This window comes from Glandiceps talaboti, chromosome 5 (genome assembly GCF_964340395.1).
Source record: "Glandiceps talaboti chromosome 5, keGlaTala1.1, whole genome shotgun sequence".
Classification (NCBI taxonomy): Eukaryota; Metazoa; Hemichordata; class Enteropneusta; family Spengelidae; genus Glandiceps; species Glandiceps talaboti.
Window position 1 is genome coordinate 21,153,384 of NC_135553.1, and position 72,089 is coordinate 21,225,472.

The following is a 72,089-nucleotide window of genomic DNA, read 5'->3' on the forward strand; positions in this document are numbered from 1 at the left end:
GTATTTCATACGATGCAATGTATACCTAATGCCTTAGGTGTGTATTCATGCAGATTGCATTTACATTAACTGTGAGTGGGTCTTCTGACAATATACATATGTTTGGAGGATACACTCGGTTGGTAATGTCTGACATTGTTTATGAAACTAACCTCAGGGAAAATGAGTTCTAATTTTACATGTCTCCCGACGACTTCTTTTTTGGTCGAAGTTCTCTTCAAAGCCACCAGAATTGAACATGGCGTTGTGATAGTCAAGAAGGTTTTTAGGTAAATTCATCTTTTTTACCAAGGTTATGTTATGCCTCTCCCTGCCTGCTTGCGCGCGCGCGCGCGCGCGTGTGTGTGTGTGTGTGTGTGTGTGTGTGTGTGTCTGTAAACACACTATCTCAAAAACCTATTGCATCGATTCTAATTAAACCTGCTACACATATTGCATACGGTAATGAAAATAACTGATCAGATTTTGGTAAACATCCAATAAGCATTAATTAATCATTTGCATAATTAATAATTTTTAGTAATTTATTGTGAATGTTATTTTTTTGATAATATATTACAATGAATGATAGGGATAATTTATGATACTATACAAAATACAATATACATTTCCTTGATATAATTAGACAAAATATGTCTAGTACCTAGTTACAAATGCTATGTACAATTTTTTCTTATTCCTTTCCATTTTCTATTTCACTTCCTTTCCTTTCCTTATTCCTATTATTTATAATCAAAGAAGATGTCTGTTTAATAATCCCCCATTTACTTGATTTCCAAGCTATATAGCAATGTTCAACTCTTTTCAACTACTTTTCAATTTTTGTTCACGTTAATTGAAGAGGGCAAACTGAATTTCTATAATACACATCAATATATAATATATATCAATACATATCAATATATATAAAACACAGTATCAAGCAAGATACACATTTACAGGAGCCTTTACATAGTTTTTAACGATGCTGCGATCATCATAATACATACATGTATTGAGCATGGTTTACTCCAGCATAGACATTTTACATATAGTGCATTGAGAATATATATATATATATATATATATATATATATATATATATATATATATATATATATATATATATATATATATATATATATATATATATATATATATATATATATATATATATATATATATATATATATATATATGGGGCTGGGGGGGGGGGCTATAATTTTCACAGTTGGAGTTGTAAAGGATGCCAAACAGTGTTGTATTCTATTTACTGAAGCATGTTGAACCCTTACTTGCTATTACCAGAAAAAAAAACCTAGAATGTAGGAATTGAATTAATTTAACAATTTGATGACATATTTCATTATAGTAGCATATCATAAAATGTTGAGGAAATCACAAATATGCTATCAAGTGTGATAACAATGTCAGAGATTTGAATTCAGTGCCACAGAAAGTAACTATGCACTGTAAACATTATACCATTACATCACTATAAACATTAAAAACATGTAAACCTTTTTAAAGCTTTGGTTACTTAACACCTCCAGCAAATTCTGAGCAATCTGTCAGATCAACTTAGACACGGTAGAAGAACAAGCTATTTGTTCAAAACATGTCTTTTTCTCAATCAAAAGTGGAAAAAGAGAACTTGTGTATGAATCTTAGTGCTTCTATGACAAATACATGTACACATTGTATTATAAAGAGTATACATGTACTGGACAGGTATAGTTTAAAGTGACCATATGGATGAGGATTGGGTAATTATTTATTTTGGATTTTTAATTTATAAAACAATTTTATCATGGCCTTCCTACTTGAAAAATCAATGTGAAACAACATTGACCAAGTCCTTGTTTGTAACTCAATAAATTGCAAAAGATTAATAAATGTGTCAAATATTTGTTATTGTACATACCATAACACACTTTTTACACAATTATTAATCTTTTGCATATGTATTGAGTTACAAACACAGACTTGGTCAATGTTGTTTCACATTGATTTTTCAAATAGGAAGACATGATAAAATTATTTTATAAATTAAAAATCCAGCTAAATACCAAATTCTCATCCATATGGCCACTTTAATCAAGGTTTTGTGTAAGTATTTTCATTCTAGTCAAATAGCTTTATATATAAACTCTGCTTGTGCAACTTTTATAACATGATGAGTTGGACCATTTCCACTTTAGATCGATGTCTCACTGGTATGAATAATCTTCATTTATTGTAATAACTCTGTTTTCTGTTCTTGATTTCTCAGCAGCAAAGACTAGAATATGACTGGCTAGTGTATCTCGAGGTCCGGTCTTGATTCCAGATACATCTTTAGTCTATCGAAATGAACAAAAAAAAAGAGTGTCACTATCAAAAGAACACTCGATAATACATTTAACAGAGAAAATGCCTATCATAAGCCACTTTCACCTACGTTTGGATTGATGGCAACACTTAACTGATTGAGTGAACTTTTGATCTCCAAGTATATATTTATTACAGCCCTGGACTTTGAAGTGAACAAATCAGGTTGCTTAACACGCAATCTGATTAAAATCCGATGTGGTGAAAGCGGCTAGATGTCCTTATTTACCTCTATTCATCGTGTTGTGACGTTTGTTTTGTTCGGAGTGATCGCCGCCTTCCCACAAGGCGACGATCACTCCGAACAAAACAAACGTCACAACACGATGAATAGAGGTAAATAAGGACATCTATTCTAGCCGCTTTCACCACATCGGATTTTAATCAGATTGCTTAACACGATGCTAAGTTGTGGTTATCATGTCTAGACTAATTAAGGACCCATTGTATCCTTATTATAAACATACTAAGACCATTCAGTTGATACCCAGCTGAGTCATAGTGGTTTAACTAATCAACTTACCATGTGCACCTAATCAACTTACCAATATAGCATTCAAAAAGGCATCCATCAGATAATAATCAGCATAGCCATGTCCTGCTAACCTGGATCCAGTCGGACGTTTTTCAGACTTGCACTGTGTCAGTTTCCCAGTATTGAATTCATACAGAAATACAGAACTGCCGTCACATCTGATTTCACCCTGGGTAAAACAATCATAGGAGAAGAGTTTGAATAGACCAGATTTTACTGAAATGTCTGCAGTGTTTTCATATTTATACCAGCGTATTGATGGTGCACAGCTCAATATCTGATTTGTCAAGACACAATTGTAGATACAATAAACCGTGCTAAATGTGTGGGATAACACAGTTGGCATCCAACCAAGTAGTCCTGAATAGGAATACACTGTCATACAACGCCTAATGGATGATTAAAGCATTTCAGCTACTACGGTATGTGTTACAATATAAAAGTGTTTAATTATCAGCCCAGTAGTGGTCACTCTAAATTTACTCAATTTGTAAACAATGTTGACAGCAAACAAAACCCAACTGTGTCACAATTAGAATATACATGTCAATAAATTTTGACACTTCATTCACTGTTACGATCAGCTAGGGTCTACCCTTCCCAATGAGCAATCATTGTATACAGATAGATTACTAAGTGCTATTTTACACCTGATATGAACATTCTAAGTGAGTGTGACAAGTAGCTGAAACAGTTCAATTATCCATTACGCAATGTATTTTATGGTTTATCAATGTTGTCTGTAACCGTGGCTGTAACTGTACTGCCCCATATCTAAAGAATACAAAGGCATCCATGAACATGTAGAATACTCAGATGTCTTTGTAAGCTGAGGGAAATGAGTGAGGTTTACCAAAGCCCAAGAATTGTTCAATATTTACACAAAATAATGGCAATAAAAGTTTATTGCATTGACTCATGTTCAGCAGGAAAGTGGTGTATTTGCAATTACATCAGAAACCATTTTGAAAGTAGAGCTTAATAAGTTCCATTGTAGACTGTCGACAGTCATTCGTGCCATTTTTGCTATGTTTCATCTAAATCAAAGTCAGGAACTGCAATTGCCGAAGGCATGAACTGTGAGTGCTGGTGGCTCATACCTCTGGCACTCGCTAATCAGTATGCGGTTATAGTATTGCTCCAGATCGGTGCTCTAGATCGGAGCGAGGCTACGACTGTAGTTTTAGCAAAAAAGTTCCATTGATGTGACAATACTATATACCTTGGTACCATACACTGTAGTCTTCCTTGTACATACAGCCTCTGTAAATGCGATCATGGTCAAAGTTGCTGTTCTACCGCCCTCAAAGTTGAAGTTGACAACTTGATTATCACAAACATCATTGTCACATTCATAGACACACCGTCCATATGGTCCGTTCTTTAGGGCATCAGTTACGTTCTCTATGTCAGGAACGTCACAGATTACAGACACTGGCCAACCAGTATTTCCCTATCAATGACACAAGATAATCATTTAACTGTCGATTGTCTGGTCTTTCAAACTGCAAACCAAATCTTCTGGGAGATAAGTACATGTACATACCACATTCCATTTCATGAATGTGTTTGTCAATACAGGTATTATTTTTACATCTTAAAATTCAAACAACAGCCTTTATTTGACAAAATTACTCAAATTAATAGCTCACCCATTTCAACTGTTCCAGGTAGAGTTTTTTAGCTGAATACGGACAGTCTGCTTCAACAGGGCAATCCATACATCTAGAGCTGGCACCTGTTGGCTATCAAAAGAATAACATAGCGATAAGTACTAAATGCATACTACTTGCTCCCCTATGATGTGTCTTAAGTATTTGTATGGAGACTAGCTTATGATGGTGTTCATTGATAATTATATAGTAACATTTTAAAGCTATCGTGGAATTGACTTTTTAGATAAGAAATACAAAAAGCACCAGCTGTATCTTTTATGCAAGAATGAATGATTGTTTATGGAAAAGTGAAAAGAAAAATTTTCTTCTCTGAGTCAAAACGACTTTTTGCGAACCAATCACAAATATTTGTGACATTTTGTCAGCATATACAATATACTTAGTCTGTAAGGTATGCCGTGACAGGGCACCCTCACACATCGGTCAACCCCTAACATGTCTGTATCGAACTGCGCTCTTCCTAGCATTTTCCAACCAGAACTGGTTGCGGCCAATCACAGGCATGTACACAGTAAAAGGTGTTCATATGATCATGACGTCAGATTTTTAAGTTAATTTATTTTAATTTCACTGACAACAGAACCGGACATTGTGTCACTGATATTAACATACGTTCCGTCGACAACCATCTTGTATCTTATCATGTGTAAACACTGTAATAATCTGTTCATACTTGTATACAAACAAAGTATACCGATTACGTTCTCAGTTTGACCATGGAAGTATAAACTGCTGTTTGACCTACGCATATCCACAAAATGTCTGTCGTGGATGCCAAAACAAAGTCTTCCCATCAGTGAATTTGAAATAGAGAGAATGTCTAGAGGTTTTTTTTGTATAGGAAGAGACGTGTTCGTGGTTACGGGAAATCGATATACTACCTCTAGCACATACAGCCATCGATTTAGTCAAGGGTCAACCAGGTTTTATTCTTGTTATTGATTTCGCCTCTCATTTCACAGATAAATGGACCAAGTAGAACGTTGTCAAAAGTTAGGTTCAACGTTGTGAGAGAAGGCCGGTGAGGGCGAAACGTCACTACGTATCTTATAGTCTACATTGTAATTTGCAAATTGCAAAAGATCAATCAATGTGTGAAATGTTTGCTATTGTACGTACAATAACAAACTTTTTACACATTTTTTAAAGCTTTTTTGCATTGTATTGAGTTTTGAACAGACTTTGTCAATGTTATTTCACATTCATTATTCAAAGTAGGAAGCCATGATGAAATTGTTTTATAAATTAGATTTACCTTTTTCTCCTTCCTGAAATGCTGCAGGGAACCAAACGATGAAACGTGTGTGCACCTGAAGTGAAGCAAATAATGTTGTTTTTGCATTTAAAACCATAAAACACAGTTCAAGCAATATGATTGAATAAGGCAATTTTTCTTTGTTCATTTGGATTATTTTGTTGGCTGTTACTATTGTATTAACAAACTCAGGTAGATTTGTTTAGGATTTCTTTCATCATACCAAATTTATCAATAATTATCTTTATTCAGTAATCCCGTATAAATGATTATACAAAGTGTCAAATTATGTTAACAAGTCTTCTGCATTCAAACACAAAGCCCCCAACACAACATGTACTGTGCTATTCTTTGGTGTCTGAAATATGATCTTATAATCTTATCAGAAAGGTTACCCCTTATAACATTTCTAAAAACGTTTTGAATGATGACCCCTATTAACAAACTTTTCAAAGTTATTGAGAAAATTTAAATTTGACCTTGAAGATGAAGGTCAAGGTCAGATGTCTGTCAAAATAGTAAGCTTACCTCTAACAATGTGCAGTTACATATTTGAATGATGTCTCTAGGTATGAAACTTACAAAGTTACAGAACAATTTGCTACTGACCTTGAAGATCAAGGTCAAGGTAAATGCTTAGTGTTTGGCTTGATAGCTAACCTTGATTAACATAGGTGAAGAGTAATGAATGGCATCTTTCTATATCCAACTTGTTGGGTTTTGGTAGAAAGAAAAATGTGGGATGTTTGATCCTGAAAATCTTGGCCAAGGTTAAAGGTCAATGGCTCAACTGGGAAATTTCGATTCCTATTCACACCTTAATAATTTTAAATGTATTCAAGAAAATGTGATGAAAACAAAATTTGAGTTTTAGATTACCCCAAGCAAATTCATCTGTGATAGTTTTGAAATAAGTTCAGTGGAAGATGGCACTTGAGAAGGATAAGCAATAAAACTATAATTATGCATTATGTGACTATTGAAAAGTCTGAGCGGTTTGGTTAAAGAATCTGTGACTTACCTTGCATCTCCCATCCAATATCTCAGGAGATCAACATCATGACATGATTTTGCCATCAATGAAAATGAGCTGCTTTCCTCATTCCTCCAGTTTCCTCTGACATATGAGTGTGCAAAATGCCAATACCCAACCTGGTGATGCATAGCGAGCATAAAAATTAAGATCACATGAATGGCAGAGTATCGTAGTCTGAAAGGTCCAACTGCTGGTCTGCGTATGTTACTTAACTCATCACTATTCTCCATCAGAGAGCAAATTATATATGCGGAAGCAACGTCTGGATCTTTCAGGTTATGAGTATCGCTGATGTAAAGTGTCTGTCAGCAACTGTTTAAGGTTGGAATTTTCAACAGTTGCCATCCTTACTCTCTGCAAACAGGTTGATACAAGGAGTGGAAAAAATTTTGAAACAGTTTTATCTATTTACCATTAATATGATATTACAAGTTCTCCGACACTTTATAGATTACATCATTCTATCAATGTCACATGGCTGTATGATTATCAACACATAATTACAACTTTATCCACTCAGACAATTAGAGCATGTATAATATTCAATTATGAAAAAGTTATCGTACATCAGCTCTTAGATTCAAAACTGTAAAATAGATATTTGTATGGTTATTACTGCACTGGTTTAGTACAGTATGTTTAATGTAAAGACTTACAGGTTCTGTATGTTGGATATTGACAACATCACCAATTGCACCGCTGTTAATTAACTCCTGAAAAATGGAAACAGGAACAAAATAATATAATAATACCATTAAAAGATATATTGACAGTTTTATTAAAGTGTCAAGAACATATTTTCACTTTTTGCACAATACTGGGCCAGACATAGATTTGGTTATGGTAAATTAGTATTGTTTACTCTGCTTCATAGTTGTGTGGTGTTCAGTGTTCCCTCTAAGTCAAGTTGACGTGCCACTGATGCACACACTTTCTCGTGATGCACCAAAATTTGGTGTTCCCCTATCTCTTACGATGTGGTGACTCACAAGAAATTCCAGTTTTTCTCACATTTTCACTCTCCTTTTGATCATGATGGCTTTGAGTGGTCAGAATCAGAGTGCAATGGCTGCCTAAATTATGTATACTGGTATGATGTCAGCAAACAGACTGATACAAGCAGTGAAAACTTAGTTTGTAAAAGTTACTGGTATTGTCATTGATTTGATGTCCTGTGGGGCCATTTGCTTCTGACTGGCTAAATTCTTTTAATATAATTTGAACCAAGGCTAGGCATAAATGAGTAACTTTTAGGATATAATTGCTATATGACTTTAATAATGACAGCACTTTTTTGAATTTTGTTTCTACAAATTTTCAGAAAGCTCTGACACATTACAGATGTAAGTTTTCCTTTTATATTTCATCATATTTATACATTATCCATCAGTGAGGGCATAACAGTACTGAGTAAAATCTGCAATCAGTTCCCAGATCATTTCATCAGGTTAGACCCGGTTATTCTTGATCAAAATTATGATATGCAGTTTTAATTAAAGAGCTGTGATATTCCCCTCCGTCTGTCTGTCTCTCTCCCTCTCTCTCTCTCTCCCTCCCTCCCTCCCTCCCTCCCTCCCTCCCTCCCTCCCTCCCTCCCTCTCTCTCTCTCTCTCTCTCTCTCTCTCTCTCTCTCTCTCTCTCTCTCTCTCTCTCTCTCTCTCTCTCTCTCTCTCTCTCTCTCTCTCTCTCTCTCTCTCTCTCTCTCTCCAGTTGAAACTTACCTTTATCTTTCTAACAGGTGGATAGTACCTGAGTACATGACACACTGCTAATATTACATTATTCTTCTCACATGTTGTAACAATTTCACGACAGTCTTCCTCTGTGACCTGGTGAGGGATTAACAGAATTTAATCCAATAAATCCTTACTTTGACTAATACCATTACTACTTAGGATACAGTAGTTTATTCAGTATAGGTCACCGGCCCCCTTGTACAATATGAAAATAAATAGAAAACAATCAGAATAGCGAAATAAACATCATATAAGCTCAGAATTAAATGTTTCTGATGATCTTGTCACTTAAATCTTGAAAGAAAATCTTGAAACATCAATAGATATTTAGATGAGAAACAAGCGACCCAGTGGTTGACAAAGCTCTGCTGATTTTTTTTAATTTTTGGTGCAGCCATGAAAATGTTACAGGAAATGGGCAAAGTATTGAAAACTGGTAAAAATACTTCTGCGTACCCACACTTGGCGATCTGTTATGATTACATGTGTTTATCTAAAACAGCAAATTTGCATAAAATTCATGAAAATCATACAGCACGATTAAGCAATTTGTAGTGAACAATTTCATCCTCATTTGCATAATTTGCATGCAGATATACTAATATTTTTGGTATTGCACTGCAGTGAAAATACTACTAGTATGTGTGTGCACTGGTGCAAGTACAATGTAATATGATACGCTCATGAAAATGCAGCAGAAAATACTGCAAGCATAAGCAAAATATCCCTGAGTACCAACACTGGAACTCAGGTGACCTGGGGTTCTGTAATATTATTATATATGTTTATCTGAAGCGGCAAATTTCCATAAAAATCAAGCAGTGCGATCACGTAATTTCACGTGTTGTGAAAGATTGTGCCTAATCATTTGCATATAATTTGCATGAAGGTATACAATAATGTTTTTCGTATTGCACTGCGGTGAAAATACCACTACCGGGGTAGTATGCGTGCACACCAGTGCAAGTAATCTCTTGGTACATATGTAATAATCTCTGGTACATACTATGTATTATATTATAGCATTACCAATTCCAGTGAATTTTGTGATGTCATCCCTGTACATTATTACTGATAATGTACTCCGTTATTGGGCATCGCCGCCCCGTAACGAGCATAACAATACAAGCTTATTTGTTCTGTTTCTTCATACAAAATGTACGACTAGGTATTTTTTCGAAATGTATGTTGTTACTTATGATTGTCATTTCCACTGTTTAAAAATGCAACACATTCATGAAACAAATTTGTGTTCACAGCAGTTCATTGAAGTGTATATGTGTGTGTACGTGTACGTACGTGTATCGCTATGATTAGTATTCAGCTTCTGGGCCAAACATGGCAGACGATGTTCAGCGCTGTGTATATTATACGTTGTTTTGCGTTTCTCGGTCTACAAATTCACTGGAATTGGCAAAACTATAAAATAATAACAATAATGTACACCCTCCCAGTCCATAATGGACTCAAGCAAACTTTGCACTCCATAATTGGCTCGGCTGTCGCCTCGCCCATTATGTCGTTCAAAGTTTGCTTTCGTCCATTATGGGCTGGGAGGGCGTACATTATTGTTTAAATAACAGAATGACCTAGCTGGTCTTTGGATAATATAGTCCTCCTAAAGCAATACTTCATAACTTTCTAAAATATGAGCAATCATCACCATGTCACATTTACTCTCAGTTATCCCCACACCATTATTAGGCATTTCATTGTTGAACAATGGACAGATGCAATTTCACTTCAATTTACTTCAATTCAATTCATTACTGTCCATGTCCTTAAGCTGCAAATGGGATGTTTTTTTGAAAATGTGTTGTTAGCTACAATATCTAATCTGTAAGGTACGCCGTGGCGGGGCGCCCTCACACATCGGCCAACCCCTACCAGAGGAGGCCGGTGAGGGCGAAATGTCACGGCGTATCTTACAGTCTACTACAATATCTTACTCATGATATTGTACTCTATGAACATTATTGCATCACTGGGTAAACATATTATTTTTTTGTAACACGATAAATCAAATCAAATTAATTTTGGGTCCGCACCCAAAAATAAACGCCCTCAATGGTGATGACCATTTCAACCTGTTTCTGTACTAATTAACATGTACAATGTCTTATTATTGGTATTTTACTAATTTTCAGTGACTATATATATTTCGGTTGTTTGATTGAAAAATGATACTCCAGTTACAACTAGTACAGTTTTAATATGGTGAAAGATTCAAAACTGAGCTTTTGAAATGATAGTAACTTAGATAGCTGGGATGGGTTATCACTTAATTCACATCACTGCATGAGGGCGCTCTTTATGAAAAGAAGATCGATACACTAATATTTGTTGTCAGTGTACCATGAGAATAGAGGTATACACTTAACTTATTATTCTATTCAATTTTCTACTTTTTTAAACTTACTGCCATAGGTTTTTCCAACAGAATATGATATCCCTTGTTAGCACATGCCACAGCAGGGTCCTGAAATAAATGGCAAATCTTTTGTCAGAAATTAATGGCCTGAATTGCCTGACCTAAACTTGGGACATGTGCATGCTCGAATCTTAGCCATGCAATCAATGTCTAAGCTTAATGGGACAGGTGTGTGTTCATAGCAATGCAATCAATGTCAAAGATTGGGACAGGTGTGTGTTCATAGCAATGCAATTGATGTCTATGTTTGGGACAGGTGTGTGTTCATAGCAATGCAATCAATGTCTAAGTTTGGGACAGGTGTGTGTTCATAGCAATGCAATTGATGTCTAAGTTTGGGACAGGTGTGTGTCCATAGCCATGCAATCAATGTCTAAGTTTGGGACAGGTGTGTGTTCATAGCAATGCAATTGATGTCTAAGTTTGGGACAGGTGTGTGTTCATAGCAATGCAATCAATGTCTAAGTTTGGGACAGGTGTGTGTCCATAGCAATGCAATCAATGTCAAAGTTTGGGACAGGTGTGTGTTCATAGCAATGCAATTGATGTCTAAGTTTGGGACAGGTGTGTGTTCATAGCAATGCAATTGATGTCTAAGTTTGGGACAGGTGTGTGTTCATAGCAATGCAATTGATGTCTAAGTTTGGGACAGGTGTGTGTCCATAGCAATGCAATTGATGTCTATGTTTGGGACAGGTGTGTGTCCATAGCAATGCAATCAATGTCAAAGTTTGGGACAGGTGTGTGTCCATAGCCATGCAATCAATGTCTAAGTTTGGGACAGGTGTGTGTTCATAGCAATGCAATCAATGTCTAAGTTTGGGACAGGTGTGTGTTCACAGCCATGCAATCAATGTCTAAGTTTGGGACAGGTGTGTGTTCATAGCAATGCAATCAATGTCTATGTTTGGGACAGGTGTGTGTTCACAGCCATGCAATTGATGTCTAAGTTTGGGACAGGTGTGTGTTCATAGCAATGCAATCAATGTCTAAGTTTGGGACAGGTGTGTGTTCATAGCCATGCAATCAATGTCTATGTTTGGGACAGGTGTGTGTTCACAGCCATGCAATTGATGTCTAAGTTTGGGACAGGTGTGTGTTCATAGCAATGCAATCAATGTCTAAGTTTGGGACTGGTGTGTGTTCACAGCCATGCAATCAATGTCTATGTTTGGGACAGGTGTGTGTTCATAGCAAATTGAATGCAATTGATGTCTAAGTTTGGGACTGGTGTGTGTTCATAGCAATGCAATCAATGTCTAAGTTTGGGACAGGTGTATGTTCATAGCAATGCAATCAATGTCTATGTTTGGGACAGGTGTGTGTTCTTAGCAATGCAATTGATGTCAAAGTTTGGGACAGGTGTGTGTTCACAGCCATGCAATTGATGTCAAAGTTTGGGACAGGTGTGTGTCCATAGCCATGCAAGCAATGTCTATGTTTGGGACAGGTGTGTGTTCATATCAAGATCAAATATTAGTAATATTAGTAATATGCTGTTTTGCATCTTTTAATTTTTATCCAGTTGGTATAATTTGATTTTGTATACTTTCTTAAAGGGGAATACCACTCCTGGAAATAAGATTACTTTTATAAACTTTGGGTTCTGGAGAGTCATTTCATGATTTTACATCACCTAGAATTACTTGCGATATCAGAAAAACATCAAATTGAACTTGAGCTATTTAGGGTATCTTTGCTGTAGGCTATTGCATCATGAGTTTCAGCAGATATAATATATTCATGGTTACAGAATGAATATTCATGAGAGATGTTTTACACTGAATGGAATAGACACTCAGGACTCAGGACTATTCATTGTACAAGCATGAATATATTATTTCTGCTGAATCCCATGATGCAACAGCCCATAGCAAAGACACCCTATAAAGGCACAAGATCATACTGATGCTTCTCTGAAATTGCAAGTAAATTTGTACTGTAGGTAATGGTAAATTATGAAATGATTCTCCAGAACCCATAGTCTACGAAAATGTCACTTTTTTCAGAAGTCGTATTCCCCTTTAAGAGGAATGCTGAAAGCCTGAACTAGACACTCACACATGAAAAAAAAAAATATAATAAAATAAAATAAAAAATTGAGTGTAATCGGAACCACACAATTTTTTTTATTAGGCCTTAGCAGACATGAATACATTAAATTTTGTATTTGTTAGATGTACAATACATACTTATGACTATGTATGTGAAGATTATAAACACTTGGGAGTTGTGAATATTGATTTTATCACCATAAAACAAACCTTTGTTGAGATCTCTACGTAATGATATAGATTATTGAAATGTCTAAAAATAAAGTTTACCCCATACTGCCATACCTATATTATGAAATTTTTCTGCTCTGAAATAAAAACCATGAATTTTGGGACAGGCATACTAATTTATACACTGAAATTGACAAAAGTCTCACTTATTACCAATACTGTTCCTCAAAAATGACCTCCACTGACCTTATGAAGTTGATCCTGTGTTGTTACTATAGCAACATCAATTTTTTGACCTTGACTAATTCTGACCAATTATTGAAGACTTTGTCTGTAGGAATACCATGTGCCTGCTTCATTTCTTCTCTACGAAATACTCTTGGTTCGGCCACGCCGACTATCTTTATAGAAAAAAGTACACGATTTAATGAATATATGAACGGCTAGTATCTTTACAAGGAATGGATGTATGTTTTTTTTCTCAGTAATTGTGGAATTGTTTGTTTATTAGTCTGAGTGAAGGTAGAAAGTGTATGTGTGTCATATGCCCGGGTATTTTCTGTGTTACAAGTGACTAGCCAGTCTTGGTCTTATCAACAACTTGTTTACAATTAAACATCAGTGAGAGAAAGATTACACTGTGACCAATCGAGAAACTTGCTGCTAGTAGGTAGTTGTAGCACAGCTTGAGACAGGCTAAGAGATACAGTTGGTTAAACATTTTTGTAAAGGTATCTTGGCTTACTTTTTCTCCCTATTTCTATACCCAAATTACAATCACTTTTTTAGTCTAAATTTTTGACAAATTTCTACATAGTGTAAAATCTAATACAATTGCTTAAGTTGTCATTAAACTTAAAATTATTCTATAAAAAGATTCTATAAGAATGCAATTTAATTGTTACTCCTTCCATATTTCCTTGCATCGTTGAATACGTTTGTTCTCCAAACAATCAAATATTCATTCGACAATTTTTGCCTTACTTCCTCGTTTAACTGATGTTATTTGACTTAACTTCAAATGATTTGAACACTTTTAGTATGATTGTAACTTCCTAAATTCTATAGTTGTGTGTCCATTTTATCCAACATTTACTCTGTTTAAAAGTGAATATATAGTCAACAGATTATACTTACTTTCAACCTCGCTGGGAAATCCAGTGCAAAAGTAGCATAGTTTTCCCCTCTACAACCGGCGCCAATAACCACTGCAGTTACTACTTCTTCCATGTCTGAACCACTGTTGATCTGAAAGTCAAACACAGAGCAAAGTACGCACTATGATTTATTATTTTGGACCATAAAAATAGTCAATTTTATAAACGAACCGATATTAAACTCACAGTATACATGAAAAACAAGAAGTAAGTATCAACTTGTCTGAAAAAATTGATTGTATACACACTTAGCAGAAAGTCTGTGTATTGCACGTTTGATAAATATAGAGTTATTTGTTTCGCATAGGAGATATTTTACTTATTTTGATATGCATGAAGCAATGTCAGTGATTGCTACAGGTGGTCATGATTTCCTGTTATCTACTTCATAAATCTAAACAACCTGTGATCACTTCAAAATACCTTCCTGGTTCAAAACAGGTCGTAAAGGGTGTTTGCTAATCTTGTTTACAGCACTGGCTTACAATAAATCTACCTATGAGTAAATCATATTTATTACAAGAAGGGAATCTAATCAATTAACTTGGTAACAACAGAATGTCTAATAAATTTTGAGGTGTGTGGACTCAAGCGATACTAGAAACCTCCATACCGGTTGGTACAAAACACAACTGCAGGTCAGGTACAGGTCTGGCCAGGTACAGGTCAAGGTCAGGCCAGGTATAGGCCGAATATTTTTTTTCTGATTCACATTCACATTTGGATCCAAAGATCTGTGATGTGTTTTTATTTACAATATATTTTGCTTTTCATGGCAAATTTTACCTCCTCTTTTATAAATTCTAATTCAACAATTTATTTACTCGAAAATCTTTGGATCTGAATGTGAATGTGAATGTGAATAAAAAAAAAATTGAGTCTCAGACCTGACCTGACCTAGCCTGGCCTGCCCCTGTGTTTTGTACTGACTGTTATGGGGAGGGGGGATTGGGGGGACATGACAAAAATTGTAGGTTCAAAGGGGAGCATGAAAATACTGATGGGCTGAAAGGAGAGGCCCCTGAAATATTTTGCTTGTGATTTTAACAAAATTAAACCCCAGGAGCGGTCATTTACCAAGTGAATTCAAAAACTTTCTTGTGGCTTCACCATGATACCTTCTAAAACCTATATTCTGTGATAAGTTGGGTGACAGCCATAATGTGAATGTATCTGTGTATGCCTTCCTGTGTGTGTGTGTGTGTGTGTGTGTGTGTGTGTGTGTGTGTGTGTGTGTCTCTCTCTCTCTCTCTCTCTATATCTTTCTCTCTCTCTCTCTCTCTCTCTCTCTCTCTCTCTCTCTATCTCTCTCTCTCTCTCTCTCGCTCTGCATGTGGAGACTTTTTGAACATTCAAACCTCAGGAGCAGTCGTTTATAGTATCTTGTAGTAGTTTGCAAAATTGTAAACATGTGTGTGTACATGTACTTCCATGGGACACAGTGCAGTGCCCGTCAGAGCATTTATAGTATTCTTCCATGGTCAGAGTGAAGGGCATTCCGATCATTCAGATGAGGAAGAACTCATCGGTTGACTTGATTGCGATTCACTTCGTCCCAATTTCAACTCGTCCCATTTCAACTCGCCCCAATTCAACTCGCCCCATTTTCAACTCGCCCCATTTTTAACTCGTCCCATTTTCAACTCGCCCCAACAACACTAGTAAACGTTTATAAATCTAAACGATACATGGACTCGAAGTACGGGTACTGAAAAATTTACATGATTTTACCTACGTGGCCAGTTGAAGCGTAGCAAATGTAACGTTTCATAGCAGAAAGAGGTGTAATGGTTTTGGCTAAGTGTTTGCTAGATCTAGAACTTATACTAGCACAACAACTTTCCTCAGTCATGGAATACCATTTTTCACATTAGGACTTAATATTTACAACCCAAATAAGAAATAATAATGATAATAACCAGGGAGAATATTAGTGACTGACACTCTTACGACTTCCACGCGTACGGGTTTTGGAAACTTGTCTCCTCTCCCTAGCAACTAAGGGAGTGTACATTTTTAATTTCCAGGGGGAGGCCGGAGGATTTCTAATGAAGCAAGGGATTTTTATTGGTGCCCCCCCCCCCCCCCCTACAAAAACTGGTATAAATTATCTGGCCCCCCCTAAGACTTCTTGTTTTTATTTCATGGCCCCCCCTGAAACCACTAACAAAAATACGCACATATGAAACACAGATACAGTATACAAAATGGCTCAAAGTGCAGTTACTGTTCCACTACAGATTGGGTATCGCCATCTATGAACAGAATACCACATCCTATGCCAGATATGCACAACCCAGGTCATTATATGGATGTGTTTGAAACACCGAACACAAATCGAACTGTTGATGACTACCTAACTTAAAAAAGCTCTATGTTTCAAAACAATTAAATGATGAAGCTGCTATTTCTCGTTTTGCTGAGAAATATATTGTCAGTGTGAACAGTGTTAAAAACTACATTGAACATTTGAGAAATTTGGAGAGGATGAAAAACATTAGATCCAGACATCAGTTAGAGGTACAGAAGAAAAGAGAAAACAAGAATTATAATGACTATGACTGGTTGCAGTTATTCATAAGTGGAACTCTAGAAAAACTGAACGTAAAAGAGCTAGATAAATATCTAGACAGGCATAAATTGCCAAAATATAGAAAATTAAAAGGAGAAAAAGTAGACATAATATCAACGCACATACTTGGAACACCTGAATTTAGGTCAAGAAAAGTGACTGCAATTGAACTTCAAACTACAACTACAGACATCAGTGATACAAATAGTAGTGACTCTGAAAGTGAAAATGCTATAATAGGTGTTATAGACAGTGATGATTGTTTTTCTGATAACTCTGAAACTTCAAGCACGGCTGATATCTCAGACAGTGATTGTGATGAAACAAGTCCTACACAATTTCATGGGAAAGTTACCTTGAGAAGTGGCAGAGTCGCCGGTCAATTTTTGTTTCACTGAATACAAATATTGTGATTTAATAGGTTTGTGCACTGTTTTATCATCAATCCATGTTAAATGCTACTTCTGTAGGACATTGTGCACAGTCAAGTGTTGGGTTTTGCCTATATTTTATTTTATATACATATCTGGCACTTGTCCATCCTGACATTCAGGTTTAGGTTTTTTTTGTGCCCCCCCCTAACAAATAGTGAAATTTTTGTTTAGCCCCCCCCCCCCTAATTTTTCTTGAGAAAAATTGGTGCCCCCCCCCCCTGAAAATCCTCCGCCCCCCCCCCCCGGAAGTTAAAACTGTACACTCCCTAAGTATTGTATTTGTAGTATGTGTTTACAGCACAAGTGGTACTTAATAATAGTGGAATACGAGATAACACAGACCCTCCAAACTGAGTACTACTAAGTTCGATTTCATATATGCACATGTAAATTTTGGCGAGTTGAAAATTGATGGGGCGAGTTGAAAATTGGACGAGTTTAGTGGGACGAGTTGAAATGGGACGAGTTGAAATTGAGACGAGTTGATCCGTCACCGGTTGACTTTATGACAATTTTGTGCACTTCAATTCATACGTTACCTAAGTTTGAATAAATACCATTCAATAACTTGGTAGCGCAGAACTCACCTGCTTCCACTTTCGTAAGAGCCAAGAGGCAGCCATACATTGAAAAAATAAATGTTTCGCAGATTTAAAATGACTACTTAGGGGAGCGTAGCTCCATTCCCCTACAGCGTTAAGTGGCTTCAAAATGGCGACGACCATCACTGCACGTTTCGGTGTTGTTTTTACACGAAACTGGTACAAAACGACCACGTCGTGCTCAGCACTTCTCAGAAATCAAACTGTAAGTATAAATTCAAATCTACTGTGTTGGGTATATGTGAAAATCCATAACCGATAATTCTGAAACGTCCAAATATTTCTCTTGAGCCTGCGTTCAGTATTTAGCGTCTGACATAACTCAGCTAGGTGATTCTGGAATTGGAAGTCATCCCCTCATTTCGGGTCCTGCTCGCAGACGGAGTGTGGGACCACGGGGAGTGTAGTATTTCTTAGATTGTTGTTTTCCTCGGCTACAGTCTAAATATGACAACGTTTTGACTTGAAATACATTTCCCGTACCTCTACGGAAAGAACAGCTATCTTGTTGTAAAGAGTGCATATCATAATCATGTATATTGAGTCAAACATATATACTATTTAGTAGCAGTAGTCGTGTGATATTTTCCTTGGAAAAAAAAATTGAAGCAATAATACCTGTGCCTGTGTTTAAAGGGAATCTATTAATGTCCCAGGCTCCCTAAACACCGTAGAAGGAAAGGGACATTGTCAGAACGAGTATAAAAATGGCGTCAGATTCAGGTAGCATCATATTCAGCGTCAGATAGCCTCAGACACCCGGCGGACTCAATCAAACCTGTAATACCATTGAGACTACAGGGAAAGATTCCACTTCACAACCTTTTGACGGAAGGAGGAATGTCTCTGCTTGCACAATTTTTAGAATTTAAATTTTTAAACATAGCAACATATTACGTATGTAAACTTAACTTTCACTGACACCTTTATTCATGCCATGTACATTATTGGCAAAATGTATCAACCAACGAACATACAATGGCTGAACTTGGGATATCAATGTCTCAGTGACGAGTATTTCAACTCTAGATTTCACATATTTTTTCCAAATAAAAATTGTAAAAGCAGAGACATTCCAACTACCATCAAAGGTTGTGAAGAGGAATCCTTCCCTCTAGTCTCAATGGTATTATTTCCGGTTTGATTGACTCCGTTGGGTGTCTTCAGATCTGAGGCTATCTGACGCTGAATATGGCGCTATCTGAATCTGATGCCAACTTTATACTCATATTGTCAGAACCGAGTCTCAACTGTCTGCAAGCAGGACTGGTGTAGGGTCTACATGTATAGTTATGTGTGACTATGATAGTATTTGCACATCCCGGTAACAGATGTCATGGATCTATTACATGTATTGAGATAATAGATCCATGCAGATATCTGGGAAAATATGAATAAAACAGTATAATCGAGCATGTATGCTGTCCTAGCTACTAGTATATGGAAAGGTGTGTAACTCCAAATGGCAAACAATATCTGTGGCCTGCACCATTTTTTCAACGATCTCTCGCCATTAAATTCAACAAATACAACACATTGCTTTCAAGTGTTTTTGTCTGATGTCATCATGATTTTTCCAGTATGAGGCTGAATCTGAGGTGCGTATGAGACCATCTGATTCTGAGACTAAGTTTACATACATCCTTGGACTCGAAGTATTGGTACATACCTGTAAATATTTGTCTACATTTATTTTATGTTCTGCAACTTATTCTCAAAGTAAACATGTTGCAAACAAGTCCCAGTAAGACTCATCATCTAACAACATTTGCAAACCAGTTGTTTGTAGGGATTTTCATTAATGATGTTGTGTTGTAAACTTTGTGTTTGTATAGCCATATTCCACAATGCAATCTGCTAAGCAAGGCACAAACAGACAGGATACAACGAGAAGAGACCCAACCAGACGAGACTCACCAAGGGAAGACACAGTCCAAGGCAGAGCAGAGATGGCTTATGCAGCAAGGAAAGCAACATATGGTAAGATTAGAATATATATGTAAAATAGTACTAGTAATATTCACTAACCTCATCCAGTACTTTGTCTAAGGGTGTGGAAATCCAAGAAGCGAGAGGAGAAATAAGTTTAAATTTTCATAGATTGACATTTCTTATACCTTAATTTGGTAGCAAACCCTGGTAAAATATTGGTGTAGTCAGGTTGTTAGTTGACTTATGGATTGGGTTCCGTCTGTCCGTCGATCCATCCGTCCGTCCGTCCGTCCATCCAGAGCCGTTTCTTGGAGATGCCTGGACCGATTTTTCTCAAACTTGGTACAGGGGCAACATACTATGGCATATATATGCATGTCAATTTGTTTCATGATATGATCCAATATGCCCACCTGGCAGCCATTTTGTTTGCGAATTTTCCCTGTCCAAAGCCATAACTCAGACATGTTTGAACAGATCTCATTCAAAGTTGGTCTTAGGACAGTGTTCTATGACATACATGTGCATATTCATTGTTGTCGTGATACGATCCAATATGGCTGCCTGGAAGCCATTTTGTTTTTGAATTTTCCATGTCCAAAGCCATAACTCAGACATGCTTGAACAGATCTCATTCAAAGTTGGTATTAGCACAGTGTTCTATGACATACATGCATATCCATTTTCATCATGATACAATCCGATATGGCTGTCTGGCAGTCATTTTGTTGGCGCAGTTTTCATGTTCCTTAAAACCTAATCATAGTGGGGCCTATGTCATTCTCAATGACTTGTTGGATAGAGGTTTACCTAGTTACCACCCTGAACAAACTACTGCTAGGAAACCTCAGGGAAATATAGATTTACATAATGTACCCCTGTATGGGCAATACTGATTTCCTTGACAAATATAGTATCTTAATAAGTTCACTGGTACACACGAAAGAGGTTTATTATAACACGAAAGTATTTAGCCAGGAGTAGCTATCCATTATGCGCACAGTTAATCAGCCGTTCCTGATATGCCTGTAACTGGATTGAGATTAATGCCAAATTAGCAATAATACATGTAAGCCCAGTTACCTGGACAACAAGTATTTCTTCTTGCATACCACAGGGTACAGACTACTTCTCACTCAATACCTCTATGGTTATAATGAAGTGCTTGTTATATATAGTGAAGTATGTACTGTGTACAAAATAGAAGTGTATAGGGAAATGCTAGGGTGTTTGTATGAACAGAATGTTCACTAAAACAAAAGTTCAGTATGAAGTGGTTACTATAATCACTTGCCTGGAAATAGGCTACATACACAATGTATGATGATGAGTATTACTTACAAAATGTATGTGTTGTCTGTTTTGTAGTTTGACATTCCAAATTTTATTTACGCTTTTGATTAAATTTCAAATATCAAGATATGTTATTTTCAATATCTAGATACACTTATAAAGAAGGAAGCAGAGGAATATGAGAGAGGAAAACGACACCTTGCCAACATGATGGGAGAGGATCCGGAAAACTTCTCTCAAGCTGATATAGATGTAGGTTCAAGTTTTGCTAAGGGACGATTACACAATATCGCACAAGCTCAAAAAGTGAACTTCGTTCTTTGATGGGGGTGGGGGTGGGGGGGGGTGGGGGGTGATCTAAACAAACAATGTTCATGTGTTGAGCTTGTGCGACATTGTGCGATTGTCCCTAAAGACAGCATGAAATGAAAGTTGTTGTCTACGTGGCTGGTACTCTGTTCCAGGTGAAAACTGCAACTTGTACTGAGGGGTGTGATGTGGGGGTTTAGGAGGTTTTGGATTTGAGAGAATACTGTTTGTTAGTATTCTGAAAAATTTGTCATTTGTATCAAAATTCCAATTCCAATTCTGTGAAGTAATACAATTGACGCTGACTTTAGTAGTTTGTCATGAGATCGAAGAGAAAACTGCTGCTTATTGTATGAGGGATGTGAGTCAAGATGGAAAAGCAGCTCCACATATCAAGTATGGTACTTCTATGTTGATGATATTTAGCTTTTAGTGTGAAAACTGTCGATAAACATACAACTGTTGCCTGTACTGTCAATGATCAGTAATTGGTCAGTAAGGGTTGGTGGTGGCACTTGCTTCTTACCACTTTAGTCAAGGCTCTAAAAGCTAAACATCATCAACATAGAAGTACAATACTTGATATGTGGAGCTGCTTTTCCATCTTCCATCATCAACAATGTTCATGTGTTGAGCTTGTGCGAGATTGTGCGATTGTCCCTAAAGACAGCATGAAATGAAAATTGTTGTCTACGTGGCTGGTACTCTGTTCCAGGTGAAAACTGCAACTTGTACTGAGGGGTGTGATGTGGGGGTTTAGGAGGTTTTGGATTTGAGAGAATACTGTTTGTTAGTATTCTGAAAAATTTGTCATTTGTATCAAAATTCCAATTCCAATTCTGTGAAGTAATACAATTGACGCTGACTAAGTATATAGAATGTGAAACAGCATAGACCAAGTCTGTGTTTGTAACTCAATATATTGCAAAACGCTAAAGAAATATATGTAAAACGTTTAAAAGATTTTACATATTTATTAATCTTCTGCCATATATTGAGTTACAAACAAGGACTTGGCAAGTGTTGTTTCACATTCATTTTTTCAAGTAGGAAGCCGTCATAAAATTGTTTTATAACTGAAAAATCCAAATTAAATACTCAATCCTCATCCATATGGTCACTTCAAGACTGAAAACACATCCTATTATCCTAGTATTGGGTGGTTTGTGAATAAAAAACTCTAGTATGATGATACTAGTGTAGTTATGTATGCTTTCCAATCTTTATGAATGTTGTAGTGATTTTGGCATCACTATTGTTGTAGATAGACATTACAGCGCCACCAGGAGTTGATGACTGGCCAGTCTATGATGAAAATCATGGCGTACGATGGCTCTGTATGAAATTTTATTTCAATTTTTTTTTTCAGAGAGCGATCAAGTACCTCTTACCATCAGGACTTTTTGATAAGAGAGCTAGACCTATAATGAAGCACCCCTCAGAAATATTTCCACCACAGAAAGAAACCCAGGTAGACTCCGAAGGAAGACCGTTTCACTACTTATTTTACACAGGAAAACCCAACTTTTTCAATCTAATGCATGTAAGTATGGGTTTGGAATTATTCTCTCTTTCCGAGCCTCTTAAAGGGGAACACCGCTCCTGGAAATAGAGAGGTTTTCATAAACTTGTTCTTGAGTCATTTCATGGTGTGACATCACCTACAGTTATTTGTGATTTCAGAGACGCATCAATTTGATCTTGTGCCGTTACCTCACATACTGAACAATAGTATATGTACACTTTTGTAAAATGCACCAAAATTTACACCCCCCCAACAAAAATGTACACAGTAAATGTATGCCTATTTAACAACTCATAGTAATTTGTGAAAAAAATATAAGGATTCTATTTAATAATGATTGGTACTCTTGTCTCACATGCAAATTAGTTGTCATATGACATATTGATATTGAGAATTTTTTTATATTAAAATGCAAAATGTTAGTTTTGATTCAAATTTATGTGCATCGTCATAAACCATAGCCTCTTTTATGGCACAGTTCAAAACGCCCCACCAAGTGGTTCGCAGTGTCGCGGAAGAAATAATAGCTCTGGTTTGCGAGAATGATTTATGTGTAACATTTTTATTTTTGTCCTTTTGCCAGAATGCCTATGCTAAACTTGTAGAAATTCAAGGTATTGAAGACAAAATGTTAGCCAAGGGAATATACAAACCAGGTGTTGAACCTTTGTAAGTACATTTACTAGCCAACTTTATGTGTATGAAAACTATGACGTGGTTTTGATGATGAATCATTTCACATCAGGAGATGATAGCTGACATTTGATTTAGTCTTTGCTACCATTGGTCATAGCGAGATGTCAACTGACTGTAGACTTGGTCTACCATTGGTCATAGCGAGATGTCAACTAACTGTAAACTTGGTCTGCCATTGGTCATTGGGAGATGTTAACTGACTGTAGACTTGGTCTACCACTGGTCATAGCGAGATGTTAACTGACTATAGACTTGGTCTGCCATTGGTCATTGGGAGATGTCAACTGACTGTAGACTTGGTCTACTATTGGTCATTGGGAGATGTTAACTGACTGTAGACTTGGTCTACCATTGGTCATTGGGAGATGTCAACTGACTGTAGTCTTGGTCTACCATTGGTCATTGGGAGATGTTAACTGACTGTAGACTTGGTCTACCATTGGTCATTGGGAGATGTCAACTGACTGTAGACTTGGTCTACCATTGGTCATAGCGAGATGTTAACTGACTGTAGACTTGGTCTACCATTGGTCATAGCGAGATGTCAACTGACTGTAGACTTGGTCTACCATTGGTCATTGGGAGATGTCAACTGACTACGGTACATGTAGACTTGGTCTACAATTTCTTAATTGGAGATTTTATGTGGCTGTGAACTAAGTCTAGGATTGGTCATTGGGAGTTATCAGCTGATTGGTTACTTGGTCTACCATTGGTTAGTTGAAGGTGTCATTTGACTGCGAACTAGTTCTCTTGACACGGTCTATCATTTGGCTAGTGGGAATTATCAACCAGTAATATGTGAACTCAATTTACCAATCATCATATAAGGTGTCAGCTGCCTGTGGACTTGGTTTGCCATTGGTCATTTGGTGTCTTTATGGTGGTGCTTAACAGATGCAGAATTATGTCAGTAGAAAAATTATTTTCTGGCTTGCAAGAATGTTGCATGTTAGTTTACAGATGTGTATCATGTTTCAGATGTGTTACAATAATTGTTGTTGCTGCCAGCAATGGAAAATACTGGTAATTTTATTGGCATCTGACTATTTTTTTGGTAGGATTTTGAAAAGAAGTCTATGGCTAACTAAAGAGGATTTGGTGAAAATGGTAATAGAAGATGTAACAGATCATGATGTAAGTACATTTAGTCTTTGTATTAAAGTTGTTCTCTCTTTATTTTAAGTCATCGCAAGGAAGTGCATATCACCGGCTCCCTGTGGTTTAAAGCTCAGCAATAGCAGTCAATACAATGTAGGTTATGGGTTCAAATCCCACTGGGAACAGGAGATTTTTGTATACCAACCCAAACCCAGGGTGGGTGTGCTACAGACTTGATAGGTAGGCTGTATCACCCTGCTGTGTTTCATTCTTAATATGAATGCGACTTTGGGCCTGGGTGACTCTGGGATACTCTGTGAACTGATTGGGAAAGCCTTGACAGTTCCACAGTGGTGTGATATGGAGCATGCAAGGTAATCCTGTCACATAGTCCCAAAACCTGAATGGATTACTGTAGAATTTTTGGTTTTTTGTTTATGTGTGTTTGTGTAAAAAGGAAATTACTGGGTTGAATTCCCAGCACAGAAGTTTTATTTTTCAAAAGGAAGTGCATGTTGCAAACTTTGATGTTTGAAAATAATTTCTTTGGAAAGGAAACTTTGAAAGGAGACTGAGAAATATTTCAGAAACATAGCTTGGACAAATAAAATGTAGTTTGTATCTTTGTGAAGTAACAGAATACCATGATAGCGGTTTTGTTTTTCTCATGTTAGTAAGTTTGACAAATTTATGTTTTTTATTTTGTTTTGGAGGGCTTTGTTTGACTTTTTTAGATGTCCTATTTGTAACATAAATATTTTACTTATTGATATTTTGTCATGTTGTGTACTTTATATCATCTGCGTGTTTAAACAAACACATAATTTTCCTTTTTTTGGGAGATATGGCTTCGATGGAATCTTGCACTTTATATCAATACCAATCTGATTAAAAATCTGATGTAGGGAACTTAGCTAGCAATCTGATTAAAATCTGGTGTAGGGAGCGTTCTGCACTCTGCGCTATTTCCGAACACACCATTCTGAGGTACTGTACCTGTAAGTTTTGGCATAAGGCGTGTTCTCATTCGTTGAGTAAATTCACTCACGTTTTGTAGGAGAACTGCTATGGTATTGTGTCAGATGTAAGTACAATGCGCTCACAGAACAAAAAAAAAAGAACAAATGACTGTAAAAGAAGCAGGTAAATACAGAATTCGCACCAAATTTCCTACATCAGATTTCATTCTGATTATATCAATATGTGTACATCTCTTTACTTTTGGGGTGTATGTCTTTGATAAAGACTTGTTGTAGGTTGTATCAAATACATATTGTTTGTTTATCTTAAATGTATCTTTCTTTGTTTTCTCAGTATAATAGGCTTATACGATTACTGGAACGCATTATCCAGCAACCGTATGCTAAACACATTGAAGAATATATTTTGACTTTTCGAAAGGACATTATGGCTGCAGGTAGTAAAGAAGTCATTGAACCAGTAAGTGAAATCTCATGTTATGTCAACCACTAAATGAAATCTCAAGTTATGTCGACCAGTAATAGTATAGTGAAATATCAAGTTATGTCAATCAGTAAGTGAAATATCAAGTTATGTGAACCAGTAAGTGAAATATCAAGTTATGTCAACCAGTAAATGAAATATCAAGTTATGTCAACCACTAAATGAAATATCAAGTTATGTGAACCAGTAAGTGAAATATCAAGTTATGTGAACCAGTAAGTGAAATATCAAGTATTATGTCAACCAGTAAATGAAATATCAAGTTATGTCAACCACTAAATGAAATATCAAGTTATGTGAACCAGTAAGTGAAATATCAAGTTATGTGAACCAGTAAGTGAAATATCAAGTTATGTCAACCAGTAAATGAGAACTCATGTTATGTCAACCACTAAGTAAAATCTCAAGTTATGTCAACCACTAAGTAAAATCTCAAGTTATGTCAACCACTAAGTAAAAACTGTTAGATACTTCATTAATGATAGAAATGTTGTAGTTTGGATTGTTGTCAGATTTTAAGAACAAATCTGTGTCACATGATGAAACATTTTAAAAGATTGTCCCATTCTTACTATTTCGTAGTTAAAGTATGATGAAAATGGTGTCGCATACAGTGAAGGGAAAGGGAAGAGGAAAACTGCTATGGCAACGGTAACCATTAGAGACAGGGGTACAGGGAAAGTTGTGATCAACGGCAAGGAGTTATTGGATTATTTCAAGAATATCCAAGACAGGTTAGTTTGTGAATTAAACTGTCTGTATAAAGCTGATAGCAAAAAATCAACCAAGCTCTTTTTTTATTTGGTTCCCCTTCAAAAACCATACTTTAAATAAATGAAAATGAAAAGTGTGTTATTGTACACATAGGAAGTGATTTGTAAATAAAACTAACTGAACACAAGTAATGAGTACACTGTGTTCGGGTTAGTGCATGCAACTGATGCTTGTCCACATGCACAAATTTGTAAATATTGCGTTGCAAATATTGTCTTTGTCTTTGTTGTTTATATGGTATTTTCAAGTAAAAAGATTATTGGAGAAATTTGTCAAAAATGAAAACTTAATACCATTACTAATCCATATATGTTGACTGAAAAGCATTGAATATCATTAATTTGCATATTTTTCCAGTTTTTTCCTCTGTCTGGTATGTCGAGAACTGAGATCTCTAATATAATAACTATTTTGGAAAGATTGACATATTAAATCAAGTGTTTTCTATCCAGGGAACAATTGATGTTTCCATTCCAATTTGTGGGAAAACTTGGTGACTATGATGTGGAATGTACAGTAGAGGGTGGGGGACATTCAGGCCAGGCTGGTGCTATCAGACTTGCGGCATCATATGCACTCAGAAGTTTTCTTACAGAGGAAAAAATTGAACAGATGAGGCAGGGTGAGTACAACTCCTACTTTTCTTGAGATTTCAAAATCTTTATGCAATCATTAGGTTAATGGTGTGTCATAATTGTAAGAATTTCCATTCAAAGCTGAGTTTTTGGATACAAAAAATTGGAAATCTGTATACAACCTGTGATATTCAAATTATTATAGTGTTTTCCACTGTTTGCCAAAAATGTTTATAGCATTACTATCCGACTTAAAAAGCATACTTCTTAATTTGCATTAATTTTGAGCCCAGGCCAGTACATGCCACTCTGATTGTAATCAGTCTGTAGACAAGTTTAGCAGAGCAAAGCAAGTAAATAGTCAATGACTAGCGTGTAAACAATGTTAGCAGTGCAAAGCAAGTAAATAGTCATTGACTAGAATGTAAACAAGGTTAGCTCAGTGCAAAGCAAGTAAATAGTCCTTGACAAGAGTGTAAACAAGGTTAGCTCAGTGCAAAGCAAGTAAATAGTCATTGACTAGAGTGTAAACAATGTTGGTAGTGCAAAGTAAGTAAATAGTCATTGACTAGAGTGTAAACAATGTTAGCAGTGCAAAGCAAGTAAATAATCATTGACTAGAATGTAAACAATGTTAGCTCAGTGCAAAGTAAGTAAAGAGTCATTGAGTATAGTGTAAACAATGTTAGCAGTGCAAAGCAAGTAAATAGTCATTGACTAGAGTGTAAACAATGTTAGCAGTGCAAAGCAAGTAAAGAGTCATTGACTAGAGTGTAAACAATGTTAGCAGTGCATAGCAAGTAAATAGTCATTGACTAGAGTGTAAACAATGTTAGCAGTGCAAAGTAAGTAAAGAGTCATTGACTAGAGTGTAAACAATGTTAGCAGTGCATAGCAAGTAAATAGTCATTGACTAGAGTGTAAACAATGTTAGCAGTGCATAGCAAGTAAAGAGTCATTGCCTAGAGTGTAAACAAGGTTAGCTCAGTGCATAGCAAGTAAATAGTCATTGACTAGAGTGTAAACAATGTTAGCAGTGCAAAGCAAGTAAATAATCATTGACTAGAATGTAAACAATGTTAGCTCAGTGCAAAGTAAGTAAAGAGTCATTGAGTATAGTGTAAACAATGTTAGCAGTGCAAAGCAAGTAAATAGTCATTGACTAGAGTGTAAACAATGTTAGCAGTGCAAAGCAAGTATATAGTCATTGACTAGAGTGTAAACAATGCTAGCAGTGCAGAGCACTGGGATCTTGTCATGAAAGTGGAAATTTGTTAAATGGTGAGCCATATAATGGTGCCTGACAAGGGAACATTTTGTTTGAACAAGGCAAGTTAAATATCAAGCTGTTGATGAGTTATAATACTCTTAAAGAATGGCATTTGTTTCTCACAAAAACTCCTGTCAAGTGGATAAAGAACTTCAAGAAATATGTACCTTGAAGTTTGAACTTTACAGCCATTAACACTAAAGAGTGTTTTAGGCACCATGTCAATTTAAAGTCAAAGCCATTTTCTGACAATATTTCTATTGTTCTTAACTTGTAGCTGGTTTACTAACAAAAGATCCAAGAACTGTTGAGAGGCAGAAACCTGGTCAGAAGGGTGCAAGAAAGAAATTCACCTGGAAGAAAAGATAGTCCTATATAAGTACTTCTATCATCTCTAAGATTTTGTGCAAGACTGTGTGAAATGTACAATTCCACACCATGAGTTCTGTGTTTTGTCATAGAAAAGTGTACATGTGTGTTCATGATAAACAAGATTGACTTCCATGCATACTATGCCCAAACATGGAATAAGACTTCATACTGTATACCCAAATATGGAATAGTATGTCGCACATTCCAAATATGGAATATGTAATAGGTCCAAATATTGAACTGGATTTATAAAATACTATGTCCAAACATGGAACAAGATGTCACACTATGTCCAAATATGGAACAAGATGTCACACTATGCCCTAATATGGCAGATAATATGTCACACTATACACAAATATGCAACAGGACGTCATGCTATGTATGTCCCAATTATATGAGTTCAATGGATACGTTTGGAATTTGTGCCATTTGTATTAGAAATAGTAGCCATGCCTGAAGCTCATATGCAATAAAATAAATAAGAAATATCTAACTTTCCCTCCCATAAATAATATGAAAAAATAATTTTGTCCCAGTTATATGATTGACAGACATGCACCACATAGTATATGGTACCAAAAACACAGTCTCATTCATACATGTCTGATGGAAGTTAGACTGTAAAGATAAGGTCAGACATGAAGACAGACCAATATTTATACTAGCTGGAAGACAATTTTTCTCTCTCAATTTATGTTTTTTGTTGTGCTCAGTGTTACAAAGTCTGGGCAAAAAGGGTCAGTTTGTGTGTACCAGTGCTATATGTAATAATATGCAAATCACCATCATGTGATTGGTATTCATTGAAAAATGATTCACCTGTTCTGACCTAGATGAGAACATTTGCATATTCAGCCGACATTTCCTGACAGTGTCACCTGACTGTCACATGCTAACAAATATGTATGTTTCATATTATTTAAATATATTATGTACATTGTGTAAGGCCAATAGCCTAGAGACTTGGCTATCTCACTCCAGAATGTAGTCTGAAAGACCCAGCTGTTATATCTGCTTAATATGTAATAGCTCGAATGGTTACATATTAAAGTGGACCAATGATTGGATCTTTCAGACTAACCCCACATACTGTCAAAAACAACAATCCAGATAGCTGCGTTTCTGGGCTAGTCAGTAATCACAGTAAAGTTGCACCAGTATGCTATGCACTTCCATTTGGTCACAGACAATAATCACTGACTTAATTATGAGTTGGCATACTATGCTTTACCTGTGCATTTTTTACATTCTTTTGCCATACTGTCAAAATAGAGCAGCAGAGCAAACATTGTCAAATACAAAGAATGACAAAGATCTTGGAAATTTCAGAATTACCCATTGAACCTTGTACTGATGTGGGCACGTAACAGCTCTATATATCTATCAAAACAAAATGAATTTGACTTTCACCTGAGCTAACATTACATCTATGATATATTGAACAGTTTATGGTATAGTCACTTGGTAGTTTGAAGGAGAAGCATGTATTAGATTATGGTTACAGTAACAATGTCCTAAGTTGACAGAGTTTTTGTATGAAATAAAGTAATTATAGCCAATATTTCTAGTGATTATTGTCAGCTGTATAGTATTGAAGTGAGGATGCTGAGATTGGTGGATGGAGTGAATTTTAGCATATTACATGTCTTGGGATGATGAAATTTGAGTATTTCACTGACGTAGTGAGGCTGAGGTTGGTGAATTTAGTCTGTTTGGATGATGAAAGTTGTGTATTTCGTACTGACAGTGACACTGAGGTTGGTGAATTTAGTTTGTTTGAATGATGAAAGTTGTGTATTTCATACTGACAGTGATAGTGAGGTTGGTGAATTCAGTTTGTTTGGATGATGGAAGTTGTGTATTTCATACTGACAGTGATAGTGAGGTTGGTGAATTCAGTTTGTTTGAATGATGAAAGTTGTGTATTTCATACCGACAGTGACACTGAGGTTGGTGAATTCAGTCTGTTTGAATGATGAAAGTTGTGTATTTCATACTGACAGTGATAGTGAGGTTGGTGAATTCAGTCTGTTTGAATGATGAAAGTGTGTATTTCATACTGACAGTGACACTGAGGTTGGTGAATTCAGTTTGTTTGAATGATGAAAGTTGTGTATTTCATACCGACAGTGACACTGAGGTTGGTGAATTCAGTTTGTTTGGATGATGAAAGTTGTGTATTTCATACTGACAGTGACACTGAGGTTGGTGAATTCAGTTTGTTTGAATGATGAAAGTTGTGTATTTCATACTGACAGTGACACTGAGGTTGGTGAATTCAGTTTGTTTGAATGATGAAAGTTGTGTATTTCATACCGACAGTGACACTGAGGTTGGTGAATTCAGTCTGTTTGAATGATGAAAGTTGTGTATTTCATACCGACAGTGACGCTGAGGTTGGTGAATTCAGTCTGTTTGAATGATGAAAGTTGTGTATTTCATACCGACAGTGATAGTGAGGTTGGTGAATTCAGTCTGTTTGAATGATGAAAGTTGTGTATTTCATACCGACAGTGACACTGAGGTTGGTGAATTCAGTTTGTTTGGATTATGAAAGTTGTGTATTTCATACTGACAGTGACACTGAGGTTGGTGAATTCAGTTTGTTTGAATGATGAAAGTTGTGTATTTCATACCAACAGTGATACTGAGGTTGGTGAATTCAGTTTGTTTGATTGATGAAAGTTGTGTATTTCATACTGATAGTGATACTGAGGTTGGTGAATTCAGTTTGTTTGGACGATGAAAGTTGTGTATTTCATACTGACAGTGATACTGAGGTTGGTGAATTCAGTTTGTTTGAATGATGAAAGTTGTGTATTTCATACCGACAGTGATAGTGAGGTTGGTGAATTCAGTCTGTTTGAATGATGAAAGTTGTGTATTTCATACTGACAGTGATACTGAGGTTGGTGAATTCAGTCTGTTTGGATGATGAATGTTGTGTATTTCATACCGACAATGATACTGAGGTTGGTGAATTCAGTTTGTTTGAATGATGAAAGTTGTGTATTTCATACCAACAGTGATGCTGAGGTTGGTGAATTCAGTTTGTTTGGATGATGAAAGTTGTGTATTTCACTGACAGTGATAGTGAGGTTGGTGAATTCAGTTTGTTTGGATGATGAAAGTTGTGTATTTCATATTGTGATTTGGGTAAAAAAATGTCATTTTTGGTCAAACTCAAAAACTGCTGGGCAATTTGATCTAAAATTTGGTGGGAGCATTTAAATTAAGTGTGTGTAAATTAAGATTTGTTCATGATATAATTCCATCAGTATATGCAAATAAAGACTAAAATGTGTCTTTTTGGTCAAAATTCTTTAACTTTAAAACCACTGAGTAGATTGGGTTGAAATTTAATGGGGATGCATCTAGCGTTTATATATGAAGAAATATTAAGCATATAATGATGTTATCTTTGATATGCAAATTAGGTGTAAAAATGGAAATTTTGGTTAGAAACCTTTATCTTAAAAAGTGCTAGGTCAATGAGACTGAAATTTGGTGAGATGTTTCTAGAAGTTGTTCTGCAGATTTTCTTCAAAAAAATTTGACACAATTGGCCCTAGCAGCCATGACCATGCCCTTAGCAGCAACCAAATGGCAGTATATTTTAGTTAATTAACAACATCATGTGGTAGGCAAGTGAGTAAACATTCAAACAATGTATGCAAATGCCCCTACCAACCATGACTGCACCTATAGCAACAGCCAAATGGTGGTGTATTACACAAAGATAACAGGGATTGTTAGACAAGTGAACAAACATTCAAAAAGTGTATGCAAATATGCCTAGCAACAAGACCATGTCCATAGCAACTGCCAAATGATCACATATATTGCAAAGGTAACATTGATAACAGACAAGTGAATAAACAAATGTATGTAAATGTACCTAACAAGACCACGGCCGTAGCAACAGCCTACTGATCACATACATTGCAAAGATAACAACAGGGATTAATATACAAATGAATAAACATTCAACAAATGTATGCAAATATACATAGCAACAAGACCACGCCCATAGCAACATCGAAATGATTGCGTATATTGGAAAGGTAGGATCAGGGATTCATAGACAAGTGAACAAACATTCAAAAAATGTATGCACTGAGATATGTCTAGAAACATGACCATGCCCATAGCAACAGCCAAATGATTGTTTATATTGCAAAGATAACAACAGGGTTGGATAGGCAACTGGATAATCATTCAGCAAATGAACACCTATACCTAGCATGGATCAGCATGTGGGTAAACATTTTTAAAACTACAGTTGTACTACAATGCTATTGGCGCTATTTTTTATGACTACTGTTGACTCAAACGGCTAAGTGAGAAATCCCCTGATAATGTGTGTGATTGTTTTTCTGTAGATAGACAATCATGTAGTATTTTCTGTAGACAGATTGAATCATGTAGTATTTTCCATAAGAACAGAACTGATTCATTCATAGTCTGTGGCAACTTTAAATGACAATTTCCTTGAACTGAGATCATGTGAAATATTATATACAACTTTATCATGCAAAACCCAGGCCATTTTGTTTGCAACATATACCTTTTTCTTATCTATGAATATTTTGCTGAAGTTCACAACTAGCTGCATATTATTTATCCCAGTGTTGTAGAATATTATATATTACATTGAAAACTCAGTGGCTATGGGTTCATACCAAATTTCCATTTAACAATTAAGTTAGTTATATTTGAAGACCTAGGCAGCATGAACAGGAAAAAAGTGTTCATATTTCAGTCAGACAATTAAGTCAACTCCTGAACTGCTGGGGTAGTCCTGGCAGGGATATCATCCGGAAATATATTGTACTCGGATGACTGAAACTGGAAGTGAAGCCCGGATGGATCAAGTCTCCAAACTGTAAAGGAAGCACAATGTTATTATGGTAAAATGAAACTTTGAGGAACTTCATAAAACTATTCTTTGTGTGTCATTTGAAGGACACGTCAATCGGCTATTGCAGACTGCAAATAGGAAATTGAGAATACAGTGCTCTTACTCAAATTGGGGGTATCATCACCTCATTGTACCGTTTCGCAAGCGCTTTATCCCTTGGTATTCTGTAGAAGTGTAAATCAGGGATGTTTTTTGTATTGTTCAGAAATCGAGGAAAGCAGCAGTGTTCTATGATTATAACTGAGTTACCTATACTATGTATACCCCACACAGAGAAAAGTACTAATTACATGGTGAGTGGGATGAGGAAGGGTCAACGGTTGTAGGGAAAAATATTTTAAAAGAGCAAAAAGGAAACAAAATTATTCTGTAAAGAAAGAATGTAAACAGAAAAAAAAACTATCTGGAAACAAATATGGCCAATATCATACCCCTGTGATCAGATGTACAGCCACACAGATTGGAAGAACAGTTTTATATCATTGGTTTTGTTTTTGTTTTTGTTTTAAAGTTGCTGTCAGTTTCCACATCCACTACTTCTTGCAAGACTTCACAATTATTGTGATTTTATTATTTTTTCCTTGAATATGTAAAAAATGTTTAGGGTGGGTGTGCAAAACTAGGTGGTGTCAGATAACCAGAGCCAAGCAATTTCTCTATTAGGTCTTACCTTTAGGTAGTGTAGTAATAATGGATGAATAAATAATTAATAAGATAGTCCTAGTATTGTAAAGGTATTTATGAAAACCAACAAAAGAACAAGGTATAATTGATTTAGGAAAAAAACACACAAAGTTTTCAAATCATCACTTTATTACATGGCACCTTGGTGGGAAAAGATATTTTTTAAAGAGCAAAAAAATGTTTTAAAAAAAACCCAAAAAAAAACAAACAACCCAAAATAACTATGTATAGAAAGAATGTAAACAATTAAAAAAACCTTACTATTTGTAAACAACTATGATAATTTCAAGTCCCTGTGATCTGATGAGAAGAAATCAATAACACAGAGACCATTAGAAAACATAACTACCTGAATGAGACTCACATATGAAAAAAAAGTATATATAAGAAATAAAATTGAGATGGTATCTTGTATATGAACACAATGTATGCCATTCTGGTAATTAGTTAAAATGAGTAGTGACTAAAATGCCATCTTGTACATGAACACAATGTATACCAGTCTGGTAATTAGTAAAAATAAGTAGTGACTAAAATGCCATCTTGTACATGAACACAATGTATACCAGTCTGGTAATTAGTAAAAATAAGTAGTGACTAATATGGCATCTTGTACATGAACACAATGTATACCAGTCTGGTAATTAGTAAAATATGTAGTGACTAAAATGTCTTCTTGTACATGAACACAATGTATACCAGTCTGGTAATTAGTAAAAATAAGTAGTGACTAAAATGGCATCTTGTACATGAACACAATGTATACCAGTCTGGTAATTAGTAAAAATAAGTAGTGACTAAAATAGCATCTTGTACAGGAACACAATTATGTATACCAGTCTGGTAATTAGTAAAAATAAGTAGTGACTAAAATGCCATCTTGTACATGAACACAATGTATACCAGTCTGGTAATTAGTAAAAATAAGTAGTGACTAAAATGGCATCTTGTACATGAACACAATGTATACCAGTCTGGTAATTAGTAAAAATAAGTAGTGACTAAAATGCCATCTTGTACATGAACACAATGTATACCAGTCTGGTACTTAGTAAAAATAAGTAGTGACTAAAATGGCATCTTGTACATGAACACAATGTATACCAGTCTGGTAATTAGTAAAAATAAGTAGTGACTAAAATGACATCTTGTACATGAACACAATGTATACCAGTCTGGTACTTAGTAAAAATAAGTAGTGACTAAAATGGCATCTTGTACATGAACACAATGTATACCAGTCTGGTAATTAGTAAAAATAAGTAGTGACTAAAATGGCATCTTGTACATGAACACAATGTATACCATTCTGGTAATTAGTAAAAATAAGTAGTGACTAAAATGGTATCTTGTACATGAACACAATGTATACCATTCTGGTAATTAGTAAAAATAAGTAGTGACTAAAATGGTATCTTGTACATGAACACAATGTATACCATTCTGGTAATTAGTAAAAATAAGTAGTGACTAAAATGACATCTTGTACATCTGGTAATTAGTATAAATTAGTCTTTGAAAACTAGCTGAAGACTAAAAGTTTTCTTGTGGCGAAAATATCTTGGTTTACTGGCTGGATATTGTTAGTTGTCTGATTAAAATAATAATAATGCCCCCAACATGCAATTTATAGATACATGTAGTACAGGTTGAATTGCTATCATGGCATAAAATGCCCAGATCTAGTTTTGTCGAGAACTTGACCCGGTCATTAATATGCAAATTAGGTCTGAAGTAGGATTTTTTGGTCAAAATACCTTAAACAATCATCTCCTCCAAAACGACTTCGCTAATTGAGCTGAAATGTGGTGTGAATGTGTCTTAAAATGCCCAGATTGAATTTTGTCCAAAATAATTTGATCTGGTGATAAATATGAAAATTAGGTCTAAAATGGGACTTTTTGGTAAAAAGACTTTAAAAATCTTCTTTTCCGAAATTTCTTGGCCAATTGAGCTGAACTTTGGTGTTAAGGTGCGTTAAAATGGACAGATCATAATTTTGTTTAATAGAATTTGACTGGTCATAAATGTGCAAATTAGGTCTAAAATGGAACTTTATTATTAAATTAATACATGTACTTCAAAAAGCTTCTCCAAAACAACTTGGCCAATAGAGCTGAATTTTTGGTGTGACGGTGGCTTAATTAAAATGCCCAGACCTAGAGAATTTAATTGGGTCATAAATATGCTAATTAGGTGTAAAGTAGGGGTTTTGGTGAAAATAGTTTAAAAAATCTCCTTCTCCAAAACTACTGCCAGGGCCTATTTAGGCATTTTTCCCCTGGAGAATAGTATGTCAAGAACTTCACGCAATGTTTCTGAAAGGGCTTTGAAATGTTCGCATGATTGTCAACACACAAACCAGACCATTGTTTGTATTTTGTTGCACTCCTAAAAACGGACAGTATGGTTCTGTTCTGTCACTTTCCAGTTTCCATTCAAAGACATTAAATATACACTGTGTAAAAATGACTTATAGTCAGAGTTGATCACTCAATTGAACTGTCAACTTCAGAACTTACACGACTGCCGGGATAGTCCTGACTGATGTGTGTTATCCGGAAAGACCAGTTGACAGAAAAACAAAATGATTTATGATTTAAGGATATCTTTGATATCATTTAATGTGGTACTAAAGATAACATTATCACCAGCCTCAGAAGGAAATGTCCCATCAAATGAATGCAAGTAGGATATCCAGTCAAACAATTTTAAAAATACAAACCATGAGGAACTTCTTAAACTTTGATATTATCAGTACATAATTGTAGTACATTGTGTTATATCTCAAGAATTTTCTATTCAGTAAACAAACTACCAGAGCTGCAATAAGTTTGACAGTGGTACATGTACATGCAGTCACTGAGTGGTATTTTCTTTAAAGGGGAACACCACTCCAGCATACTTTAGGTTCTCAAGAGTTCTGAACGTATTTTGTTTTTCAGGCAATTAATGTATATTAAATGACATAAAATCATTCGGTGATGACTCTCCAGAATCCAAATTTTACAAAAATGACTAGAGAGTTGTTCCTCGTTAAGTCTTTATACATGTATGTGGTTCACACAAGTCGCAGATCTTTCAGTTATAAATACCCAGACTATTTTTTAATGATAAACTACATTTTTCTTTTCAGAATGCTCAGTACTTTTTTTAATGGGATGAGGATGGCAAGTATAGATATATTAACTTAATTACTGTAGTATCAATATCCATAAACATTGTACATAGCAAATCTGGTTTATTCCAGATATGAAGCTGATGTAATTAATGAGAATATATATTTTTCCTCAACTTAGATGGACTTGTCTGCTTAACTTAATTGAAATGGGCAAGTGCGGATGTGAGGACAACAACAAATCTATCAAGGAGTTAAGATGTCCAATCAAAACAAGAGAAAAAAGAGAACACACCCCCAAATATTTCTGTATATAAATATATCATAACAGGTCACTTCAAATCATTCCACATTACTTTTGTAAACCCTTTTACAGTTGTACTGACTACAAACTCTGTTTAGTTCAGCCATAGACAGTGGAGGGGAGACACTGCCTATGGTTCAGCAGACGTGGACTCCTACAAATTGAGTTTGACAGAAGACAACTTGGTCGACTTGTGCACCATCTACAGACAATAATCCAAGGTAAGAATGTACAGAATTTATTGCAATCACAATGCATGAACTCAACCAATTAATTGTTATTAAATTATTATAATATATTTGTCAGCTGAGTAGACCATATTTGAGGTTCAAGGTTGGTATTTTTTCAGCAGCCTTCCATAATTTCTTTTCTATTTTCAACTTGGGTAAAAAATTTGTCAGCTTTCAAGGTTGTTTGTCAAACATGTTCCTTTGGGAGGCAATTTTGACTTGTTCATGAGAAGATGGTATTTCTGTTTTGTATTTGATATGAACAATTAATTTATATGAATAATTATTAGCATAAATGACAATTTTGAATTTTTTCAAACTTTTTTGATAAATGTTTTTAGCACAAGTGAATACTGAATATGTAGTTCAGGTTAGCTATAGTCATAGTAAAGTGTCTGTGCATGTGTGTGAAAACAACTGAAAGTCAAAAGCCGCCACACTGATATACTTAAATTGGTATTTGGTAGGACATTACATAGGATGTTAGCTGAAAAATTGTTCAAATGAAAATGATAGCACCATAGGTGTGTTTTTGGTTGAAAAATGTAATTTTTAGTACACAAAAAGCTTGCAGTCTCAGGTTAGAATGAAAGGTTATTGTTTTATTGATGTCATGAAATCATGAAATCTTTGATGGGGGGTACTTGAACACCTATACATGTAAATTTCACCAAGAGTAAAGTTTGTTTGAATTTGCTTTTATACCTTTTTTTTAAAACGATAAATTTAATACTTTATTTCTACTAGATTAAAAATTATACAACTGAAACTATAAAAATATATGTGTAAGGCCAGAAATTTTATTAAAAAGCAGTTCAACGGGTAACCTAGTACATCATATTTTAGCTAAGGTCGATTTTTGTAGTCATATATAACGATGGCAAAACAGTTCAAGTTGAGTTTACACGTACACAGTCATTTTGATATTTATCCATTTTCATGTCTGTATGGCAAGCGATTTCTTACAGTTACACAATTTACGCTTAAACATATTTCATAGCTATACGCTCATCCCTTTTTCTCTCAAAAAGATTTAAGGCCTACCATAAAATTATTGTAGCCATGCATGCACCCCCCCCCCCCCCCCCCATCACCTACTACACTGGAGATGTAACATTATACAGTACAATGATGCATTAAAATAACAGTTATAACTGGAAGTAAAATAACAGTCTGAACAAGATTACTTTGCAAAGGATGTAGATTTCACATGTATGAGGAGATGTGTCATAATACTTTAACCTATACATGAAGGTACTTAACCTGCAGATCTTACATACTTTATTTTGGAGAAAGACATTATCACCATGATTGCTACTGATTGGGAGGAGATGATGATGAACATTTTTTTTAAGTAGACCATGTAGGAGGTCATTAATAGAAGCATAAAGTATCAAACAATTTAAAGACATAATTTAAAGTACAATCACTTTATGAATAATTAGTCTTAAAATACCAGAATTGAAACAATTTCACTATGCAGTACATATAACTTAGCTATGGTGTATTTTGTTGTTACAGTACCAATTAAAGGTTGCAAGATATTTTGTAGATGTGCACTTGGTAAACGACTTCTCCTGATAAGTTTAATTTGGTTCCGAAAATCACAAATGAAAAGCAAAACCATTTCAAGTCCCCTTTCAGATTATTAGAATGTTGATGGCTCACTGACTTCTCCTTTGCGCCCTTCCCATTGTCGTAAATTCTGCTTGTTCCTTTCATGCAGGTTTGATATGCAACAGCTTAGAGCCAAGTAAACGACTGTATGCATCATCAGAGCCAAGTAAACCACTGTATGCATCATCAGAGCCAAGTAAACCACTGTATATATATAGATGTATAATTTAGAATTGACTCAGAATTATTAGGTCACATGTATTATTCAGAAAATATAAAGAAATCCATTTATTAAATAATTTTGGAACAAAGTGTGAATAGTAGTCCAGTTTCACTGATGTGAAGCCTGCATATGGATATTTTGCCCATCACAAAAAAAACACACCAAAAAATTGAAATGCCAAAAATATGGGTAGGTTGGGCCCATTGAACAGCTTTATTATTTTCCCTGGCCTAAACAACAAAGTAAATTTGAACAGATGTGGGAATGAGGACAAAAATAATTAACAAAAAGAACTACTTGAGTTTGACCTCACTCAATGATGAAAATTAGTCAATATTATACACATTTAAAGTAAGAAATGATAATAATGGCCGAACTTATAATGTGTGATCATAAATAATAAAAAATATTAAGATATGGCATCTAGTATTGGTTTAGGAGGTACTTCCTGAACAGGTACAGGTACCTCTTATGTATGAAGGGATTGAATTCCAAATTTTAGCACTATTAAATATTGCACTGAATTAACCAATACTATATTTTGTATTTGAGGAGGAAAAGATCATTTCGTTCTTGTTGCCTCGCCTCATAAGAATGATTAATTTTGGAGTAAATATTTGATAAGTGTGGCAGAAATCTATTATTCATGACATTGTGCACACAAATTCCTATTTGATAATCCCATTGTTTGTAAACAATTCAAATACGAAGGCATTTAAATAACAGATCTGTATGGGCATTATGGATATACTGGATGTGGTTGTATGAACAATTTTAGTCTGAATGAGGAGAACTTCTTTGAAATATTAGGCTGATAAATGCTACCCCAAACTTCAAGACCAATGATGGGGAAGAACATGTGTGTTGCACAGCATGTATGTAATTGTACAGATTTAGAATCTGAAGTAGAAATGTTCATCTCTTTCAAGTGAATTAAACCCTGGACAGTGAGAGATTTGTGTCTACTGACAATGACTGTATTAATGTTTTGCCAGAATTGACTTTTAGCTTGTTGGCGTCACACTAATTATTACATTATGGAAAGCAGAATATACATCACTAATGTCAAAAAATGAGGAACCTTTCTTTGGAGAGTGGAATAAATTCATAGAGTGGAATGAATTGATGTATGAGAAAAAGAATTAGGCCCAAAATAGACCCATGTTGAAAACCACAAGTTATGTTTCATTTCTTAGAATGTGTATTGCCTATACTAACAAACTGACACCTTGAACTTAGGTAGCTTTTAAACGGAATTCCTATGACGCCATTTAGTGTTCGTGCTTAGAGAGTAAAATGTACTGATTTACAGTATCAAAAACTTGTGAGAAGTCTATAAAAAAGCCAACAGTAGAATTCCGTTTGTCCATTTTATCCAGTAAATGATAAGTGAAAGTTTTCAACTGTACTGTTTTCTGAAACCATACTGATGCTATGGTTGTCTAAAAAAAATTACTATATATACTCCTACTCATGATTCTTTTTAAAAAAAAACCAAAACAACAACTTTTACATTTATTGCTGGTAAAATAGAGATTGTTTGTAATTTCCTTGAGGAGTGGGTCTTCCAGGTTACATTAAAACTCTTGTAATTACTTTAAGACAATCGGGGAAAGGTTGAAAAAGATCAATTAAATTTTATAATGTGGTACAATTGTTTTTAAACATAAGGCATATGACATAATTTAACAACTTTTAGCATAGTGACAGCTGAACTATATCAGGTTCATTCATGTAATAGAACGGATAAAGTCTGTCTGCCTATCTGTGGGTGACTATATAAACTTAAAGTCGAAAATGACTGGGAAGATTTGTAATTTTGATATTTGGTATGGATGTTGCTTTCAGTCTCTAGCTAGGATATTGTTCAAGACACAATATACATATCTGCCTAGCAACAAGACCACGCCCATAACTCCTGCCAAATGATGTTGGAAAGGTACTAACAGGGATGGATAGGCAAATGAATAAACATTCAAAGATGTTTGCAATATGCCTAGCAACATCCATAGCAACAACAAAATGATGGTAAAAAGATAAAAACAACAATGTGTAAACAATTAGTGAACTAACATTCAAGCTTTTATGCAAAAATAACTAGCAACAAGACCAAGCCCATAGTAACAGTCAAATTATGACATATATTGTAAATATTACAGGGTTGGTAATGAATAAAACATTGAAAATGTATGCAAATTTTTTCTCTTCAATAATGTTTACAGGTACTTGTAAATATAGAAGAAAATAAATACACACAGGCAATACTTTTGGTACTCAGGAGTTATATCGCTCTTTTCCTGAAATTGTGGCCATAAAATTTTTAAACACAAATTAATATTTTACTGCATATAAAGTTAACTAAAAAAATATAATACTTGGAGACTCAATTCAAGTGTCTAACCCCATATGATCACTTGCAAGCTTTCTTGAAATAGTAACTGTACATTATTTTGACATTTACATTTAACTGGTTCTTTCAAAATGAATAAGATTCAAATGGGATTCAGTGGATTATTGATTGGGTGTTGTTTGAATTTTGTTTACATAAAGTTCAAATCTATCTCTTCATTAATATTATTATAATTACATTTCTATGATCACACTTAGGGACCGGTCAGTTTCCCCAGCCTGGGGTGGGGGGTGGGGGGTGGATTCTTAAATCGGCCCGACAATTAGTCACTGACCCCCCTATCTGTAAAACCAAAAACAGGCAGACCCCCCCACCCCCATCTCTTAATTGTAAAACATGATGAGGGTCTAGGGGGCCTCCCTCATATAAAAGCCCTGGAGGTTTTTTACTCTTAAAAGACAATTTTGAGACTATTCAGACCCTTTCAGACAACAATTTCCAAGCTTTACAAAACAGCACCAACATCTAAGGGCCGAAATACTTTTGAAATATACTTTGATAGCATCTTGACAGTAATAGGGGAAGAGCTTGAGACTGGGATATGTCCACCTCATGTGGGGGTCCAATGGGGTCTCTCTCTAGAAGCCCTGGAGGTTTTTTACTCTTAAAGCCAATATTTAGGCTATTTAGACCCTTTAGCAATAACTTAATCCATGCTTTACAAGAGGGTTGAAATATGTTCTTAAAAAGTTAAATAGCATCACATATACATGTAGTAAAGGTCAGCACATCTAATGGTAATATCATTGGTAGGGGAGATTTGGAGTTAAGGCAATTTTAGACTTTATTTTTGCAAACATTTCACATCTTTAAAAGACAATATCATCTCAAATTTAATAGAATAGGGTGAAAATATTTAAGAAAAGTTTAATACCATTATGACAGTAAAAAGGTTGTTGGTGCATCTGATTGTTGGTTGAATGCATGAGTGACCTCTGGGGGTGAGGGAGTCCTTGGTGTTTTTCCCCTGGCAGATCTGCAGTTTTTTGCTTCTATTAAGGCAACGTTTAGGTTATTCATAGTCATTGAGGTAATATTTCCAAGTTTCGAAAAGCTAACGTAAATGTAAGTTTGAAATGAGTTTCCATGATGATGTCACATAAAAATGGGCCCGTAACATTGGTATAGAAGGATTAATATTGCATGTATATTATGTATAATAAAGTCATCGGTATGTTAGAAAATTTTAGGTGGTCATACCTAGTGTATAATAGAAACTGGAATCTGATAACATGTAGTGTCCAAAACAGAAAGTGTATTAATCCCTTCTGACAAGTTCATAGTGACGAGTAGAACAATTTAGATTAACTTCTAGCTTTTATACACTATCTCTGAAGATTACATAACAAAACCTTCAAGTTCACTTTTGCCCCAAAGTACAATATAAGTGAAGCATTGATTGTGAAACAGCCAAGCATTTACATGACATGTTCAGTAACTAGTGTGGTAGCTAGGTAATACAAGAACAAATATTTACATGTACCACATTTCATTCAAGGCTATATCCCACACAATGACCCCCCCCCCCCCCATCCATAATTTTCAAAACAGCATGACCCCTACTCCCAATTTCAAATATAGGATGACCCTCCCCCCCACCCCCACCCACCTGGCCAAAGAAACTGTCCGGTCCCTTAGAGGGATAAACTTTACAGTAAATATATTTTATTTGTTTTTAATTTTTAGAAGATTACATTTCATGATGGATAAATTGGTGTTGATTCTTCAACTGGTAGTAATTATTCAAACATCCACAGCACAAATCAATCAGAATGGTCAATGTTTAAGCATCTGTTCAAATTCCTGGCCAGATACCAGAGGTCCTGCTGGCCCTCCAGGACAACCTGGTGCTCCAGGTATTGCTGGGCCAGTGGGTAGACAAGGTAATTGAACTTTTCTCTATTAGGACCTTCAGGCCCCTCCAGGACAACCTCAATTATGTTCAAGATTATGACTGAACTTGTGGGATTTACTGCCCCAAAGTTGACCTGTATCACATCTAATCATCAACAGCCACTGACCTTTAGTTATTTCCCAGTTGCCATTATACTCAAATACTAGTCTATACTCTTCTGGCTTCTGATGCCGTCCAAACTCCTACTGGTCCAGTATTTGTACTTTTCCCATAGTGGAACTAGATATACGGAAATCATCAAATTTGTTTTCATCAAACTCTTTTGACAAACTCAATCACAATTAAGTTTAATCCATATCATCCATAATTTGTTTCTAATATACAGGCCAACCTGGTGTAATAGGACCAGCTGGTACGCAAGGTGTCAAGGGTGAACCAGGTTATAAAGGTGAAATTGGCTCCATAGGACAACCAGGTGAGCACACTATTAAACTGGCCATATGGATAAGGATTGGGTATTTATTTTACATTTGGAATTTATAAAACATTTTCATCATGGCTTCATACTTGAAAAATTAATGTGAAACGTTTGTCAAGTTCTTGTTTGTAACTCAATAAATTGCAAAAGATTAATAAATGTGTAACATCTTTGTTATATACATACAATAACAAACTTTTTACACATTCTTTTAACTTGTTACAATGTATTGAGTTGCAAACACAGACTTATAGTCTATGTTGTTTCACATGATTTTTCAAGTAGGAAGTTATGATAAAATTGTTATAAATTAAAAAACCAAAATAAACTCCCAATGCTTATCCATATGGCCACTTTAATATTTAACCCCCCCCCCCCCCCCCAATCAATTCGCAAAAGATCCGTAGATTTAAAAAAACCTCATCTTTAGTTCATTATATCTTTGAAGTTAGTTACTGTGACTGGTATCAGATATCAGAGTCATATTTAATTAAAGAGTACATGTACATGTTATAATAGGACTGAGTTTGACTAACAGACACAAATCATTATTAAGAAATAAATAGTTTAAGTATATTCAGTTGTGCTACAAAGCTATCCGTATTATCTTCAAATGATGGTATTAACATCTGCAGAATTTGATTTATATAATAATATTGATTATAAAATAATATTTATTTAATTCTGTAATTATCTTTAGCATTAATATTCACCACCTGAAAACACCTATGACTAAGACTCAGATTCTCAAAATATACAATCATGTCTATTTATAGGTACTGGGGTCAAAGGTCAAACTGGTCGTCCTGGAAAGGTTGGTCCACAAGGTGCCAAGGGAGATAAAGGAGTAAATGGGTTGAATGGTACTGATGGATTTCATGGGGTCAAAGGTGATAATGGTATGGAAGGTTTGAGAGGTCCTGTTGGTCCATCTGGGGTCAAAGGTGATAAAGGTACTGTTGGTATGAAAGGTAGTGTTGGATTAACAGGTGTAAAAGGAGAGAAAGGTGAGATACCAACCCAGGTCAAGGTAGCATTCTCTGTAGCAAGACAGAGTAGTATGTTTGGAACCAGTTCTGAACAAACTATCACCTACAGTCACAGCATTGTACAAGAGAATGCCAATATTGATATCAATACTGGTGTGTTTACCTGTCAAGTACCTGGTATCTATTATTTCTCTTTTACATTCCTTTCTTATTCTGGTAAGAAATTGTGGATTGCATTGAAACTCAATAATGAGTACAAGTTTCTAATCTCTCAGACATCACAATCAGAATATAGAATGCAATCTCAGAGTGGTATGCTACATCTAGATCAAGGTAATCAAGTCAAATTAGTGTTAGGGGCAAGTACAAGTTATAGATTTCACTACTATACTGGTGGTAATTCTCATTATGGCAACACCTTTAATGGTTATCTCATCTCATAATTGATAAATGTAGTAATTTATTCTATATTATGACAATTATCTCTTTGTTTATACAATAATAAGTGATAGATGTCTTACATATACCATATGTTGTCCTTGATTAGTAATAATAACTTTCTTACTCAACTGTATCGTCAACAACAACAACAACAACAACAACAACAACAACAATATTAACAACAACAACAAAACAATTTTTTCTCTTTCTAACACTAACACATTAATATTTTTACAAGTTTATATCTTTACAAGTTTTTCAAAAATTTGGCACGAGGAAGATGATATTGGCATAATATTTAAAAATGATAAAACTCTATTAATAATACTGATTTTTATATCACATTCTTCAAACTATTTTTTTTTCTTTGTATGCTGAAAATTGAACAATCTAAAATCAATTGTATCTCATCATCAACTAAATTTAAATCACATCTTTTACAAAATTTTAAAATCAACGGGAACTCTTGGGGGATCTCCTCCCTAATTTTAATTTCTAAAGTATGATCACTTATAATCTAAATTTTGATTATAATTTCCGTATACTAAAATCCCTGATATTCCTTGAATAATGCTTGACTTCAAAATTATGTTTAAAGAACTTGTATGTTCCTAATTCATTCACCCCTTTACTGTCTTGATGATTTAACTCCTCCTTCCGAGTCTTGTTTTAATCATTAGTTAGTTTTAATGTTACTGGAATTAACAATAGTGTGACATTGTTTGCATTATAATGAGAACTTACTTTATCTAAATCATTCACAACCAATGTTTCTTTAATATGATTTAACCAGTTCTAGTTTATTTGTTTTTACTCATTTAATGCACATTTTAAAATATGTGGTAAGTTTTTAATTCTGTTCCAATATTTAATCTGTGCAACTGTGGCTTTTATTTGTAAAGGAAATCTACCCAATTCACCTCTAAATCCAATAATTGGAGTCAATACTAGATACCATATTTCTGAGAATCAGTTATAATTCTACATTAATGTCTTTGATGAGTTCAGATCAAAATGTCATCATGACCAACCAATTAAGATATAGTAAATGTAGCTGAGTGCATGAGTACACTTATAACTTTCTTATTTTATATCAATTTTTGTGACGTATTAATGGTAGGAGTATTAACTTAGTGTCTTTGATAACTTCTGCATTTTTTAGATCAAAATGTCATCTTCATCACAAAGATAATAAATCATAGCAATTCACTATAGCTGTTTATTGAATACATTTTTCGTATAACTTTTTATATATTTTTTATAACTTTCATTGATGTGTTACCTAGAAATATCAGCTATTAAATAGATGTCTTTTATGATGTATAGATCAAAATTGTCATCACAAAAGATATCAGTAATCGTGGTGAATTTGTAGCTGTGTATTGAATAGATACATAATACATTTTAGTAACTTCTTTTGTATTTTGATAACTTTCAATGATGTATTTACCAACTAGATGTCTTTTATGATGTACAGATCAAAATGTCATCTTGATCAAATCAAATCAAATCAAATCAAAGATATAATAATGAGTATTAAATAGCTGCAAAATTTACTGAATATACTGAGAGGTTATACACATGTTTTATTAGACTGTCTTGTTTTGTATGAAACCTTAAATTCTGATATTTTGACTGCATAAACATCAAGTTTTATAACGTCTTTTAACTACTATTATAACTTTTGTATATCAAAATGTCATCTTAACCAAACTGAACATGATATGTATTTCAGTACCTATAATACAGTCTTACCCAAACTGAACATGAAATGTATTTCAGTACCCAAAATACAGTCTTACCCAAACCGAACATGAAATGTATTTCAGTACCCAAAATACAGTCTTACCCAAACTGAACATGAAATGTATTTCAGTACCTATATTAAAGCTCACTAGCTGCAACTGGGATATTTTTTATTATCAAGTCACCAAATATTTATTTTCTAATAGTTTGTCAGTTAATTTGATATAAAAAGACATTGCATCCGTTAAGTAGTAGTCAATATTATCCATAGATAGCGTCGTGAATGTTGAAATCTTGAGTGAAAGCTTGGTTTTAAATCTGTTGGCATCTTAAATCTACACTAATTTGTAAATGTCGTATTGCTTTTTCCATTAGATAAACACAATCTATTCATTGAACATTGTTAAAATACCAATAATCTGACATTGTACATCTTAATCAGTGGTCAATCTCATCCACTAGTACTATAATAACAGGTTTAAATTGGGATTGCCATTGAGGGCGCTGATATTTGTGTACTTGACACACACCCCCCCCCCCCCCCCCCCGAAAAAAATTTTAAATTGTTTTTTAAATTTGATTTATCATGTACATATAGGTGATTCAATACTGTTGAAAGAGTACAATCTTACGAGTAAGTTATTACATCTAAGAAAACATTTTCAAAAAATATGTTCAGTTGCAACTTGTGCACCTTTAATGAATACCTGTGTGTACATTTTTTTTGTTACTATTTTTTTGATTTGTCAAAGAGTTTCATCTCTTGACAGTATGTAATCAAGACTACTTCAGTTACTTATGCTATCTAACTATTTTGTATTATTAGTTGAATCATATACAGTACATGTATGTAGTGGAAATATTTACTATTTCAGAATTATCAACGCAATAAAGAGACCAGTTAGATTTATAGTCTCAAAAACTTGGGTTTGTGATTTATTTTGAGAATGTTTACTTTGTCTGCTGCAATGTGGTGAAAAAAACACATTGTATACATGCATGTATGTATATATGTATGTATGTATGCATGTATGTATGTATGTATGTATGTATAATGTATGTATGTATGTGTTTATGTGATGTGTGCGTGTGTGCATGTGTGTATTTGCATGCATGCGAACATTCATGTATGTACGTGTGTGTACATGTGTGTGTGTGTATACATGTACCGGTATGTATTTATGTATATACTGTATGTACATGTATGTTTGTTAATGTATACGTACGAGTGCTAAATATGCATGTATGTGTTTGTGTGTGGTTAAGTTGAGTTTCTACATGTAAATGTGCATGTAGATATAAGAAACAGCAATATAGTTTGATCATGTGACCATTTGTATTACATGGTATTATTAAAAATCACAAAGAAAATGCAGAGTAAAGATCATGATGGAAACAATGTCTGCAATAAAACATGATGAGAGAAAGTTAATGAGTTCATCTTTCAATTGTACACATGTGCAACTGTACTTGATGAACAACTGGAATATACATCATCTGGAAAGTCCAATCTCAGATGACTGAAACGGGATGTGGAAATCCATGTGTCAAAACTTTAAGGAAGACAATTAAATTGTGGTAAGATAAAACTACAAGGAACTTCTTTAAACTTAATTTGACCTGAAATAATACCCTTAGTATATATGTTTGGAGATGTCACCGACTTCTATGTTACACTGCATGGGGGATATGTCAGTATTAAATACATATTATTCCTAGAAATGAAATCATGGTTTCCTGCTTCCTTCTATACATTACTGGTACATGTTGACATGTAAATAAAAATAAAATCTATCAGTTCAGAATCTAAACTACAGACAAATTATCTGCTATCTATGCTGATCTTGTTGTTACCTGCTAATCATCTTTAGCGATATACACCTGATTGGGATAGGGATGGATTGAGATCAATAATTTTGTTTTATATGCTACTGGTGGTATATACTTTCTGTGTGTGTACTAGCTGTGATAGAAGACAATTAAACAATGCTGACATTGCTATGTACGTATGTATGTATGTATGTATGTATGTATGTATGTATTTATTTATGTGTGCATGTGTGCATGCATGCATACATGAATGTCTGTGTGTGCATGTGTGTATTTGCATGCATGCGTATATGCATGTATGTATATATGTGTATGTACATGTATGTATGTATGTATGTATGTATGTATACGTATGTGTACTAAGTATGCATGCACGTGTTTGTGTGTGGTTGAGTTGAGTTTCTACATGTAAATGTGCATTTAGATATAAGAAACAGCAATGCAGGTTGATCATGTGACCATTTGTATTACATGGTATTATTAAAAATCACCACGAAAATGCAGAGTAAAGATCATGATGGAAACAATGTCTGCAATAAAACATGATGAGAGAAAGTGGATGAGTTCATCTTTCAATTGTACACAACATCTATACTTGATGAACAACTGGAATATACATCATCTGGAAAGTCCAATCTCAGATGACTGAAACGGGATATGGAAATCCATGTGTCAAAACTTTAAGGAAGACAATTAAATTGTGGTAAGATAAAACTACAAGGAACTTCTTTAAACTTAATTTGACCTGAAATAATACCCTTAGTATATATGTTTGGAGATGTCACCGACTTCTATGTTACACTGCATGGGGGATATGTCAGTATTAAATACATATTATTCCTAGAAATGAAATCATGGTTTCCTGCTTCCTTCTATACATTACTGGTACATGTTGACATGTAAATAAAAATAAAATTTATCAGTTCAGAATCTAAACTACAGACAAATTATCTGCTATCTATGCTGATTTTGTTGTTACCTGCTAATCATCTTTAGCGATTACACCTGATTGGGATAGGGATGGATTGAGATCAATAATTTTGTTTATTATGCTACTGGTGGTATATACTTTCTGTGTACTAGCTGTGATAGAAGATAATTAGACAATGCTGACATTGCTATGTTTGTATTCTATAAAGATGTAACACACAGGTTCACTCCAGTTAAGTAAAAAAAACTAACAGATTTGTTGGGGAGGGGGAGGAGTTGTGCCTATGTGTCAGCAAACTATTACATTTAATTTTTTTTATAGAAAAACTAGGTCAATTGAATTCCTTCAAGCTAATTACAACTATGATCAATCGGGTAGGGGTGGGGTATGGGTCAACCAGGCAGGGGGTAGGGAGAACTATGGCTATGGGTCAATAGCTAACTTTGGTATTGAAAGTGTCCATAAATCAAAAAGTTTATAAATGGGTCACTTCAAGAAAACATGCCCAAATGGAATAACTATAAATTATGACGTATATTAGGCCATTCAAACCTATTCCATTATCTTTAGGGTAGAAAAAGTGAAGAAAATAAATTAAAACATTGACAAAAGTACAAAATATAAATAAGTCTCTTTTTTCTGCGATTTTGTAATCTCTTTCATGAGTATATAAATCTAAAGTTAGATTAAACTGTTGTGAGAGTTCATTAAAAACAGAAAAGCTAGTTTTTATGACAGCAAGTGTTGACCATCTTCATCCCTCCCTCCCTTCATTGTAATGGATTTTACCATATCTGTTCTGGACTCTAATATATGTAATTACTGTTTTCTTCCATAAAACAGAAAACCTTTGAAAGTTGGACTGCATAACTGCAAACTCTGTCTAGTTCATCAGACAAAATCAGTTTTGACCGAAGACGTACAGTTTGGTCCTTGTCCACCATCCACAGAGAATAATCCAAGGTAAGGATGTACAGAATTTATTGCAATCATTGCATGAACTCAATTTATACCTACATATTCTTTACTCTATTCCATGGCAGCTGAGTAGAGTTTATTCTGCTGACTATAGATGAAATGTTTAATTGTCATCGTCCATCATTACACTTAATTTACCTGTTTACAACTTCTTTCTTGAAATTCTTTGTCAAATATTTGTTTGGTTGTCAAGGAGTTTTTAAAAACTACATTGAATATTTTTATCATTTCGTCATTTCCAACACTTTTGAACAGTGCAGCTACTTTTTACCCAACATTTAATACATCATATCTACAGTTTGTCTTTTATAGTAGAATTAATTGGGTGTCATTCTGAGTTATGAGTTTGAAAAACAACTTTTTATTTTATTTTACCTTGTGAAGTACTAGGCTCTAAACACTGTCATTTTTGATGTAGGCACAATAGAAATGTTGTTTTGTGTGTCTCAATATATCTCAATTCATATTGTAATTCTGTGTACATTTTGTATATGTAAAATTGTTGTCAAATTTGATAGATTTGTAAAAAAAACAAACAAAAAAAAACAACACCTAACTATTTTAATAGTCACCAACAAAAGTAATAATTCTACAACATCTTGACCATCCTCTAGTTACAATAGATTTGACCACATCTTTCAGGTTGTTTACACTAGTCCATGGCAGCTGACTATAGTTTATTCTGGTTATATAGAATGTTTGTCATCGTCTATCCACACACTTTGTCTTTGCTGTTTTCAACTTCTTTTGTGTAATTTTTGGTGAAAATATTGTTTCTTTGGTTTCCAATGAGTTTTTAAAAACTACATCAAACAGTTTTATCTTTTTTGTCATTTGAAACACTTTGAACAGTGCAGCTACTTTTTAACCAACATTGTATACATCATAATTACAGTTTGTTTTTAACAGTAGAGTTAATTCTGTATCATTATTATTAGTTCATTACTTTGGAATACAACTTTTTTTTAATTTTACGTTGTTAAGTACATGTACTATGCTCTAAACACTACAATTGTTTATGTAGGCGTAATAGAAATGTTTTATTTTACATGAAGTACAGTGAGCTCTAAACACTACCTATTTTCTTTTTTCATCTTATTTTTACCATTAGATATTTTATTTGGGAGGTAAGTGCCTACAGTTAGGAAATTCTGAATTCGTCATAAAAAGATGTCATTTATTTTGTATTTACTACAACTTTCTTGACACTTTTGCTCAAAAACTACCATTTCCATAACAAAATGATGTATGGAAAGTATATACTGATGGCCATTAAGGCTGTATTTTAAAGTTCTTCATAAAAATAATGGCTCTTTTGGTGAATTTTTCAGCATTTAGAAAATAGGGATACTTTTATTGATGTGAAATTGCATGACATGCTAGTTAATATTTATAAACATAGGTTTTGCTGAATTCAGATATGATTTTGGTTAAATTTATAATATTAGGATACCATAGTTCCATTTCTATTCACTTTTTTTGTGTTTTTACTGTTAAAACTTCAAACAATTGACTTTGTCTCTCATTTCGTTTTTTTCATTTGATGTCATATTTCTGTGTATATTTTGTATATAAAACTATAATTTGTGTCAGATTTTGTAAATTAGTAAAAAAAAATAAACATTTAGTCACCTACAAAAGTAATATTAGTTCAACATCTTGACCATCCTCTAGTTACAATAGATTTGACCACATCTTTCAAAATTGATATTTGACTGCTTGGTTTTGTTGACAGTACAACTGACTGTAAACTGTCTCTAGTTCAGTAGACGGAGTTGTAACTCCTACAAATTTAGTGTGAGTGAAGATTTTGGTCTTTGTAAACCGTCAACAGAGAATAATCCTTAAGATGTACAGAATTTATAGAAATCATTGCATAGACTGAGTTTATATCTACAGGTTGGTTACACTAGTCCATGGCAGCTGAGTAGAGTTTATTCTGGTTATGTAGAATGTTTGTCATCGTCTATCCACACACTTTTTTTTTTGCTGATTTCAACTTCTTTTGTGTAATTTTTGGTGAAAATATTGTTTCTTTGGTTTCCAATGAGTTTTCAAAAACTACATCAAACAGTTTTATCTTTTTTGTCATTTGAAACACTTTGAACAGTGCAGCTTCTTTTTAACCAACATTGTATACATCATAATTACAGTTTGTTTTTAACAGTAGAGTTAATTCTATGTCATTATTATTAGTTCATTACTTTGAAATACAACTTTCTTTATTTTAAGTTGTTATAAGTACTACGCTCTAAACACTACAATTTTTGATGTAGGCATAATAGAAATGTTGTTTTATTTTACATGAAGTACAGTGAGCTCTTAACACTATGTATTTTCTTTTTTCATCTTATCGTTACCATTAGATATTTTATTTGGGAGGTAAGTGTGCATGCCTACAGTGAGAGGAAATTCTGAATTTATGTTTTCAACTTCTTTTGCGACAATTTTGGTGAAAATATTTTTTCTTTGGTTTCCAATGAGTTTTTAAAAACTACATCAAACAGTTTTATCTTTTTGTAATTTCCAACACTTTTAACAGTGGATCAACTTTTCATCTAACATTTTATACATCATATCTACAGTTTGTCTTTTATTTTAGAATTAATTCTGTGTCATTTTTAGTAAAAGACAAATTTTGTTTTACTTTATCTTTTGAAGTACTTAGGCTCTAAACATTAGCTTTATAATACAAATTGTTATATCATCTTATCTTTACTGTTAGATATTTTGGTAGGTAAGTGCCTACAGTGAGGAAATTCAGAATTCTTCATGAAAAGATGATTCCATTTACTTTGAATTTACTACAATTTTCTTGACATTTTTGTTCAAAAACCAGCATTTCCATAACAAAAAATTAAAAATGGTTGTCTCTGTTTTTGAAAAATATTATTCACTTGTACTTATGACTTTCTTGACACTTTTAGTCAAAATTATAAATTTAAGAAAAAAAATTGAAAATGCTATTCTGCTTTCTTTGATATATGCAATGTATAATCTGATGGTTATTGAGGCTATAGTTTAAAGTTCTTTATAAAAAATATGTTTCATTTAATAAATTTTCCAGCATTTAGAAAATTGTGATATTTTTTATCCATGTGAAAGTGCATGTTGGTTTGTTCTGCTAGTTAGTGTGTATAAACCTAGGTTTTGGTGAATTCGGATATGATTTTGGTTTAAATAATATTAGGATGCCAGAGTTCCATTTCTACTCACTTTTTGTGATATCTTTTGTTGAAAATTCAGATAATGGTCTTTTTCTCTCATTTTATGCTGTATTTCTGTGTACATTTTGTATATAAAACTGAAAATGGTGTCAAATTTTGTACATCAGTAAAACTACTAAAATATTTAGTAACCTACAAAAGTTAGAACTGTTCAACATCTGGTGCATCCTCTAGTTACAATAGATTTGACCACATCTATCAAAATTAATATTTGACTGCTTGGTTTTGTTGACAGTACAACTGACTGCAAACTGTCTGTAGTTCAGTAGACGGAGTTGTAACTCCTACAAATTTAGTTTGAGTGAAGATTTTGGTCTTTGTAAACTGTCTACAGATAATAATCCTAAGGATGTACAGAATTTATAGAAATCATTGCATAGACTGAGTTTATATCTACAGGTTGTTTACACTAGTCCATGGCAGCTGAGTACAGTTTATTCTGGTTATGTAGAATGTTTTGTCATCGTCCATCCACACACTTTTTTATTGCTGTTTTCATCTTCTGTTGTGTAATTTTTGGTGAAAATATTTTTTCTTTGGTTTCCAATGAGTTTTTAAAAACTACATCAAACAGTTTTATCTTTTTGTAATTTCCAACACTTTTAACAGTGGATCAACTTTTCATCTAACATTTTATACATCATATCTACAGTTTGTCTTTTATTTTAGAATTAATTCTGTGTCATTTTTAGTAAAAGACAAATTTTGTTTTACTTTATCTTTTGAAGTACTTAGGCTCTAAACATTAGCTTTATAATACAAATTGTTATATCATCTTATCTTTACTGTTAGATATTTTGGTAGGTAAGTGCCTACAGTGAGGAAATTCAGAATTCTTCATGAAAAGATGATTCCATTTACTTTGAATTTACTACAATTTTCTTGACATTTTTGTTCAAAAACTACCATTTCCATAACAAAAAATTAAAAATGGTTGTCTCTGTTTTTGAAAAATATTATTCACTTGTACTTATGACTTTCTTGACACTTTTAGTCAAAATTATAAATTTAAGAAAAAAAATTGAAAATGCTATTCTGCTTTCTTTGATATATGCAATGTATAATCTGATGGTTATTGAGGCTATAGTTTAAAGTTCTTTATAAAAAATATGTTTCATTTAATAAATTTTCCAGCATTTAGAAAATTGTGATATTTTTTATCCATGTGAAAGTGCATGTTGGTTTGTTCTGCTAGTTAGTGTGTATAAACCTAGGTTTTGGTGAATTCGGATATGATTTTGGTTTAAATAATATTAGGATGCCAGAGTTCCATTTCTACTCACTTTTTGTGATATCTTTTGTTGAAAATTCAGATAATGGTCTTTTTCTCTCATTTTATGCTGTATTTCTGTGTACATTTTGTATATAAAACTGAAAATGGTGTCAAATTTTGTACATCAGTAAAACTACTAAAATATTTAGTAACCTACAAAAGTTAGAACTGTTCAACATCTGGTGCATCCTCTAGTTACAATAGATTTGACCACATCTATCAAAATTAATATTTGACTGCTTGGTTTTGTTGACAGTACAACTGACTGCAAACTGTCTGTAGTTCAGTAGACGGAGTTGTAACTCCTACAAATTTAGTTTGAGTGAAGATTTTGGTCTTTGTAAACTGTCTACAGATAATAATCCTAAGGATGTACAGAATTTATAGAAATCATTGCATAGACTGAGTTTATATCTACAGGTTGTTTACACTAGTCCATGGCAGCTGAGTACAGTTTATTCTGGTTATGTAGAATGTTTTGTCATCGTCCATCCACACACTTTTTTATTGCTGTTTTCATCTTCTGTTGTGTAATTTTTGGTGAAAATATTTTTTCTTTGGTTTCCAATGAGTTTTTAAAAACTACATCAAACAGTTTTATCTTTTTGTAATTTCCAACACTTGTAACAGTGGATCAACTTTTTATCTAAAATTTTATACATCATATCTACAGTTTCTCTTTTATTTTAGAATTGATTCTGTGTCATTTTTAGTTTAAAAGACAAATTTTGTTTTACTTTACCTTTTGAAGTACTTTGGCTCTAAACATTCGCTTTTTTTCTGAAATTCTTTATAATACAAATTGTTACATCATCTTATCTTTACTGTTAGATATTTTGGTAGGTAAGTGCCTACAGTGAGGAAATTCAGAATTCTTCATGAAAAGATGATGCCATTTACTTTGAATTTACTACAATTTTCTTGACATTTTTGTTCAAAAACTACCATTTCCATAACAAAAAATTAAAAATGGTTTTACCTGTTTTTTAAAAAAAATATTATTCACTTGTACTTATGACTTTCTTGACACTTTTAGTCAAAATTATATATTTAAGAAAAAAAAATTGAAAATGCTATTCTGCTTTCTTTGATATATGTAAAGTATAATCTGATGGTTATTGAGGCTATAGTTTAAAGTTCTTTATAAAAAATATGTTTCATTTAATAAATTTTCCAGCATTTAGAAAATAGTGATATTTTTTATCCATGTGAAAGTGCATGTTGGTTTGTTCTGCTAGTTAGTGTGTATAAACCTAGGTTTTGGTTAATTCGGATATGATTTTGGTTTAAATAATATTAGGATGCCAGAGTTCCATTTCTACTCACTTTTTGTGATATCTTTTGTTGAAAATTCAGATAATGGTCTTTTTCTCTCATTTTATGCTGTATTTCTGTGTACATTTTGTATATAAAACTGAAAATGGTGTCAAATTTTGTACATCAGTAAAACAACTAAAATATTTAGTAAACTACAAAAGTTAGAACTTTTCAACATCTTGTGCATCCTCTAGTTACAATAGATTTGACCACATCTATCAAAATTAATATTTGACTGCTTGGTTTTGTTGACAGTACAACTGACTGTAAACTGTCTGTAGTTCAGTAGACAGAGTTGTAACTCCTACAAATTTAGTTTGAGTGAAGATTTTGGTCTTTGTAAACCGTCTACAGAGAATAATCCTTAGGATGTACAGAATTTATAGAAATCATTTCATAGACTGAGTTTATATCTACAGGTTGTTTACACTAGTACATGGCAGCTGAGTAAAGTTTATTCTGGTTATATAGAATGTTTGTCATCGTCCATCCACACACTTTTTTTTTCAACTTCTTTTCTGTAATTTTTGGTGAAATACTTTTTCTTTGGTTTTCAATGAGCTTTTAAAAACTACATCAAACAGTTTTATCTTTTTGTAATTTCCAACACTTTGAATAGTGCAGCTACTTTTTATCCAACACTTTATACATCATAATTACAGTTTGTCTTTTATAGTAGAGTTAATTTTATGTCATTATTATTAGTTCATTACTTTGAAATACAATTTTGTTTTATTTTAAGTTGTGAAGTGCAAGGCTATAAACACTACAATTTTTGATGTAGGCATAATAGAAATGTTGTTGTATTTTACATGAAGTATAGTGAGCTCTAAACACTATCTATTTTCTATTTTCATGTTATTGTTACCATTAGATATTTTAATTGGTAGGTAAGTGTGCATGCCTACAGTGAGGAAATTCTGAAGTCTTCATGAAAAGATGATACCGTTTATTTAATATTTACTACAACTTTCTTGACACTTTTGCTCAAAAAGTACCATTTCCATAACAAAAAATTTAAAATACTTGTTTGTTTATTTAAATATCATTTACTAGTACTTTGCACTTATTTGACTTTCTTGACACTTTTAGTAAAAAATTATAAATTTAAGTAAAAAAATTGAAAATGCTGTTCTTTTTTCTTTGACATATGGAAAGTATATACTGATGGCTATTGAGGCTGTATTTTAAAGTTCTTCATAAAAATAATATCTCTTTTGGTAAATTTTTCAGCATTTAGAAAATAGGGATACTTTTATTGATGTGAAATTGCATGACCTGCTAGTTAATATTTATAAACGTAGGTGTTGCTGAATTCAGATATGATTTTGGTTAAATTTATAATATTAGGATACCATAGTTCCATTTCTATTCACTTTTTTGTGTGTTTTTACTGTAAAAGTTCAGATAATAGACTTTGTCTCTCATTTCATTTTTCATTTGATGTCATATTTCTATGTACATTTTGTATATAAAATTAAAAATGATGTCAAATTTTGTACATCAGTAAAAACAACTAAATTATTTAGTCACCTACAAAAGTTAGAACTGTTCAACATCTGGTGCATCCTCTAGTTACAATAGATTTGACCACATCTATCAAAATTAATATTTGACTGCTGGGTTTTGTTGACAGTACAACTGCAAACTTGTATAGTTCAGTAGACAAGAGTTGTACTCTTCTAGAAATTTAGTAGTTTGAGGGAAGATTTTGGTCAAATGTTTCCCCTGTTTGAGGGTGATAATTAACCCCCCACCTCATACTCCCCCCCCCCCCTCCATTAAATTCCATGTATGCATGTATGCACCATTTATGTACCGTATTCCTAAAATAAGATCAACAATTTAGTATTTCGTTTATAGTATTCAAGAATGGCTGCAGGTTAATGTGTATTGGACCTACATTTCACTTTCTCTAAAAGTTCACTGAATTCACCAAAGGGGACATATTGATCAGCTAACACAGTACTTTGTACTTTAACTGTTAATTTCATCTGGCCATTTCTGTTTTAACAAATTTGTCATGCTCATCATAAAAAACCTGTTCTGGTTGAAATTGTAGAAGCATTAATGAATGGTTTTGGGTACATCTGTATGTATTAAGGGAAGCCATAAAAACATTGAAAATCTTGTACAGTTAATTAGTATTAATTAAAATATACTGCCCATAGTCACACAGTATTCACGTATGGGCATATAGGTCTAAATACCTTTAGATGAAAATCACTTTCATCGGGTGTCAAAAATGAAAAATGCTCAAGGCAAATTAATGTGATTAATCAATCTCATGCTCTGCATTTTTCCCCCATAAAATACTATAATTTGTTTGTGTGTAAAATGTAGTATAATGAAAATGTTAATTATGTTATTTGAAAACGTGCCTATAATAGTAGAATGGATAAGAAGTAAAACAGTTCTATTATGGTATTTGAAAAGACAAGATTAAAACACACTTTAAATTAAAGTCAGGTTTAGATTGAGTACTCAGAAATACATGCAACCTTTGTCAAAGATTAAATAATGTTGTTAATAATGTGGAAAAAAGCTTCAATTCCCACTTTGTGCTCAAAGCCCCAGTACATTCCAGTCCAGTCCTGTCCAGTCCAGTCCAGTCCAGTTCATTCCAGTCCAGTCCAGTCTAGTCCAGTCCAGTCCAGTCCAAATGAAATAAGTTTAATGATAATGTATATTATTAACTATCTCTATATGCAGTTAAAATAAACTTGATTTTGATATCCAGAAATGTTATTGAAAACAATGTGAGTTAATTGTTTTATCAAGAGGGTCTTCATGATAGTTCTTTAATTCTTCATATAACATTAATATGAAATTGATATTGAACTGGTACTTTCAAAGTGAAGATTCACACAGCTTACATTTTCTATCAGAATTTTTTGTTATTGGATTCAGTTGTGATTGCGTGTTCTTTGAAATTTGTTTACAGAAAGTTCAAATCTATCTCTTTATTATCAATTGATAAAACTTACAGGTATAAATGTTTTTTCTTTACATTATACTAAATTTTTTATATAAAATTTGTTTTAAATTTTTAGAAGTCTACATTCCATGATGGATAAATTGGTGTTGATTTTTCAACTGGTAGTAATTATTCAAACATCCACAGCACAAACCAATGATGAGGATGGTCAATGTTTAAGCATCTGTTCCAATTCCTGGCCAGATACCAGAGGTCCTGCTGGCCCTCCAGGACAACCTGGTGCTCCAGGTATTGCTGGACCAGTGGGTAGGCAAGGTAATTGAACTTTTCTCTATTAGGACCTTCAGGCCCCTCCAGGACAACCTCAATTATGTTCCAGATTATGACTGAACTTATGGGATTTACTGTCCCAAAGTTGACCTGTATCACATCTACTCATCAACAGCCACTGACCTTTAGTTATTTCCCAGTTGCCATTATACTCAAATACTAGTCTATACTCTTCTGGCTTGTGATGCCGTCCAAACTCCTACTGGTCTATTTATACTTTTCCCAGGTAGCGGATCTAGATATACTGAAATCATGAAATTTGTTTTCATCAAACTCTTTTGACAAACTCAATCACAATTAAGTTTAATCCATATCATCCATAATTTTTTTCTAATATACAGGCCAACCTGGTGTAATAGGACCAGCTGGTACGCAAGGTGTCAAGGGTGAACCAGGTTATAAAGGTGAAATTGGCTCCATAGGACAACCAGGTGAGCACACTATTAAACTGGCCATATGGATAAGGATTGGGTATTTATTTTACATTTGGAATTTATAAAACATTTTCATCATGGCTTCATACTTGAAAAATTAATGTGAAACGTTTGTCAAGTTCTTGTTTGTAACTCAATAAATTGCAAAAGATTAATAAATGTGTAACATCTTTGTTATATACATACAATAACAAACTTTTTACACATTCTTTTAACTTGTTGCAATGTATTGAGTTGCAAACACAGACTTATAGTCTATGTTGTTTCACATGATTTTTCAAGTAGGAAGTTATGATAAAATTGTTATAAATTAAAAAACCAAAATAAACTCCCAATGCTTATCCATATGGCCACTTTAATATTTAACCCCCCCCCCCAATCAATTCGCAAAAGATCCGTAGATTTAAAAAAACCTCATCTTTAGTTCATTATATCTTTGAAGTTAGTTACTGTGACTGGTATCAGATATCAGAGTCACATTTATTAAAGAGTACATGTTATAATAGGATTGAGTTTGACTAACAGACATAAATCATTATTAAGAAATAGATAGTTTAAGTATATACAGTTGTGCTACAAAGTTATCCGTATTATCTTCAAATGATGGTATTAACATCTGCAGAATTTGATTTATATAATAATATTGATTATAAAATAATATTTATTTAATTCTATAATTATCTTTAGCATTAATATTCACCACCTGAAAACACCTATGACTAAGACTCAGATTCTCAAAATATACAATCATGTCTATTTATAGGTACTGGGGTCAAAGGTCAAACTGGTCGTCCTGGAAAGGTTGGTCCACAAGGTGCCAAGGGAGATAAAGGAGTAAATGGGTTGAATGGTACTGATGGATTTCATGGGGTCAAAGGTGATAATGGTATGGAAGGTTTGAGAGGTCCTGTTGGTCCATCTGGGGTCAAAGGTGATAAAGGTACTGTTGGTATGAAAGGTAGTGTTGGATTAACAGGTGTAAAAGGAGAGAAAGGTGAGATACCAACCCAGGTCAAGGTAGCATTCTCTGTAGCAAGACAGAATGGTATGTCTGGAACCGGTTCTGAACAAACTATCACTTACACTCACAGCATTTTACAAGAAAATGCCAATATTGATATCAATACTGGTGTGTTTACCTGTCAAGTACCTGGTATCTATTATTTCTCTTTTACATTCTTTTCTTATTCTGGTAAGTATTTGTTGATTGCATTGAAACTCAATAATGATGACAAGTTTGTAATCTATCAGACATCACTATCAGGACATAGAATGCAATCTCAGAGTGGTATGCTACATCTAGATCAAAGTGATCAAGTCAAATTAGTGTTAGGGGCAAATACAATTTATAGATTTCACTACCGTGGTAATTCTCATTGCAACACCTTTAATGGTTATCTCATCTCATAATTGATAAATGTAGTAATTTGTTCTATATTATGACAATCATCTCTTTGTTTATACAATAATAAGTGATAGATGTCTTACATATACCATATGTTGTCCTTGATTAGTAATAATAACTTTCTTACTCAACTGTATCGTCAACAACAACAACAACAACAACAACAACAATATTAACAACAACAACAAAACAATTTTTTCTCTTTCTAACACTAACACATTAATATTTTTACAAGTTTATATCTTTACAAGTTTTTCAAAAATTTGGCACGAGGAAGATGATATTGGCATAATATTTAAAAATGATAAAACTCTATTAATAATACTGATTTTTATATCACATTCTTCAAACTATTTTTTTTTCTTTGTATGCTGAAAATTGAACAATCTAAAATCAATTGTATCTCATCATCAACTAAATTTAAATCACATCTTTTACAAAATTTTAAAATCAACGGGAACTCTTGGGGGATCTCCTCCCTAATTTTAATTTCTAAAGTATGATCACTTATTATAATCTAAATTTTGATTATAATTTCCGTATACTAAAATCCCTGATATTACTTCAATAATTCTCAACTTGAAAATTATGTTTAAAGAACTTGCATGTTCTTGATTTATTCACCCCTTTACTGTCTTGATGATTTAACTCCTCCTTCTGAGTCTTGTTTTATTCACTATTCAGTTTTAATGTTACTGAAATTGACAATAGTGTAACATTGTTTGCATTATAATAAGAACTTACTTTATCTAAATCATTCACAACCAATGTTTCTTTAATATGATTTTAAATAACCAGTTCTAGTTTATTTGTATTTACTCATTTAATGCACATTTTAAAATGTCTGGTTTTTAATTCTGTTCCAATATCTAATCTGTGCAACTGTGGCTTTTATTTGTAAAGGAAATCTACCCAATTCACCTCTAAATCCAATAATTGGAGTCAATGCTAGATACCATATTTCTGAGAATCTGTTACAATTCTTCATCAGTAATTTACCAGTCATAACAATGTTTACATGATTGAATTAAAATTGACAACTTTAATTCTACACGTTACTTATACAGTAATTCTAGTAATATCAACTTAATGTCTAAGACTACAAAATATTATACCCTAAGGGGAATGCCACTACAGGAAAAACAGGTATAAAAATCCAGTTCTGGAGTCATTTCATGATTTCACATCACATAGTTTTCACTCAGTTGCCAAGAAACTCCAAATTGAAACTCTTTTTAACCTCTGTTGTTCTTTCAGTGGAACACCATTGCATCATGGGTCTTAGCAGACATGATAATTCAAAAGATGCATAATGAATATTCATCTTAGGGCTAACTCTCCACATAAATTATTGTGAATATTCAGTGTGCATCATGTTCAAAATATGTCGACTCTCCAGGACCGTCAGCTAATGAAAGTACCTTTATTTTCTGGAATGACAGTGCCCTGTTACTTATGGCAGCTTGTACTTAATTCTGTTTCTCATTGTACCATCTTAAAATTCATGAGCAGTTTAAAGCGTAAAAAAGTGTATGTATGTTGGTGATACTTTCAATTCATAATTATACTTTTAACAGGTGACTGACTATGAAATTAAAACAAAGGTCAGAAGGAAACTCTGAACCATTTTTTTCATTAAAGCTGTCAAATTTAGGAAAATAGAAAAACAATTTTCGCTCAGATGCTCACTTGTGGGTTCACCATTATATAATTAGTGATGTTGTGATTTTTACTAATCCTGCCATAGAGGGCAGTATATATAAAAATTATTTTGTCACTTTGAAGAAATAATATAGGATCAGTCAGTCAGTCATGAGAAATATGGAATTTAGTATGACCACCCTCACCAAAAGATACAATAAATATAGCTGCAGTGTTCTAGATAGATAACTATATATTTGATAACTTTTTATATTTTTCATAACTTTACCTGATGTGTTAATTGTGGAAATATCAATGAGTATCTTAGACTACTTGAATATCAAAATATCATCCTAACTAAACTAAATATGATAATAAATGTGATACAGTAGGTCTGCATTGGATAGATTTGTAATACATTTATAAGTTGGTTTTCCTAACTTTCCTAACTTTTTCTGATGTGAACCGTTGAAATATCAACTTAATGTCTTTGATGAGTTCAGATCAAAGTACCATCCTTACCAACCAAGATATTATTAAACATGAGTATGTCGCTGAGTGCATGTGTACACTTATAACTTTCTTTTTTTATATCAATTTTTGTGACATATTATCGGTAGGAGTATTAACTTAGTGTCTTTGACAAATTCTGCATTTTTAGATGAAAATGTCATCTTGAAGTCAAATCAAATCAAATCAAAGATATAATAAATATGAGTAAATAGGTTCATATACTGAATAGATATGTTATACACAAGTTGTATAACTGTCTTATTTTTATGTAACCTTAAATTCTGATATTTTGACTGCAGAAACATCAAGTTTTATAACTTTTTTTGACTACTATAACTTTTGTATATCAAAATGTCATCTTAACCAAACTGAACATGAAATATATTTCAGTACTCACAATGCAGTGTGTTAAAGCTTCTCTAGCTGCAACTGGGGCATTTTTTTATCAAGTCACCAAATATATATATTCTCTAATAATTGGTGAATTACTTTTTATAACTGTAGGAAATGTTTGCAATCCTACAGGACAGTCCTGTCTGGTATTGTGGCAATCTCATAGAACAGTCCCTCAGGGAATTGTGACAATTCTACAGAACAGTCCTGTATAAATCTTACATGACAGTCTTACAGATGAAACATTTAGGTCACGTACAGCACATTCCAACAGGAAGTGTTAAAGATACTCTTTGAAATACTAATATTAATAATAGTTTGTTTGACATTTGTGGTCTGTAGGATTTCTTAGTAAGTTTTGAAGTCCTTTAGGACACATTTCACACAGTCACACACACGCACAATGACACACACACACACACACACACACACACACACACACAAACACATATACATATATACACACGGTGCTCAACAGTGCACAATATATGTAACAATTAAGATAAAGCCCTGTAGGGTTGCTCAAGCGGGCACATTTTTTCCTATACAGGACAACAATTTATTAATACCCAACAGGGTACATAGCTCGGCAAATTCTGCCCAATAGGATCGTATTTTTAAGATAGTTGAACAGCTAGGGCATGCTTTACCCTATAGGATCCTATAGTACAGTAGAACTTTTTGTGCGATAGGTTTTATTCATAAGTGGTTTTTTGGCCCAATCAGACTTCTAAATCACACTATAAGATACAAATCGTGTTGTCTGGCCCTATTAGGCTTCTTAATCTTCGACTTTTACAATATCTTTTACAATATCCTGCACAGTGACAACACGAGTGGTTGCAACTCATCAAATATAGTTATGCTATAAAAGGTGTCAAAACAACCATGACACATTAAACCTTTCATTGTCAGTTTTGAGACCCACCACCTACATGTTGGGTCAAAATTAAGTACTTAATAATAAACACATTATTAAAGTTTTAGGCCAATTAAGTCTGATATTTTATTAAGCACAAACAATTGACAGGTATCACCATAAAAACATGCAATCATTCTTATATCACCTGAGAAGCAGAGACTATTCTGTTTGTTTGTTTGTTTGGTGGTTCATTTGTTTGTTTGTTGACTACATAATGACCAAAGTTGAAACTTCTAATCACACTTTTAAAGTTCAAAGTGGGTCCTAAATTTTTTGATCTAGCTTTCTGACACAGACCCAAGTACTAGTGGTACATATATAAGCTTAGCTGTATGTGCAATCAATGTTATATCTTCAAAGTGGCCATATGGATGAGAATTGGGTATTTATTTTGGATTTTTAATTTATAAAACAATTTTATCATGACTTCCTACTTGAAAAATCAATGTGAAACAACATATACCAAGTACTTGTTTGCTACGCAAAACCTTAATAATAAACATGTACAATGTTTGTTATTGTACAATAACAAACATTTTATACACATTTTTAACTTTTTGCAATGAAATGAGTTACAAACACAGACTTTGTAAAAAAAACAAAATTTCAGATTAAGTATTTTTTCAAGTAGGAAGCCATGATAAAAATTGTTTTGTAAAATTAAAATCCATTATAAATACCCATTCCTCATCCATATGGCAGCCAATTTAATACAGATTAAGAACTGTACAAGTCTAAGCTATTACAGAAGATAATTATATATATTCCAGAACAAATAAGCAGAAAGTAGACAATATTATCTCGAGACATGTATTTTATTCATGACCAAAATTAACGCATCACATCTGTATTTTTCTGTTCCCAGTTGTCAATCTTTATAGCCCAGATATGGATTTTGTTGACCAAGCTTGTATGGTGGACCTAGGCCTGACTTTAGGAGGGTCCACAGTATGCCATACATGCGCTGCCAAGGTCTGCAAAAACCTGTATCCAGGCCGTAAAGGTTTTATCATACTCTGCATTTATTTGCATTCATTTCAATCATATATAACCACATACTGAATTAAAAAGTGAAACATTATCGTAAACATAAAGATGTTGTGAAATAAAAAACCTTGAATCACTCAGCAATAACTAATACCAAAAAATCATGTAACTTAACAATATTTGGGTAATATTATTGCATATAAGGTTTGATATGCACTCTCTGTTGATTACTCAGCATAGGAACAATTAGAAACTGTCTTATATGACACAACTGTTAACATACTGTCATCAGTAAATTAAGCATGCATAAATATTGTGTTTTTAATGCAGGTTTACAATCATTATGATAAAATAGTTTTTTTAAAAACAGAAAACAGATGTGATGTGTTACAATTAAAACACATACATGTACATGTGACTGGCTTAATAGTCAGGCAAAAGTATAAATATTTTTTCCTTAGTTGATCATGTGGTATTGGTTACATTTCATCAAAGAAAACATATTTTCGTGTTGACAATCTGATCCACAGATCAGGAAAAACTGATGATGTGTGCTGTTGTCGTCCTTGTGGCCAGTCACTGTGTGTGTACTGGACTGCTTGTATAAAATAAGCAGTCCAGAGATTATGAATTGTTTTTTTATTTCTTTCAGATTCTTTTCAATGAAATTTGCTTGTTACTATTTTTACACAAGAGAATTAATATAATTAAGTCATGTTATAGGGATGGTGTTTTAAAGTGTCTGTCTGTATGCAAACAAACAAACATAAAACTCAAAAGTTACCACTGGGTGATACATAAGATGTCTATTAATTGAGTTTGTCTGAAAATGTGATGGTCATAATCAAAAATCTGTCAAGTAGATTGGATGGCCATATTATTATGTGGGTGACATATTCCAGATTGCATCCATGGTGGTCATAATCAAAAGAGGGTGGAATGAGTAAATTAGATGGCCGTTTTTGGGTGACATTCCCGTAGGAAACATTCCTAGAAACATCTGAGTGGAAAATAAAATCAAGATAAGCTTTCTGTTCCTTTGACAAAACCATCAATTAAGTTCTATGCTATCCAAAATACCAATTTTATCATTGGAATGGTAGAAACAGTTGTGCATCAATGCCATTGGTACCCAGGTGATGGCAGTCCCAGATGAAGCGGGTACACATGCTTGTTAGAAATTTCACAGAAAAGAGAGTGTTTTTTGTCAGCCATCTAGAACCTTGGAATCATGAAAAAGGGGTACTTTTTCAGATCACCCTTCGGGAATAGGGCTAGGATGTCCTTTTTCAACCTTCTCTCAGTAGAAACTTCCCGACGAAGGCACGGGGAAAAGTAAAACCTCTCGATTTAGGATATAAGGGGATGTGTTTTTTACAGTGATTACAAAAGGGGGTTTTTCTTTGAAACATTCCAGGAAAATTTGAAATTTTGGTAACAAGCATGGGAACCTATACCCATTCAGGGACTGCCACCACCGGGCATTGGTAGTATTTTATCTTTCATTGTATACTCCAGACTCGCATTTTTAAATTTAAACTTTTTCCAGTTGTAACCAGAATATTGTACAAGGAATTATGGATAGAGAAAGGATGCAAAAATCTTGAGTTGTTAAAAAACCTGAAGTTGCTTTTGAGTGACTAATTCAGTTGCTTCAGGCAGTCAAGAATAATCTCCCAATCAGGATACATAATCACATATACCATGTATACTTTCTGTTTTGATATCACTTGGGATAAACAAATAGAATACTCTCTAAATGTGTTTATTGAAAAAATGCCCTGGACAACCTATGTCCGACCCTTGTTTTTTTGTCGTCATAGTTACGTGTGTCACATCAGAGTATTCAAAGATCATTTGTCATGATAGTGATAGCAACATTTATCGTGATGATCATCCTGATTAGGGGATATTACCTGACTGTCAGGTAATAAAATTATGTGAAATATGTAATTGAAATTATGGTATTTTAGAATAAGTAGAAAAGAAAGAGCGTGTATTTCCAAGTCTTACATGTAAGGAATTTAGGAACTTGAAGATGGACATTGAATTTTAGGGGCAAGATCACGAGTTCAATGTAGGATATAAAACTGAGTAGCAAGTTCTTTTGGTTGGTTGGGGGTGGGTGTGTGTGTGTGGGGGGGGGGGAGGGGTCAATGAACCATTTTAATTCTCATCTGAAAAAATCAATGGAGAAATTTGTCTTGTACCCCTAAATACAAGTAGTTCTTTAAAAAATGTAATTAAATCAAGATGGAAGCATTTTCGCTATTATGTATGGCACTATTAAAGGAATACATTAAAGTGTTGCGGGGGGGGGGGGGGGGGGGGGGTCTGAGGCCTAACTAAATGAATTTAGTTATTTATCCTACATTGAATTGATGTTGCAACTCATGTGCTAGCTGTTTCCATCTTTCATGTCTAACACATTCTGTTCTCTTCTGTTCTCTTTTACTGTAACTTGTAGTTTTGAAAGCACAGTGTGTAATTTTAGGCTCTCATGGAGGTTATAATTACTTTTGTTGAAAGGGGCACAGTCTGTAACTCAAGGCGATATGAAAGTTACTTTAATTTGTTTACAGTGGCCATGGATAAGGATTGGGGTTCATTTATTTTGGATTTTCAATTTATAAATATAAAGATTTTTATGGTTTTCCTACTTGAAAAATCAATGTGAAACAACATACAGCAATTAGTCCTTGTTTGAAACTCAATAAATTGCAAAACAGTAGGCCAAGAAAAAAAAGAATTGTTTTTGGTCAGGTATGTACCATGTGACAAAACCATTCCGCTTAACACCCCTGTCCCTATGGAAACCATGCATCTGGTACACATACAGAATACATGGTGTTGTAAGGGGAAGCATGTGATGCATTTGGGTACCGTCAACAGGTCCATGATGCCCTCCATTTTATACAGACTGTGCCACTGTTAGGAGTTGTGTGTAATTAAGTGGAGTACTGGTATTTCACTTGACTGACACATTATGTTGTACTTGAATATGTTATCATTTTAGAATAGGCAATAAAAAAGACGATGCAAGCGTATAATGGAACTGATTGACTCTGCTTTAATCTGTGAATATGAGTTGGGTAATTTGGTTTGCTCATCTAAAAAATGGCATCCTTAACGAAAAAAAATGTTGTTATCAAAGTAAGGTAGTTTATTTGTGTTTCCATGCCTCCAGCCCATTTGCAAAGAATTTTACACTTCAACATTTTAAATCAAGACTTATTAATTACAGATAATTACAAAAGTTGAAAAGTACAACTTAAACATATAAATAAAACTAACTTATTCAAATAAAGAGTTTAAATTACAGACTCAGCAGTTAGTAGACAAAAGCTCTTTACAGCTCTGGAATGCCTGGTAAATATATATACATCGACAAATTTTTAATGACAATGTCATCCTTGGAGTGCCTATTATAGACCAAAGATAAGGATGCAGTGCAAAAACTTTAAGAATATATTTAAACCTCAGATCATTGGACACTCAATGCATTCACTAAATGACACCTCATCTTCTACCTTATTTGTTTTGCTCACCTTCAGAAATCTAACTCTACTGTCTCACGTCTACCTTACGTTTACGTACGTACCTACGATAATATATCAAGGCTTTGGGTACTGGAGAGCCATTTCATTAGTTTACAATTATATGTACAAATTCTGAGACACATCAAGTTGAACTAAGATCGTCCATTCCTCATTTTGGGATTATTGCTGTGGGACACAAATTGTCTCTGTGGAGTCAGTATAAATGCATATACAATGAGTGAACACTGAATATTTATGACTCCTACAGGCATATTACCGTCAGTGTAAAAACACCATGAATAGTTATTGTTCATCTATTGTGTATACATTGCTGCTGACTCCCATAAAGCAAAGTGGCTTAATTAGCACAGTCAAAAAATCTCCAATTGAGGTGTTTCTCTAAATCCGTGTGCATAGTGTAGGTGAAATAAAATCATGAAATGTACATCTCTCCAGATACAGAAGTTCATGAAAATGCCTTTATTTGCTGGAGTAGTGTTCCTCTTCAAACACTTAAAAAGCTGCCAAGCACTATTGGGCTTTGCATGATTGAATTTCAACTGTCTGTCTGTCTGTATGTATGTATGTATGTATGTATGTAGTATGTATATATGTATGTATGTATATGTTGTATGTATGTATGTAGGTGTGTATGTATTATGTATGTACGTACATACGTACGTACGTATGTATGTATTATGTATGTATATGTCAGAAAATAATGTTACAATAACACATACCAAATACAGTATTTTTCACTCTGCTAAGTTTCCAGCCACCATTCTAATAAAACCTTCTGTAGGCTACAGAACTACAGTATGGGAAAACAACTCCACAGCTACTAGTCACAAGTTACTTTGGAGGCTCCTCTTCGATTGGCACATCTATCTTTGATATTGATCCGTATACCACATTCATAAAAGCCGTGTGATGGAAAGAGCTGATGAATATGGTATATATTGTGTTGTGATAGTGCATGCAATCATTGGAATCGAAGGGCTTTCGCTCTAAATGCATTTTGACATGTTTGTTGAAACAGTGATGTTTGCACATAACACAGGAAATGGCTCATTTACAGTAAATTCTGCATGGT

The 72,089-nt window shown here is 33.9% G+C and overlaps 3 protein-coding genes and 1 pseudogene across 4 annotated transcripts; 3 read left to right on the forward strand and 1 right to left on the reverse strand.

Moving 5' to 3' along the window:
- Positions 1-2,068: 2,068 nt before the first annotated feature.
- Positions 2,069-18,085, reverse strand: LOC144435261 (putative oxidoreductase YteT; annotated as a pseudogene). The gene is made up of 12 exons (XR_013480889.1): positions 17,994-18,085; positions 14,381-14,491; positions 13,490-13,644; positions 11,007-11,066; positions 8,573-8,680; positions 7,508-7,564; positions 6,837-6,967; positions 5,816-5,870; positions 4,537-4,629; positions 4,107-4,337; positions 2,895-3,053; positions 2,069-2,321 (listed from the first exon to the last, which is right to left on the reverse strand). The product of XR_013480889.1 is annotated as a putative oxidoreductase YteT (transcript).
- Positions 18,086-18,117: 32 nt separating this feature from the next.
- Positions 18,118-30,833, forward strand: LOC144435262 (small ribosomal subunit protein uS9m-like). Its single transcript, XM_078123849.1, has 10 exons — positions 18,118-18,213; positions 19,844-19,988; positions 21,382-21,485; positions 22,912-23,085; positions 23,651-23,736; positions 24,825-24,900; positions 26,179-26,304; positions 26,911-27,062; positions 27,555-27,724; positions 29,225-30,833. Exons 1-10 carry the CDS (start codon positions 18,118-18,120, stop codon positions 29,314-29,316), a joined length of 1,221 nt encoding a protein of 406 aa, XP_077979975.1. The 3' UTR covers positions 29,317-30,833.
- A 13,698-nt stretch (positions 30,834-44,531) lies between these two features.
- LOC144435483 (uncharacterized) lies at positions 44,532-46,594 on the forward strand. Its single transcript, XM_078124077.1, has 3 exons — positions 44,532-44,712; positions 45,070-45,159; positions 45,939-46,594. The coding sequence occupies exons 1-3, from the start codon at positions 44,532-44,534 to the stop codon at positions 46,592-46,594; spliced, it is 927 nt and encodes a 308-aa protein (XP_077980203.1).
- Positions 46,595-51,486: 4,892 nt separating this feature from the next.
- LOC144435484 (uncharacterized) lies at positions 51,487-63,108 on the forward strand. Its single transcript, XM_078124078.1, has 5 exons — positions 51,487-51,506; positions 51,943-52,062; positions 60,948-61,147; positions 61,504-61,593; positions 62,360-63,108. The coding sequence occupies exons 1-5, from the start codon at positions 51,487-51,489 to the stop codon at positions 63,004-63,006; spliced, it is 1,077 nt and encodes a 358-aa protein (XP_077980204.1). The 3' UTR covers positions 63,007-63,108.
- The last annotated feature ends 8,981 nt before the right edge of the window (positions 63,109-72,089 follow it).

Bases quoted from the DNA above. Each gene is read 5' to 3' on its own strand.
- LOC144435483 (XM_078124077.1), top strand. From the start codon at position 44,532: ATGGATAAATTGGTGTTGATTCTTCAACTGGTAGTAATTATTCAAACA. The intron at 44,713-45,069 runs GTAATTGAACTT...TCTAATATACAG, and splicing joins TGGGCCAGTGGGTAGACAAG to GCCAACCTGGTGTAATAGGA. The intron at 45,160-45,938 runs GTGAGCACACTA...GTCTATTTATAG, and splicing joins TGGCTCCATAGGACAACCAG to GTACTGGGGTCAAAGGTCAA.
- LOC144435262 (XM_078123849.1), top strand. From the start codon at position 18,118: ATGGCGACGACCATCACTGCACGTTTCGGTGTTGTTTTTACACGAAAC. The intron at 23,737-24,824 runs GTAAGTACATTT...TTTTTTTGGTAG, and splicing joins AAACCAGGTGTTGAACCTTT to GATTTTGAAAAGAAGTCTAT. The intron at 27,725-29,224 runs GTGAGTACAACT...CTTAACTTGTAG, and splicing joins AATTGAACAGATGAGGCAGG to CTGGTTTACTAACAAAAGAT.
- LOC144435484 (XM_078124078.1), top strand. From the start codon at position 51,487: ATGGGTCAACCAGGCAGGGG. The intron at 61,148-61,503 runs GTAATTGAACTT...TCTAATATACAG, and splicing joins TGGACCAGTGGGTAGGCAAG to GCCAACCTGGTGTAATAGGA. The intron at 61,594-62,359 runs GTGAGCACACTA...GTCTATTTATAG, and splicing joins TGGCTCCATAGGACAACCAG to GTACTGGGGTCAAAGGTCAA.